Source organism: Neoarius graeffei, chromosome 7, assembly GCF_027579695.1.
Source record: "Neoarius graeffei isolate fNeoGra1 chromosome 7, fNeoGra1.pri, whole genome shotgun sequence".
NCBI lineage: Eukaryota > Metazoa > Chordata > Actinopteri > Siluriformes > Ariidae > Neoarius > Neoarius graeffei.
Genome location: NC_083575.1, coordinates 95,973,494 through 96,045,582, shown reverse-complemented (window position 1 = coordinate 96,045,582; position 72,089 = coordinate 95,973,494). Strand labels below are relative to the sequence as shown.

The 72,089-nt window shown below is 39.9% G+C and overlaps 1 protein-coding gene across 1 annotated transcript; it reads left to right on the top strand.

Moving 5' to 3' along the window:
• Positions 1–37,507: 37,507 nt before the first annotated feature.
• tmem134 (transmembrane protein 134) lies at positions 37,508–69,307 on the top strand. Its single transcript, XM_060926592.1, has 8 exons — positions 37,508–37,680; positions 43,090–43,340; positions 48,164–48,231; positions 48,499–48,585; positions 64,207–64,283; positions 64,506–64,550; positions 64,789–64,842; positions 67,862–69,307. The coding sequence occupies exons 2-8, from the start codon at positions 43,134–43,136 to the stop codon at positions 67,942–67,944; spliced, it is 621 nt and encodes a 206-aa protein (XP_060782575.1). The 5' UTR covers positions 37,508–37,680; positions 43,090–43,133; the 3' UTR covers positions 67,945–69,307.
• The last annotated feature ends 2,782 nt before the right edge of the window (positions 69,308–72,089 follow it).

The window sequence follows — 72,089 nt, the reverse complement described above, 5'->3', positions numbered from 1 at the left end:
ACACAAAGACAGACTGAGGGCAGTTACCTGTCACAGGTAGGAGGAAGGACTTGGAGACCAACCTCTTAGTGGGTGCACTCACCACATTAACGCGTGGACCAGGCTCCACGTGCTTTCCCGGGGTCGGTGCCGAAGTACTGCGTCAGCAGATTTGACAGTCACGTAGAATGTGACCAGCAGTTCCACAATAAAGACACAGCCCATCATGGAGATGTCTGCTTTCCAAGCAGAGAGGTGTAGGGTCAGGGAGGTACAGTGGCCAGGGCCAGGGTCTTTGTCTTTGACAAATGGACTATAGACAGTGACGAGGTGGAGGGGGGATTACAGGTGAATTACACCTACCTCATCAATATTCATTTGAAAGGGCAACTGGCTTTGGAGAAAACAAAGGTAGTCTGAAGTTTCTACAATTAGTATTGAAACTACAGAACATTTCTGAATGCTGTTCTTACTTTTATGCAGCCAACACCTATGTTTACGAGGTTCAGACTTCAAAAGTCTTGTGCAGATATATGTATAGTGTTTTTTTACAAGGTTTGAAGACTCTGAAAATAGTTTTTTGTAAGGTTGTGTTTGCACTTAATTTAAATAAAAACAAATTTCATTACATTCACTTTACTCTCTTATTATTGCTGAGGGTGTCCAGAACTCAAGGTTTTAACGAATACAGTGAGAAAAGACAATGTACAAAAGCCAGGCCAGGTCAATACCATGTGTGCCACTTTTGTATGGATGTTTTTAATTAGATGAAATACTTAAAAATGTCAAGGTTTATCAGACTGCCACAAAGTGTCTGACAGGCCCAGGACCTCAGAGTGCTAAGGCCTTGCCCGTAAGGCGAGAAATCATAAAAGAAATATGAGCCTTGTCAGAGCTCAAAAGGGAATTTGTGAAAAATATCGAACATTGTAACAAAAACCCTTTACACTGATTAGGTGAGCCATTAAATTTATCCAGTTTACTGACAACAAACGAACTGGTAACAGCCATGGAGGGAGCAGCTTGGTTGGTAACCATAGGCAAGCCGAAGGAGCTGAGTCGTTGGAGTTGGGTGGCGATTTCTCTCATGCTTTCAACAATCTGCATCAACTGTTTTTGCTGCTCACCTTGCTGCTGCGTAAGAGTCTGGATGGACTGAGTCACGGAGTCAAAACGCTGGTGATGTCGTCCCAGCATCTGTCCTTGGCCGCTAAGCACTACCTGTAGCTCCATGTAATCCACCGTCTGCATGATGGCACAGTATTCTGTAACACGGCTGTAACAAACCAGACGCTCGCGGATTGTGAATGAACTCAAGGTTTTAATGAATACAGTGAGAAAAGACAATGTACAAAAGCCAGGCCAGGTCAAGACCAAGAAATCCAAAACAGGTAACGAGGGCTAGACAAATCGTGGTCAGGAAATGGGCAATAGTCCAAGAACCAGGAATCAGAAAAACACAGGCGATCTAAGCACAAGGACTAGGCAAATCGTAATCGGAAAACAGGCGAGGATCAAGAAACCGGAAAGCAAGAGAAACAAGCAAACAAACAACGGCTAGGCGAAACAGGAAAAAAACAGAAGGCAAAAAAGGGTCATACACAGGAATACAATCAGAATAGTTACGTTCAGTAGGCTCACGAAATGTGGAGGCAATACTGTGTGATGAACAAAACAAACAAAGGTGCATAAATACAAGTGGAAACAAAAAGGTACAGGTGATGATGATTAGAACTCAGGGGAGCCACTCCTAGGAAGTAGCTCCGGGTTGGCTGATGGAGTGCACGTGGTAGTGACTGGTGTGTGAGGGGGACTGTGGGAAGGGAAGGGGAGTTCTGAGTGTTGGGTGAGCCCGGGAGTGTGACACATACTCACCAAGTAAACACTCACCAGTATCCACTGTGTCAGTGCAATAGTTGAGGAAGTGTTACGGTATTTCAGAAACTGCAGATCTCCAGATCTTCACACACAACAGTCTCGAGAGTGAGAGTTTACACAGAATGGTGCGAAAAAGAACAACAAAAACATCTGGTGTGCAGCAATTCTGTGGGTGGAAACGTATCAGACTGGTTTAAGCTAACAGGAAGTCTTCAGTAACTCGAATAATCACTCTTTACAAATGTGATGAGCAGAAAAGCATCTCTGAAAACAGAGGTTTTTCAGTGACGTCACAGATTTTTGTTTTTCACACAGCGTCCACCAGTGGTGAACTGTTACAATTAGAGCTGGGACTTGAGCTCAGCCAAACCTTAGCCAGACACCAAAAAAGGGATTAGCAGCAGGCTGCCAGGTCGCTCTGTTGTATAGAGCTGTCGATGTTGATTTTAAAGGTAACTCAGTAAATTACACAGGGAAATGAATCCTTAAAGGAGATACGCAGAACCTTTATTTTTAAATACATTTCTGAGTGGAGGGTATCTCCATCCTTGACTCTTGTATGCTGCATAAATGGGAATAAAAAATATATATTTTTGAGAGTTAAAATCGACCGCAAAGTTGGCATTTGAGCTGCCCCGCTGAGCCACACTGAAAAATATGAACTCACTCTGTTGCTGGTGTTATAGAATCCTCTTTTGTTGGATTAACCAAACAAAGTCGCTTTTTAAGGTGTAATTAAGTCAGTTGCTTTATTTCAATTATGATTAAGACTTCTTTATATTAACTCAACATGTCATTAAATCAATACAACCTTTCTAAATAAAACGCATATTACATTCAGCGTGAACAACGTTTGTCCTTCTGTTGATGCCGTACCTCCTTGAGTTCCTTCATTGAAATTTGCTGCGCAATGATGTTCTGCCATTTTTGCCTAAGGACAGTTCCTATATGTCCTTAGCAGATCATTGATGGTTACGGTGGTCAACTGTAGGTTCATGGAACTGAAAATTGTGCATTTCCGAACTGTTGTGTGTAAAGAAACTAAATATTCAGTTTAACTGAAATTGTTGAAATCAATATACGCGGCTGAATAAATGCAGGTTTATTTTGAAAATGGTGTTTCCTTCTACAGCTTATTTACTTGGATTTACACAAGAATACTGTGTTTTGTGTGAATTTACATAACAATGTTGTGTCAAGTGTGGTTCCACGCAACTGTGTTACTTTAAAGTAAATTAGCTTGACTGTGTTTTACTTATCTGTGAAAGGTTAATTGATTGACTCGAACAGTGTTAATTTGATTCAACATAAGAGTATTTAATACAGATGAACTAACCAAGTTACTTTGAATATACTCAACTCACTCGTGTATGATTTACTGCATTTCATTGAGCTCAAATTAAAGAATACAGTATCTTAGAAGCTATGCAACACAGTTTCGTGGAACCACTTGACATAATTTTTTAAATTAAATCCAATAGAACATTTTTTTGAGTGCAGCCAGCCCTGAGTGTGTGACGTGACAGCGGTAACCGGTTTTAAGGCCGAGGCCTTTGACAGCTATAGTCCAAAGCAGGGGCGTGTTTAGCCTATTTTTGGGGGTGCTCAAGCACCCCCAAAAACGAGCTCAGCACCCCCTAGTTCAGCACCCTCAAAAACACTGCTTTTGGACGTAATTTTCAGAAATAAGTGCCCTTGTGCACTGCGCAATGAATGTGTGCGGGGGCGTGTGTGTGTTCTTGAATTCACCTGTTACGTGATAGTTCTATGAGCAGTAAAATACCTCTCCTCCTTGCGTCCCCTCTGACTGGGTTGCCTGTCCGCGCGAGTGCTTGCTACGACATGGTGTTTTTTTTAACTGGATTCCACGCCGATGAGGAACTCGAAGTAGCACCTGAGTATTACTGGCATAGCGAGATGTGAAGGTACGGACTGGAGTTACAATTGTTAAACACAACACAATAATATGCATAATGCGATATTGATGTTCCCTGGTCTATGAACAGAGTGATAAAAACGACATTTATCATCCATATCGAGATACTTTTGTGCAGAGCTGTACAAGCGCTACGGTGCTAGACCACTGTGGGTTAGTCAATTTTATTTAATGTAACATAGCGTTTACTAATGTAAACTAATGTAAAATCATAATAATACACGCTATTATTACACAATACACAATAACACATTAATTAACAATTACCACTGTTCAAAATGAATAGCTCCAACATTACAAATGCAGTAGTAGGTCTTGTTTAGTTAAAAATATCTCATCTCATCTCATTATCTGTAGCCGCTTTATCCTTCTACAGGGTCGCAGGCAAGCTGGAGCCTATCCCAGCTGACTACGGGCGAAAGGCGGGGTTCACCCTGGACAAGTCGCCAGGTCATCACAGGGCTGACACATAGACACAGACAACCATTCACACTCACATTCACACCTACGCTCAATTTAGAGTCACCAGTTAACCTAACCTGCATGTCTTTGGACTGTGGGGGAAACCGGAGCACCCGGAGGAAACCCACACGGACACGGGGAGAACATGCAAACTCCACACAGAAAGGCCCTCGCCAGCCACGGGGCTCGAACCCAGGACCTTCTTGCTGTGAGGCGACAGCGCTAACCACTACACCACCGTGCCACCCTAGTTAAAAATATAATGTAAATATTTGTGTCAGTGGTTGTAAATGTGTAGATATCATAGTTTATTGGGTCAGCTTCTGTTAAAACATTGCATAAGTCTAGTCTTGTCTAGTCTAGTCTTCTTGTCTAGTTAAGTCTAGTCTAAATGCGGAATAAACATGGAAACACTGTCGTTCAAGCCAGGTGCCTCTGTCAGCTCTGGGGGCTAAGCACCCCCAAAGATCAGATGCTAGAATCGCCCCTGGTCCAAAGTCATATTAATAAAAATTTATGGTGAAAGTAAGAAATAGCGTTACCGACTTGCTCAACTAAGACCGATGTGACTTCATTGATTGTAGGTTGACTCATTAAAACAGGATGGGTGTTATAACTTATGCAACATACATGTACATACATGCATTTTCACTGATAAAATGTAAAAGGCTCATTAAATAATCAGATGAACTGAGACAGTCACATTCTGAAGCAAATTAAATAATCTTATACCGCTAACTTAAACACACAATACAAGTTACATGTATAAATACAGGTAAACAACGAGTGTTGTTTGTTTTTGTTGTTTTGTATCCAAATGAGAGTCGCAGCTTACCCGTCTGTGTTCTCGCTTCTTGAAGGCCGACCTTGTGGCTGATTGTTTTGAAACAATCTGGCTTTCAGTTGTTCGTTCAGTTCTCCGTTCTTTCGCTTCTTCCACATAAGGGTGAGATATTGCTGCTGAGGCGAGCATATCCAGCGGAGAAATCAGATGGCTGATCCACTCATTCTCCATTTTCTCCATACTGAGTACTCCGCCATTACTGCTCAGCTCAGGCAATTACTAAAACCCGGGACAGGATGTCACCAGTTTTAGCAACAACTGCAGGGAGGTCACTGCCAGAGCGATATGTCCCATTCCATCCCGGGTTTTAGCAACAACCCTCGGCTCACACTCCGGGAGAACTGGTGCAACTGAACTTACTTTCCATTTCTTGTAGTTTTATTTAATTGTTGGTACTGCACCCTCTTTCAATACGGGCTTATAGCCAACGCTCCTCAACAGATCAGAGGTTTCATACGAGTTTTTAGTAAAATGTGCAGAGCAGAGGAGAGACCACTTTGTAGGCGCCCAATGTGCCTGTGAACTTCTCACAAAACGCATCCAAATCTTTGCAGTTTGAACATTCTTGGGCCGTGAATGCAACGTAAATCCACCTTCTGTCATGTTGCTGCACCGGCCAGCAACACATCTACATGGCATGGCAATAAATTATCTCAAAATGGAGGATCGGAGTTGCAGTCAGCTCTGTGTTTTAGTATAGCGGAAATGGCGATGAGACCGATAGACTTCCTGCGGTGATGTCACAGATGTCAAGGTCATTCACTCAGACTGCTACCTATATGAATCATTTAAATCATAAAAATTACTATATTAGATTTATTGTTAATGCTTAAAACTATTCCTGTGCCATTCTTGAAGTCTCAAGGCATTTATAAACAAAAAGTGAGGCCATGGTTCTGCATATCTCCTTTAAGTCTGAGTGAAAAATACCGCGGCGAGTGTGCAGTGTGGAAGAAGAGCCTGGAGACAGAAATCTAAGTTTCTCGGTTGTTAGCCTGTGCTACTTGCTCTCGATAACACTGGCTTGAGAGCTTTGTTAGCATTCAGTAACACTACTGATAAACACTACCCCGGTTGGAAGGTGACTTCACTGCTGTACTGACGGCGCTGACTCACAGTTAAGCTCGCATTGGCCTTCGAGAAGGCTGAGGCAATACAGTTTTGGTTCCTCCCACTATAAATCAATATCTGATTGGTTAATTCATCTGTCACTTCCTACATAAACATACACTGCCATGGCCTTCTGTCCTGGCAAGGAAGTCCTAACCAATGAGTGAGCAGCTCTAAACTCTTCTCAGCCGAGAGACAAGAAACAAAACAATCTCATTGGAGAACTCGATTTTAATGTTTTCAGGACAGTAACCCTTTCATTTCTGAAGCACATTTGATAAAAAATGAGGCCAAATTAGAATTAGAAGAGAATAATTATAATGAAATTATGAAAGAATGAAAGAAATGAAATATCTCTCATCTGCTTGGACTTCTCTGAAGGTCTAGAAGGTCCTGACAGTTCCCCTCTGGAGTCTGCCATATTGCCAGGTAAACAAAGAAACAGCCATGACAGTTAATAATGAAAATTGAGATGAGTACAGTCAGTACAATCTCTCTGAAGTTATTAGACATTTATTTTATACCAGCAGATCATGTTACATCCAAAAGCTGAAACATGCAGGCATCACAGATCCATATAATTTACCCATAAATTTATTTATTTATTTATTTATTTATTTGGCACACTGCTCTCTCTCTCTCTCTCTCTCTCTCTCTCTCTCTCTCTCTCTCTTCAGATGGGTTAAATGCAGAGGAGAATTTCACTGTGCTTGAGTTTACATGTGACAAAAATAAAGGCTTCTTATTATTATTTTACCCACAAATGCATTTATTCCACTTGAAAAGCGTTCGGTGAACCACCTACCGGATTTGGGACACTACAGTATCCTGAACTATTCAGTATTTGGGATTTCTAAATACACCGGAGATGCTAAAGGGAGGCAAAAGTACAGATGCCTACCGATATTTCGAGGCAGGTTTCATGTCGGAATGTTATGTGAAATTCCCGATAAAGAAAAATCCCTTATGATGACAAAGGTAAACTCAAACATGGACTTCTAACAGTAATAAACAAGCCAGGGCCAAGATCTAGCATATTTTATAGTGATTAGCCTCATCTACATTATCAGTACATAACAAACATGCTGCTAGTCTCACCAAGCATTAGGTCTAATAAAATATATCACATCCAAACCAAAGCCCACATCCAGATCTACATTTTAACATTGCACAGGGCTTTCACACTAACCTGATATAAAATATTCTCCACACACACGAGAATGTTTTTATCATCCAGTCTTCCTGTTTAACTGCAGCTCGCCATTTTTCTCATCTTTCTGGTTTCACTGGGAAGCAATGAAAAGTTAAACCAGGCTTATCTCCACATCTGTTATTACATCCAAAAGCATTACAGGTCTCTGGCATTGTTCTTTTAGATCGAACGTCGACAAGTTTATCTGTAGATGTACTGAATTTGGCTTACAATCGCTTGCGTTCACTTGTGCCGGTCACTGGCAAACACAAAGCTCACCAGGCAATATGGCCGTGTACACAAATCCATAGTTGCAATGACATCACCTGAAAGTCCTCCAAACCAGACATCAAACCTTGAGGTGGATAAGCTACAACAGCGGACAACCACATCAGGTTCTGCTCCTGTGAGCTCAGAACAGGAATCTAAAGCTACAGTGGACTCAGATTCACCCAAACTGGCCAGATGAAGACTTAAGGAAAAATAAACAGTGAAATCTCCTTTGCGTAGCTCAAAGAGTTCATGTTGATGTGTAGGATCTGTTTCAGCCTGAAATCTCAGGACTGCCCAAGAGTTCATCTTTAATTCCATCATTTTATTCTTCAGTGCATTTTTAGTTTCATGAAAGAAATTAAAGCATAAAGTGAACTTAATATTCAATAGGAATAATTAAAGTATCCATTTGTAAACTGGTGGTGTTCATCATTATATTTTATATTATATTATTTTAATATGAAGAACTATTTATTTTAACATATTATTTACCAGCTTAAGGTCGGTCCATATTGTGAAATACCGTGACCGAGGTCTTGAAAATACTGACCGAGGCCTCTGGGCCGAGGTAAATAATATATATATATTTTTTTTTAACAAATTCTAACAGAAAATGAGAGCGCCAGAAAGGGAAACTATATTTAGAACAAACCTGCTACAAGCTCGTCAAAAACCTGTTTGAGAAGCTACATCAGCTCGGAATTTTCCAAAAATAAAAAACTTGATCTAGGTGACACAAAACCAGGTGCTTTCGCTGTGAACACTGTCGTTATCGCTATCCATGCTGTAAAATTAATGCTATTATACTGAGAAATGCAAAAATAAATGTTGACAAAAAATTGCTACCATGTTTGTTGTTGTTGTGAAAGAGTGAGTCGCCAAAGGTCCTTAACCAGAGTCCAGATTGTAGGATTCCGGACCGCTCGCGAGCCAATCAGAGCGCACGATTTGATGGAAACCAGACCGCGAAAAAATTATGTAATATATGCACCAACATCCTATCAACTGTAGTTTTAATTCTACAATTTTAGTCTTTACTTCTAGTTCACTGCAGGTTTTATTATCAAAACAAACAATGAAATAAAATTATATCTGATGTTCTGTGTTCTGAAAAATACTTAGCTTTGAGTCTACAACTTTATCTTTATTTTTATACTTTTACTTTTTAATTCTAAACTGAAACAGGACATGATTATTTGACTTGAAGGTGTAAGGCACAGCATTAAAGCCACAATCTGTAAGTATGCTTTTGGTCCCAATTCTTTATCTTCTTTTTTTAATATGAAGAACTATTTATTAAACATCTTTTTTAACCTGTTGTTCATCCATTTCCATTTCTGTGGTCTGTAAAGAACTACTGATTGTACTTTTAACTCTATAATTTCAGGTTAGGTTTTTAATTCTAGTCCACTGCTAGTTTTATTTAGAAAATGAACATAAAAAGGAAATTAATATGATATTTTAAGGTATGAAAATATGAAGTCCATCATCTGTATGTTTGGCGTCAATGTTTTTTTTTTTAATATCTGGAGAAAATATTATTGTAGCAGCTTTTCCTAAAGAATATACTGATTTTAACTTTAATTTTAATCCACCACTGCCTAATTTATATGATATTTATTATAAATGCATTATAATTTAATTATAAACGTGTGTGTGTGTGTGTGTGTGTGTATACACATACATAACAGTGGTGTTGGACGGCAATTAAAGATTAAAATGAGTGTAGAATTAAAGTTACAATCAGTACATTTTTAGAGTTTACAGAAAGTGAAATTCATATTATAAAATTTCCATTTTATTTTCATTTATTTTCACATATATATATATATATATATATATATATATATATATATATATATATATATATATATATATATATGTGTGTGAAAATAAATGAAAATAAAATCGAAATTAATATTTTACCTGACATTCTTACATATGTTTTAGGAATCATTAAAGCTGCTGTCTGTATTTTTTTTTTGTATTAATTTTCTTAGCAGAAAAATAGCCCCAATCCTGTTATTCATCAATTTGAATATAATAATTTTGTTTTCATTCTACAAACTCTTTTTTTTTTTATTCCATGACTACTTTTATTTACAACATAAACACAAAAAGGAAATTAACTTTGTACCTGGTGTTATAGGGATTATTAAAGTTGCTGTCTGTATGTATTTTATATGAAGAAATATTTATTTGGACAGTTTTTATTCTGGCTCTAGTATTTATTAATCACAATTATGCTCAAACAGAATACTGACTGTGGCTTTCATTCTACAAATGTAGTCTTTAGATGTCATCCATAATCCCTGATGCTCTAAAGCATAGGTGGCCAACCCGCGGCTCGCGAGCCGCATGCGGCTCTTTGCCTGGTGTCATGCGGCTCTCACCTTCACGTCCAAGTTGGTGTTCGTTTGTGGTTTTATGTGCGTTTTCGCTTCACTGCAGTTAATTACGGTTATTTTATTAAAGGTGCTTCGCTTGGTTTCATTACGGTATTTTCACATCATGACAAATGCGCAGGTGCGTTTGGGCGCGCAAGCCTGAGTAGTGGGTGAGTGCTCATTCAGTTTTGATGCCTTGAGTGAGAGTAGAGTATACTGTAAGTGTAAATAGTCATGAGAACACAGAACACATTGAATGAAAAGGTGTGTCCAAACTTTTGGCATGTAGTGTATATACATTATGTATTTGTTCATTTGTTTTCCAGTTATCAATTTGTGTGTGTGCGTGTGTGTTCTTCTTTCAAAAATTTGAGCATTGTATTATATTTTATCTATATTTGCACTTGCACTGATCACTGTTCCCAGTGCCTATGGAGCTTGTACTGTTTGAGGAAATTAAATTAGCACTTTGTAATTTCCATTTTCCGACTGACTGTATTTATTTGAATACTTATTTATTTGAATGCAGGTCTTGTGCAGGTCATGCAATTGAGAATTCAAGCTGAATCAAAATGGCTTTTGCATTTTGGATGTTAAACAGGTAACTCCAAAATGCACTAGAATACAGGAAATTGCATCTAAGAAATCCAAAATTTTTCGGGGGAGGCCCCCCAGAACCCCCCCAATGGGGGGAATCCCCACATGTAAACAATGTCTGTCTGCCTTTGTGCCCCACCTACAATTTTCTTCACCAGTCGCCACTGTTGAAAATGACTGGCCTGTGGTCTTGGTACTGCAGTAAATGTATCATTATCATGTTGGTGTGGGGCATTGGTTAAGTTGGAGTGTGACATCAATGTGGCTGTATGTGTGTGTGTGTGTGTGTGTGTGTGTGTCCGCACGCGCAGAAGGAAGGGTAATATTTGTGTGCCCATGTTCATGTGCCGATGTGGCTCTTTGCCGTAACACAGTAAGAATTGTGGCTCTTGGGCTCCGACTGGTTGGCCACCCCTGCTCTAAAGTATATAAAAGTTGCTGTCTGTTATTCATCAATTTCACTTTGCGTAAGCTCTAGCTTTAATTCTACACTCATTTTAATCTTTAACTGTCGTCCAGCACCACTGTTATTAACAAAATAAACACAAAAAGAAAGAAATGGTTATTGTACCTGATGTTCGTAAGGATTTTAAAGTTGCCATCTTTATATTTCTGATGGTAATTTTTTCTTTATTTTTTTATGTGAAGAAATATTTATTTAAATGTTTTTTAAAAGACTGCAATTCAGCAATTTACATTTTCACATGCTCTAAAAACATACTGATTGTGGCTCTAATTCTACAGGTTCGTATTTAATCCCAGTCCTTCAATGGATTTAATAACAATGTTGACGTTCTAAAGGGTATTAAAGTGGCCATGTATGTATGTATGTATGTATGTATGTATGTATGTATTCATTCATTCATTCATTCTCATTAAGGCTGGTATGCATCCATTTTAATTTCCACCCTGATTGTAGCTTTAATTCTGTAATTCTAGCCCAATATTTTTATTATTAACAGAACACAGAAAAGTAAAGTGAACTTTTCTACCTGATCATTTTTCATTATTATTTTATTATATAATCTTTTCAATATGTAAAACTATTTAGTAAACTGTTTCTATTCATCACTTTTGAATCAGATTGTAGATTTAATCCTTTGTCCATTACTTCCTTGCATCAAAAATATAAAAAAAATTTGTTTAATTTTTAAAACATATTTTTAAGGTCATAATCATGCACACTCTATCCAAGGACACATTTTAGGATTCTTTTTTACAGCTCCAGTTGTCACTTTTCTTTATTTCTGTTTTCATTTGTTGGTCTGAGCTTTTGATAGACTAAAGACAGCATCTCAGCCGAGACGGCCTTGTACACAACCGTGTTTGCACTGAAATGCCTGCTTTCTGTTTCTCAAAACTCTATCCAACATAGACGATCTGTTTATATTGTAAATAATTATGTGAAATAAAAATAAATAAATAAACCCTGACACAATACAATAATCTTTATTAGGTTCCCAAAATGGGGTCTTCACGCCTAATTTAAAGTGCTGTAAAAAAAATTATTATAATTACAAATAATATTAAATAAATAAAAATATTCTAAGGAAATATATAGAAAGGAGTTATCAAAACTGAATGAGTACTATTTACAAATGTTATCAAACTTAACAGAACTACGGTGGCCGACAAGGGTCAAACGGATGGCAACGGCTCAATACGTCTCAGTTCGAGAAAACAGCTTCAAGTACAGAAACGATGCAAAATCTGTTACGCTGAGAGCGCCCCCTGCAGGTTTGGAGCATCTCTGTTTGTAGTGACAGGTAATGCAGCATTTTTTGTTTGCAGATCGTTTCTTGTTTGCAGATCGTTTCTCTATTTGCATCGCATTTGATGATAATGCATTTGTCTTTGTTTTTTGCAGCAAGTTTTTTCATTTAGACCTCGTTTAGACTTGTGTTTGAGTTTGTGATTTTGCATCGTTTCTGTACTTGAAGCTGTTTTCTCGAACTGAGACGTATTGGGCCGTTGCCGTCCGTTTGACCCTTGTCGGCCACTGTAGGGCCACCTCCCAAAATAAAACAACTTTTAAATTACGTTTAAAAATGGATACTGATGGAGACTTGGAAATTGCCTCAGTGAGCCATAAGTGCTAAAGAAGGCAACTGGACTTGCTTGAAATGCTTGAAGATGTTTCACCTCCCATCTGAAAGGCTTCTTCTGTCTGATGAGTGGGGAGTTCCAGGTATTTATCCTCTAGTGGATCAAAAGCAAACCTAAGGGGAGTCGTTGAGGTCACATGGGTCGTTGACACTCTCAGGCCCTGTCCACATGGCAATGGATTCAGGTGAATCCGATACAATTGTTTATCGTTTCGGCCTGGCGTCCACACGGCACCGGCGTTTTGGGTGCCCCAAAACGAAATCTTTTGAGAACGGGTTCCAGAGTGGAAAGATCTGGCAACGTTGCCATTATGAAGTTGTCTGGATGAGTAGAACGGATTTGTTTACGATGACGTCACAACCACATGACTGTCAGTGCTTCACGCCGGGTAGAAGTGTAACAAACTCGATGCGAGTTGTCAACAAATCCTATAACTTGGTTCATGAAACGCGCTTACAAAATATTTTCACTGTGAATATTTATTGTGTAATGGTGCAAAGTGAGAGAGAGAGAGAGAGAGAGAGAGAGAGAGAGAGAGAGAGAATAGCCCTTAGGGCAGAGTCAATCCCGCCAGCAAAAATAGGGAAAAAAGGAGCGATCTCACCTCTTCAGATGTTGGTTTAAGTCCTATAATACATTCCTCAAAAAGGGCGTAGAAGAACAAATTAATCCATCAACGTGTAGCATTCAATTTATTCCGGACCATTAAAGACGCCGCCTTCCGCGTAGAATCATACGTCATCCTCGCCGCCATATTGGATGGGTCAAAGCGGAGAATAAAGATGCCTCATTCATGTGCTGCGTTTAACTGTACCAACAGGTTTACCGTCCAAACGAGATCACATGGGATTACCTTTCACAGGTGAGACTGGAAAAATACTTTTCATTGTATTTGGTCATTATAATGTAATTTTACGAACAGATTTTCCTGACTTTGTGGCTAATATGAAGTCTCGCGCATAATAGTTTATGCGCATGCGTCCTTACTTCTTCTATTGTTCTGGTGTCTCCGAAGGGACCGTCTTACAGCGCCCCTAGAGGTGTGGCATGTGTATTGCATCGTTTTCAGCAAGCGTTGCATTGCCATATGGACCTGATATTTTACTGATCGTTGCCCATTTGGACGCGATATTTTTTTAAATAACATCTCATTGCCGTTGTCGTGTGGATGTAGCCTCAGTCATCCTGTAGATTAAGGGGAGTTGTTGAGGTCACGTGGGTCGTTGACACTCAGTCATCCTGTAGGTCACTAATCAGACATAACTGAAGAAGCCTTTCGGATGAGAAGTAAAATGTCTTCAAGAATTTCAGGCAAGTCCAGTTGCCTTCTTTAACACCTATGGTTTACGATGACCTGGATGACTGAGAACCTTCACAGACTCAGGGAGTGAGATCCAGACAGAGACCCCTCTATAAAGAAAAGAGTTCTGTGCCTTGATAGTACGACACTTAGGAATATTCAGATTGTTACTATTCCTAGTGTTATGTTGATGCATACTGGAGTGTTTCCTGAACAAGCTAGTAAGATAATTGGGGTAAGATTATTCATGCGTTTGTACCAGGGGCGTCACTAGACCCAAGACCATACTGGGGCACAAAAGGGGCACAGGAAATGTATGCGAGCGCGCGAGCTAAAAATTTTGCACTATATTTATATTTATATTTTTTATATAATATATATTACATTTTATGTAATATATATTATATTTTATGTAATATATATTTATATATTGATATTTATATTTAGAAACGGCCTGCTTAAAACTAGTCACTAGAGCTGTAAAACTCAAAATGATTACGAGGACACTGAATCCAGGTTAATCATTTAATAATAACAGTATGAATATTTGCAACATTTGTGATAATAGCAATGTAATACTTATACTGTTGGTAATATTGTAAAAGAACATATTAACATACAATACAACACCGCCGAGTTTTTAAACTCAACCAAGAGTACTTAATGGCCAACAGTATTCACACTTGATACCTTTTAAATCACCAAACATATCTTTGTAAGCACACGCATTTTCAGCATTGAACATCTCTAAACACAATCCAAAAGCCTCTAAAAGCACCACTGTGTGTGTGTGTGTGTGTGTGTGTGTGTGTGTGTGTGTGTGTGTGTGTGTGTGTGTTACAAAAATGACAGTGGAATTACTGTCTACTAACCTGTAAACAGTTGAAAAACACGGAGAGATGGTTTCCCCTGCTCTGAATTTCATTGCATCTGAGGGCTGCTGGAGTCTGCGGTCCCCATAGCAACCAAGATGTTACTCATGTCACGCGCACACTTTTTTCACATTGCTTAGTGTGCGCGAGGCCAGCCAAAACTACCAATGTAAAAGCATTGTAGATGGTCTTCTTCGCGCATCGGTTAGCCTACCCCACGTTATGAATTAATTAAATTGCAGCTATTCCCAAGTTTAAAATTCAGAGCGTTTCGTCACTGGATTTTTTTTACTGGGGCACTACAGATCTATACTGGGGCACGTGCCCCAGTAAAATACCCCTGGCGACGCCGATGGTTTGTACATAAGTGTGGCATCTCTTATGGTTAACAAATCAGACACAGGCAAAAGCTTCTATTCCTTAAGAGTAGGTGTTATGTGATAATATTTATGCTGCCCAGATAGAATTTGGTCAGCAAAATTCTAGATTAACTGTAACTTATGAATATTTGAATTATTGGTACCTGACCACACAGTAGAACAATAGAAAACCTGAGTAAAAATTAAAGCGTTAATGATTGTAAAGAGTGTCTGTCAATCAAAAAGGTGACAAATCCTACTTATCATTACTCGTTTGCTTATTAGATCTGCAGCTAGAGTCCTGATATGTTCATCGAACGACAAGTTCTTTGTCGTCGTTGTCATCATCGGCTGTCCATCACTAGTGATGATGACTACTTCATTAGGATGCACAGAAATGCAGATAGGCCGTGAGGCCTGCATCAGAGCGACAGAGTTGCCCACAGCAACAGCATGAATGGTCCGGCCAAGCCACTGTGGAATGTCTGGCCACTATTCTCCTCTCCTAACAAAGTACCTTGCACAGTAAGGTAAGCCAAACCATGTCATGCCCCCATCATGTTGTCTCTCTGGACCTCCAGACTCGATGCCAAGTAGTGCACAAAAGTGCCACAGACCTGATGGGTATGGAAGTTGCCCTGCAGTGATAACTGACTTGCCGAGTGATGCCATCCATTGGCCATTTGAGTGGTTCTTCTGCATGCCAGCTGGTGGTGTGCCATTGACCCTGTTGGGTTCATCTGCCACATTGCACTGAAAAGCACCCTGCTGCCAGCGCCTTATCTGTGATGTACTATTTAACCCATAGCTGGAACCCAGACAGGTGCTACCACTCCGGGTCAAAGCGGACCTGAGAGCAATGGTGATTAATGGGTAACTCCACTTTCCCCAATACTAAAGTCCTCCCAGACTTGAGATTCACCACCAGTTGCAGTTTAAAGTCAGACCCAGGACTCAGGATGACAAGTTCTTACTGACTATAATGCCAAGGTCTCTAACTGACTGAATGATGGGTAGCTCCTTCCCTAGGAATGTAATAGGCAGAATAGACATCTGACTGAGCATCTTGCTTGATCCAAACACACAGAACTTGGTCTTGTCAGGATTAATCAGCAAACTGTTCTCACAACACCAAGCAGCCACCCGCAGTAGATCTTGCTTGAGATCGTTAAGCCCTCTGTTGAGCTCTTTGTTGGAGAATGAGACGTAAAGCTTGATATCGTCAACATACGACTCCACATTATATGTCTTGCAAACTGATGGTAGATCATTAATATTCAGGTTGAAGAGCAAGGGGCTGAGAATGGACCCTTGTGGAACACCCTGCTTTAGACCCAAGGGACTTGAGAAGGAACTATTTATGCATACTTGCTGTCTCCTACCCATCATGTCCATGTAATATCTTTGATTAAAATCATGATGGATTTTAAAAGAGTAGCATCAGATTAACATTGCTTTGGAAAACAGTGTTGTGTGCACAGTGTCATAGTGTTTAATGATGCTGATCTGCCATGATTAGTATAAATAACTTCAGAAGAAAACCTGAAAGGTACGAGGGATCTTTATAATGTCTCATATTTGAAAAAAACAACAGTCCTTCTTGTGTCAGAATGGTGTTTAATTGTTGTTAGAGTGTAATATATGTGATAAAACTCAGTAGAGAGATTGATTTACTTTTGAAGACAATAAAATAACATGTTTGGTTATGCCTGAGATGCTGTATATCATTTGTAAGCCATTCCAAAAGTACTGGCACCCTCTATGAGAATCTGGGATCATTTGTGTGTGAACTATAGTTTAATATTTTATGTCAATATAATATCTTTTCAAATAGGTTTTTGTTTAAGTGTGTTTTCAAAATTATTAGCACCCTAATATTATCATTAGAATCTCGAGTTGGCTTAGTGGTTTGCGTGTCCACCTATTGACTGGGAGATTGTGAGTTTTACTCATGGTTGGGTCATACCAAAGAGCATCATAAAAATGGTACCTTCTGCCATCTGGTGAGGCACGCTGCAATACAGATGTGAGTATGAAGTCAAACTCTTGTGGTTACCAGAGAACCAGCTCCCCCATGTAACCCTAGCTACATAATAGGCAAGAGGCTGAGGACTGTAGAAACAGAGATCAATGGCACCCGATGTGCCTTAAGGGCCTGGTTAGTACTGCCTTGGAAGACCAGGTCCTGGTATGGGAGGGACTTTGACTTTGATTATCATTAGAAGCCTCCCTTGGAGAGAGTAAAAACAGAGTGTTTTTTCTGCAATGTCTAAAAAGGTGTTGATACTTCAAGTGATGTTTCAGTTGTCCACATTTGTACAGAAGGATGTCCTCTTCAATTCGGACCACAGGTTTTCACATTCAGAGGCTGCAAAATGTTGATTTTGTGTCCTAGAAGAAGAAGAAGCCAAGCCAAGAAGCCTTTAGTTGTCACACATACACTCAAGCAAAGACTTAAGCACACAGTGAAATTTAACCTCTGCATTTAACCCATCTGAAGCAGTGAACACACACATGCGAGCAATGAGCACACACACATACCCAGAGCAGGGGGCAGCTATGCTACAGCACTTGGGGACCAGTTAGGGGTTAGATGCCTTGCTCAAGGGCACTTCAGCCCAACCTCAGGTCAAGGCTGCCCCATGTTAACCTAACTGCATGTCTTTGGACTGTGGGGGAAACCAGAGCACCCGGAGGAAACCCACACAGACACAGGGAGAACATGCAAACTCCACACAGAAAGGCCTTCATCAGCCACTGGACTCGAACCCAAAACCTTTTTGCTGTGAGGCAACAGTGTGAACCTCTGCACACTAGCCACTACACCACCATGCTACCCCTTTTTTCTTTTTCTTCTTCTTTTTTTTTTTTTACATGGTTTGGATGTTTGTTTGGGAATAATCATCTTGAAAGCTCCATCTACACCCAAGTCTTAACCTCCCTGCAGAGGTAACCATGTTTTAGTTGAAATGTTCTGGCATTTCTGATCAACGTAAACCACAGTCTGAATATTCCTTGCAAATGATTTTACGTGTTGGTAATTTAAACTTTTTATGGATGTGTCATATTCTATCTTGTTCAGGGCAACAAATAATTTGTATGTCTTTAGTTTTTATTTTGATGTTGGATGACCGTTTAAGTGACATCATCTGACAATTTGGGTTTGGTGGTTTTATAAAGTGTTATTTCAAAAGAGTCCAGGATTCTGGATACAAAACAGATTTGTTATGTATGTTCAACACATATAGTGTCTAACACTAGTGTCTATACCCCTTATGACTCGAATACCCTTTGTCTGGAGTGTGCACTTGCAGAATAAGGGTTTAGGGCGTGGTTTCCACGAACAAACAGTGTAGCTGAAGGACATATTATGTTCACATATTAGCATGGGAATTAGCTAGCGTTCCAAGTCACCTGCAGAGTAAGGTAACACAGCTCCGTCAGTTCTCATGTACATTTACAAGTGCTTTACAAATGTAAAAAATTACAAACATGTATTGTCTTCTTTAGAAAATGCTAGTACATATAGGTAAGTGTGTAGGAATAGCATTCATTCATCCATCTTTAGTAAGCGCTTTATCCTGGACATGGTGGTGGTGGATCTGGAGGCTGTCCCAGGAACGCTGGGCTAGAGGTAGGAAAACACCCTGGATGGGACACCAGTCAATTGTCAATCACACTCAATCACACCAAGGGGCAATTTAGCATCGCAGATCCATCTACCAGCATGTTTTTTTCGGGTGGGAACCTGGAGAACCTGGACATAGGGAGAACATTCAACACACCACACCGACAATAACCCAAGCTCAGGATTGGACCAGGGATTCTGGAGAAGGATGGAGAAAAGTCTTGCTGCATGGACCGTGTTTCCATTTGAGTCAATCCATGCTTGAGGAAACAAACTGCAGCATGAGGTTTGATGTATCTTCAAGTAAGTTGGGGTCTGTTTTTTGGTGAGGTCTGATGGCACACAGGAGAAAACCTGCCAGAAGCAAATTGCAGTAGTTCAATCTCAGGTTGACTAGAGGCAGAATACGTACCTCAATGGCCTTTGTGGAGAGAAATGCTTCTACACGTCAGATCCTCCAGATAAACATGCATGATTGAATGAGGTTAGTGATATGAAAAGGAGAGCTGGTTGTCCAGAACTACCCCAAGATTGCATAGTCATGGAGTACAATCCAAGATTTTTCTCAGGAGATGACAAGATTTTAATGTGGTGATGCATCTCAAGGGAGACACAGAAGAGGTCTCAAAAGAGGCCACACATTCTTTACTTAAGTAGAAGTACAGATACTTGTGTAAAAAAAATACTCTGGTAAAAGTAGAAGTACTGATCAACTTCTTTACTCAAATAAAAGTACAAAAGTACAGGCTCTGAAATGTCCTCAAAGTAAAAATAAAAACGTGGCCCTTTGAAGGACATTCCTACCAGCTGCTTCTGTGCAAAGCTACTGAACCTCATAGAATGTAATATAAATCATGTACCATGCACTGAGAGGCTTCAATTGAAATTATGGATTCTCCAAGGTGACTGGTGTAGTACTATTTTGTGAGGGGCACAGTACTACGCCAGTCACCTCAGAGAATCTATAATTCCCGGTGCCTTTCAGTGCATGGGATATTAGATTTACAATGGGGCAAAAAAGTATTTAGTCAGTCACCAATTGTGCAAGTTCTCCCACTTAAAAAGATGAGAGAGGCCTGTAATTTTCATCATAGGTACACTTCAACTATGAGAGACAGAATGAGAAAAAAAATCCAGAAAATCACATTATCTGATTTTTAAAGAATTTATTTGCAAATTATGGTGGAAAATAAGTATTTGGTCAATAACAAAAGTTCATCTCAATACTTTGTTATATACCCTTTGGTGGCAATGACAGAGATCAAACGTTTTCTGTAAGTCTTCACAAGGTTTTCACACACTGTTGCTGGTATTTTGGCCCATTCCTCCATGCAGATCACCTCTAGAGCAGTGATGTTTTGGGGCTGTTGCTGGGCAACACGGACTTTCAACTCCCTCCAAAGATTTTCTATGGGGTTGAGATCTGGAGACTGACTAGGCCACTCCAGGACCTTGAAATGCTTCTTACAAAGCCACTCCTTCATTGCCCGGGCGGTGTGTTTGGGATCATTGTCATGCTGAAAGACCCAGCCACGTTTCATCTTCAATGCCCTTGCTGATGGAAGGAGGTTTTCACTCAAAATCTCACGATACATGGCCCCATTCATTCTTTCCTTTACACGGATCAGTCGTCCTGGTCCCTTTGCAGAAAAACAGCCCCAAAGCATGATGTTTCCACCCCCATGCTTCACAGTAGGTATGGTGTTCTTTGGATGCAACTCAGCATTCTTTCTCCTCCAAACACAACAAGTTGAGTTTTTACCAAAAAGTTCTATTTTGGTTTCATCTGACCATATGACATTCTCCCAATCCTCTTCTGGATCATCCAAATGCTCTTTAGCAAACTTCAGACGGGCCTGGACATGTACTGGCTTAAGCAGGGGGACACGTCTGGCACTGCAGGATTTGAGTCCCTGGCAGCGTGGTGTGTTACTGATGGTAGCCTTTGTTACTTTGGTCCCAGCTCTCTGCAGGTCATTCACTAGGTCCCCCCTTGTGGTTCTGGGATTTTTGCTCACCGTTCTTGTGATCATTTTGACCCCACGGGGTGAGATCTTGCGTGGAGTACAGCCCTGCACTCCCGCGGGAGTCCCGCGGGACCCGCTGCAAAGCAGTGCGGCGCAGGACAAATTTTGAAAGCTCATCACGGGTGCGGGCAGGACCAGAAGTGCACATATGCGGCACGGGTGGGAGCGGTGATAAGCTGCAGTCCCGCTAACTAAAAACATGCTTGAAATAAAATTTATAAATTATTAATTTATGTCTATCATATATAATTTGTGCTGGATATTTGATTTGGCATTAATAAAAACATTTTAAGATGCCTAAATTTGCAGAGAAAGTCAGATTGCCAGATTGAGTGAGGAATAGCATCTTAAACTTGCCATTGATCACTCTAATGACTCACAATTCACACCCAGCTAGCCAGAGAACCATGAGTGAATTGATTTACTTGTTGTGTTAGTCTACAACTTTAATCAGAGAGACAGGTTACACAGTGACGGTAGGCTTGACTCAATGCTATCCCAGAAATCCTTCCTGTAATATGCAAATTTGGCTGTCCAATCAGAGACGGCCAAATTTGCATATTACAGGAAGGATTTCTGGGATAGCATTGAGTCAAGCCTACCGTCACTGTGTAACCTGTCTCTCTGATTAAAGTTGTAGACTAACTCAAGCAGTAAATCAATTCACTTCTTTTACTAGCTCTGCTTTGCAATAAAAAAAAACAAAACATTGGTACAAAACAAGCCCATTCACTTTTTTATGCTGATCAGAGAATTACAATGGTTTCTCATGTGATAAAAATGTGCGATTTGTGATTAAATATTTTAATCGTTTGACAGCACTAATTATTATTATTAGAGACACTACATGCTGAATTCAGAAACAAGGTAAACAATAACAAACGTGAGCTGTAGATATTTATGTTCAAATCCACTCAAAGTAGGGGGTGGGGCACCATCACGCTGTGTCAAGACAAGAATTTTCCTGAGAAATAATGTGAACGTCTGCATCATGCGGGATTTGCGGGCGGGAGCGGGACAAAATATGGCAGGCGCGGGCGGGAGCGGGACTGAAAATCATAATTTTTTTGTGGGCGCGGGCGGGAGCGCGACTGAAAATCATAATTCTTTGCAGGCGGGAGTGGGACTGCACAATGCGGGCGCGGACGGGAGCGGGACTGAAAAATCCGACCGCGCAGACCTCTAGCGTGGAGCCCCAGATCGAGGGAGATTATCAGTGGTCTTATATGTCTTCCTGTGGCAGCGGGGGCGTGGTAAAGCGCCGGTCTGTGACAGGAGGGCAGAGCCAGGGAAGGTGAGTGGCAGAATCGCTACACCTGACGCTACACCTGTGTTTTGTGTGTTTTCCCAGTAACCGCTCCCTATTTAAGGAGGCAGAGGGAGAGCCGAGGGAGCGCAACCCAGGACGAGAATACAGAGTGTGTGTGTGTGTTGGTGTGTTACGCCGCTTACTAGAAACGGGCGATTGATACTGAAAAGTGAGAAATAAAAGCCCTCTCTGTATTTAAAGCGTTGTCCTGCCGTCCTCTGTGCTCCACCCACACTCGTTAAGCGCTACACTTCCATTTTCTAATAATTGCTCCCACAGTTGATTTCTTCACACCAAGCTGCTTACCTATTGCAGATTCAGTCTTCCCAGCCTGGTGCAGTTCTACAATTTTGTTTCTGGTGTCCTTTGACAGCTCTTTGGTCTTGGCCATAGTGGAGTTTGGAGTGTGGCTGTTTGAGGTTGTGGACAGGTGTCTTTTATACTGATAACGAGTTCAAACAGGTGCTATTAATACAGGTAACGAGTGGAGGACAGAGGAGCCTCTTAAAGAAGTTGTTACAGGTCTGTGAGAGCCAGAAATCTTGCTTGTTTGTAGGTGACCAAATACTTATTTTACCGAGGAATTTACCAATTAATTCATTAAAAATCCTACAATGTGATTTCCTGGATTCTTTCCCCCCATTCTGTCTCTCATAGTTGAAGTGTACCTATGATGAAAATTACAGGCCTCTCTCATCTTTTTAAGTGGGAGAACTTGCACAATTGGTGGCTGACTAAATACTTTTTTGCCCCACTGTATATCTCTCATCAAAAAATTCCAAACTAAAAATTTTAAGATTGAATCTTGGTGTAAACTCACTGGAGGCAGCCATGTTTGTTGTTTACATTGGAGCAACCTTCGATCTGCACATGTATAAATGTACCATGGTATCGCCTGCCTCACTAGGCATGATCATGATACGTAGATCTACACACACACACAAATGCTCGCGGAGCCACAGCTGTGACTCGAGTTGGCCATATAGCTTGAAATTGTGACAGCAGTTCATGGTATATCCAGGATACACCATGACTGACACACCATATCCTTTTTTTCTTTGATGTCACAAAATACGTTGCTTAAACAATGGTGGAAATATTTTATGTCATGTGAGCCATCCTTGGCCAATCTCTGCATGGGAATTGTTTTGATGAGGGATATAAAATATCCATCCATCCATCCATTGTCCATAACTGCTTATCCTGTGCAGGGTCGCAGGCAAGCTGGAGCCTATCCCAGCTGACTATGGGTGAGAGGCGGGGTACACCCTGGACAAGTCACCAGATCATCGCAGGGCTGACATATAGAGACAAACAACCATTCACACCTACGGTCAATTTAGAGTCACCAGTTAACCTAACCTGCATGTCTTTGGACTGTGGGGGGAAACCGGAGCACCCGGAGGAAACCCACATGGACACGGGGAGAACATGCAAACTCCGCACAGAAAGGCCCCCATCAGCCACTGGGCTTGAACCCAGAACCTTCTTGCTGTGAGGTGACAGTGCTAACCACTACACCACCGTACCGCCCAATATATAATATAATATAATATAATATAATATAATATAATATAATATAATATAATATAATATAATATAATATAATATAATCAGGGATCAGTGTGTGCGGGCAGAAGGAGGAAAACCCACGCTTTCTTACATTAATTATTAAATAATATTGTATATAAGCTGCTCCACCGCAAATATTTTAATTGCCAAGTACTTTGTGACAAATAAATAACCCACTTGCACATGCAGTTGATTGATGAGCAGCTAGCTGTGTACAGCGTGCTAACCAACAACCCAGCTGTATATAACAGTAACTTATATCTATCCTCACCTTATTAACTGCTCTTTACAGTGGTGCCTGAAAGTTTGTGAACCCTTTAGAATTTTCTATATTTCTGCATAAATATGACCTAAAACATCATCAGATTTTCACACAAGTCCTAAAAGTAGATAAAGAGAACCCAGTTAAACAAATGAGACAAAAATATTATACTTGGTCATTTATTTATTGAGGAAAATGATCCAATATTACATATCTGTGAGTGGCAAAAGTATGTGAACCTCTAGGATTAGCAGTTAATTTGAAGGTGAAATTAGAGTCAGGTGTTTTCAGTCAATGGGATGACAATCAGGTGTGAGTGGGCACCCTGTTTTATTTAAAGAACAGGGATCTATCAAAGTCTGATCTTCACAACACATGTTTGTGGAAGTGCATCATGGCACGAACAAAGGAGATTTCTGGGGACCTCAGAAAAAGCGTTTTTGATGCTCATCAGGCTGGAAAAGGTAACAAAACCATCTCTAAAGAGTTTGGACTCCACCAATCCACAGTCAGACAGATTGTGCACAAATGGAGGAAATTCAAGACCATTGTTACCCTCCCCAGGAGTGGTCGACCAACAAAGATCACTCCAAGAGCAAGGCGTGTAATAGATAGTTTTCACTGACGTCACGGCATTCCGGGGAACGCCCCCCAGCTGCCATCTTGTAGGGCAAACAAAACAGACCATCGCCATTACCGGCTACGTTATCTCGGATGAATTTATTAAGTTATATAGTCAGTTTTCTCAAATAAAGATCAATGTCGGCAAAATCAAGCAAACGGAAGTATATGGATACATTGGACGACATCTCATAACAACGGTATGCAGCCAAACTGGCCTTGATTGGGGGAATTGACCCCTACGAAGTGGACAAAGATGCATTTTCAAGTGACTATGCAGGGCTGCCATCCATATCGTACCCTGATATTGTGAACTATTTTGTGAATACTAAAAGCGCCTACACACTTGACGACCTCAAAGCATACAAGTCGCTGGAGTCATACGATTATTTTGTCTGTGGCTGGGTCCGTGAAGTCCACCATATAAAACCAAGTGACAGTCGTGTCCTAATAACAGCCAAGGTATGTAAACATTGGAATTTTAGAGCTCTCAACACTGCATATAAATATATGTGGAGATAGTGGACTTATTCCGAGGCTGCGCGAGAGCGGGCCGAGAGGTTGCGCGGGAGCGAGGCTGCGCGAGAGCGGGCCGAGAGGTTGCGCGAGAGCGGGCCGAGAGGTTGCGCGAGAGCGGGCCGAGAGGTTGCGCGGGAGCGAGGTTGCGCGAGAGCGGGCCGAGAGGTTGCGCGGGAGCGAGGCTGCGCGAGAGCGGGCCGAGAGGTTGCGCGAGAGCGGGCCGAGAGGTTGCGCGAGAGCGGGCCGAGAGGTTGCGCGAGAGCGGGCCGAGAGGTTGCGCGGGAGCGAGGTTGCGCGAGAGCGGGCCGAGAGGTTGCGCGGGAGCGAGGCTGCGCGAGAGCGGGCCGAGAGGTTGCGCGAGAGCGGGCCGAGAGGTTGCGCGGGAGCGAGGCTGCGCGAGAGCGGGCCGAGAGGTTGCGCAGGAACGGGCCGCGTAATAACAAACGCAATGCCCCCGAAGAAAGCTCCTACGGTCGAGGAGATTGATGATATTAAAAAATCCCTCGACTTTCTGGGGGAAGAAATCTCTGCTGTCAGGGTGCAGCAGAAGACCATCCTGGACCTGGTAGAAGAGGTCAAAGCTCTGAGGCTGCAGAATTCAGAGAAGGCAAAGAGGATCGCCATTCTCGAGAACCGAGTGGAGGAGCTGGAGCAGTACACCCGGATGAATGACATCATTGTGACCGGACTGCAAATTCAACCCCGCTCATATGCTGGAGCAGTGGCGAGAAGAGATGGAGAGGAACTGAATGAGGAGGATGCTAACTCTGTGGAGAAACAGGTGTTAGCATTCCTGCACTCCAAGGGGATTGAGGTAAAAAGCAATAACATTGAAGCATGTCACCCTCTCCCACGGAGAAGCAACACTGGCAAACCAGCTGTAATAATGCGATTTGCCAACAGAAAGCATAAGATGCAATTGTTAAAACAAGGGAAGAAACTGAAAGGCTCAGATGTGTTTTTAAATGAGCACTTAACAAAAAAAAATGCAGATATTGCAAAAAAGGCGAGACTACTAAGGAAACAGGGGAAAATCCAAAACACTTGGACACAAAACTGCAAGATTTTCATCAAGTTGAGGGGATCTCCAGAAGAGGCCAAGATCTTGGTCATCCGAGATATTGGGGAACTGGACAAATTCTGAGGGAGCCAAATAAAGCAATTTACAATCATGACACAAGGACTGGACACTGGACACTGGACACAAGAACTGGACACTTTCCATTATACTGAGCACAAAATACAAGATATGGAAAATAATATTGATCCGGAAAATAATCTTTTCAGCAACATCAATATCAGCTGCCGGTATTACACTGAATATCAATACAATGCAAAGATCAGAGACGGAAATAAGATATCAATTATTCATTTCAATATCAGAAGTCTGTATGCCAATTTCCATAAAATGAAGGAATATCTCAGTCAGTTCAATACTCCATTCAATATAATAGCCATATCAGAAACTTGGATCAACGATGAGATGGGAGTAGATTTTGAGCTGAACGGGTATGAATTAAATTATATCAATAGAAAGAACAAAAGAGGAGGGGGAGTGGCAATATATGTTGATAATAGTTTGGAATATAAAATTAATAATAAAATGACGGTAGCTGTTGATGATTGGATGGAGTGTATTACAATAGAAATATGCTGTGAAAAAATGAAAAATATAATGGTGAGCTGTATATACAGATCTCCTGGATCAAGCATAGAAGTTTTTATAGATTGGATGGAAAGTATGTTTATAAAATCAACTCAGAAGGTCATGTACATCTGTGGTGATTTTAACATCGACCTCTTAAATCATAAGAAACATAAAATGACAGAAGAGTTCATTAATTCAATGTTAAGTATGGGACTGTACCCAACTATTACCAGACCAAGCAGGATCACTTCTCACAGCACCACTTTAATAGATAATATATTTACTAATATCCTGGAAAATAATATAGAGAGCGGTCTACTATTAACAGACATCAGTGACCACCTACCTATTTTTAATGTATATTACTGTAATTATAGCAAGAAAAAGGATAATAAAAATTATAAATATATAAGAATGAAAACTGAAGAAACCATGATTGCACTAAAAAATGACTTAATAATACAGGACTGGAATGTAGTTTATAAAGAAAAAGATGTTGATAAAGCATATGAGGAATTTTTAATAATATTCAATGAACTATATAATAAAAATTGTCCTATAAAGAAATACAGTAATATACATAAATATACAAATAGTCCGTGGGTCACCAAGGGGCTACAAAATGCCTGCAAAAAGAAAAATATATTATACAGACAATTCTTAAAGCATCGAACTATAGAGGCAGAGGAAAAATATAAAAAATATAAAAATAAATTAACTAATATTATGAGGATATGTAAGAAAGACTATTATAATAAATTAGTGGAGAAAAATAAAAACAATATTAAAGGTATATGGACTGTATTGAATGGTATTGTGAGAAATGGATCCAAAACTACAAATTACCCAGAGTACTACACTGTAAATGATAAGACCATAAATAATATGGAGGATGTGGTGAATGGTTTTAATCAATTCTTTGTAAATGTGGGACCAGATTTAGCGGCAAAAATAAAGGAACCCGAAACAACACAATGTGGGGACATAGAAGATATGGGGGACAGAAATCCAAGTACAATTTTTCTAACTGCAACTGATGAGGAAGAAATTATCCAAATTGTAAGAAAATGTAAAAACAAAACTTCTGCAGACTGGAATGATATAGACATGTTAACAGTAAAGACAGTTATTGAGGGAATTGTGAAACCACTCACCCACATCTGCAATTTATCTTTTCAATCAGGTACATTTCCAGACAAAATGAAAATTGCAAAAGTGATACCATTGTTTAAAACCGGAGATAGACACCATTTCACAAACTACAGGCCTGTTTCTTTACTCCCCCAATTCTCCAAAATACTCGAAAAACTTTTTTCAGATAGACTGGACAAATTCATTGAAAAACACAACCTCCTTACAGACAGTCAATATGGATTCAGAACGGACAGATCAACATCGATGGCACTAATGGAACTAATAGAGGAAATCACAAAATGTATAGACAATAAAAAAATAGCAATTGGAGTATTTGTGGACCTAAAAAAAGCATTCGATACTATTGATCATAGTATATTATTAAGTAAACTAGAAAAGTGTGGTGTTAGGGGAGTTGGGTGGAGCTGGCTGTCGAGCTATCTAAGAAACAGGCAACAGTTTGTGCAGATAGGTGACCATAAATCTGATTTCATGAACATTACATGCGGGGTACCACAGGGGTCAATATTAGGTCCGAAATTATTCATAATATACATCAATGACATATGTACAATTTCGCAAGAATTGAAATTTGTTTTGTTTGCAGATGACACCAATATTTTTTGTTCCGGTGAGAATTTGCAGCAGACTTTAGAGATAATCACAACTGAAATAAATAAACTAAAACTATGGTTTGACAAAAATAAATTATCATTAAATCTAAGCAAAACAAAGATTATGTTGTTTGGGAGACATAAAATAGATTGTAATGTAGAATTGATAATAGACAATACTAAGATAGAAATGGTACAGGAAATTAAATTTCTTGGTGTGATTTTGGATCCTAAAGTCTGCTGGAAACCTCATGTAGGATACGTACGAGCAAAACTGGCAAAGTGCTCGGCAATTCTGTGGAAAACAAAATATATTCTTGATTGTAAATCTTTGCATACTCTATATTACTCATTATTTTTGCCATATCTGACTTATTGTGTCGAAGTCTGGGGAAACACCTACAAAACCACTCTGCAGCCGATATGTACAATACAGAAAAGACCAATAAGGACAATAAACAAAACAGGATACAGAGATCACACAAACCCACTATTCATAAAATCACACATGTTGAAATTTATGGATCTGGTCAAATTCAGAACAGCACAAATAATGTACAAAGCAAGAAATAATCTATTGCCAAAAAATATACAAGGAATGTTCAGTGAGAGAGAGGGGGGATATAATCTAAGGGGAGACCTAAATTTTAAAAAACCAAAGGTTAGAACAAATATGAAAAGCATGTGCGTATCGAGCTGTGGGGTGACTTTATGGAACAGACTGGAGACAGAAATAAAACAAAGTGCAAATATAAATCTGTTTAAAAAAAGGTACAAAAAAATATTTTTAAACAAGTATATTGCAGAGGAAATATGTTAATGGAGGATGATGAGGGATAAATAGAATAGGGTTGATTGTTATATTAGAACTAGCTTAGTATATGGTATATATTTATTTATGGGGATAGATATCTTCATATTTACAGGGATAAGTATGTAGTAGATATTTTTTTTTTGTAATTATATATTTATATAGATAGTTATGTGTATATGTATATATATGTATATGGATATGGTATGTAGTATATATTTATTTTTGTAATTATATATTTATATGGATAATCATGAAGTGTATATGTGGTATATATTTTTATAAGTGTATTAATGTAGTTTGGATTTCGGGGTAGTTAAAAAGGGGTGGGAAATTAAAAAAAGTATTGTACTTCTTCCCACTCCTTTTTCGAACAATGTGCGGTGTATTGTAATGTATTAGCTCTTTATATTATTTTATTTATTCTTTTTTTGTCACTTTTTTCATTTTCTTTCTTTTGTATGTATAAATAGTTACATACATTTTTATACATGTTCGAAAAAAAAAAAAAATCGAAATAAAAAAATGTGTGTGTATAATATCGAGTTGATTTAAGACAAATTTTACATCCATTAGTGGTATTACAGTACCATGTCAGTATAAACTTTGTAATATAATTAACTGGTATGTAGGCTTGTTACACAATTGATTGTTTATTTAAACAACTTACCACTTATAAAATGATCGGAGCAGACTTTGCTGTGTTTGGAAGGCTGATAATCCTTGCAGTTGATTCTCGCAAGCCATAGATTTCTCCTTTGTATGCTGAGTTTCTTTGCTCGCCTTCATGCTCCCGTACAGTGGGAATTCCATAAAAGCTCTGCTTGACGTCCTCACCTGACCTATTACGACAGCCGTGAATACAACAGGTGTGCACCATTGCTAGCTTTAAATAGTAATAATGTAACTATAAATGTAAATAATATATAAATAAATGTAACTCGCGCATTACAATGTGTGCTCAGTGACCCGTACGGTAAGCTTGCCACACAAGATGGCCACCACCAGGGAATCCCCGACTCTGTGGCGTCATGTCAAAACTATCTATAGTCGGCAAGGTCACAATGGACCCCAGGGTAACTTCGAAACAACTGAAGGCCTCTCTCACATTGGCTAATGTTAATGTTCATGAGTCCACCATCAGGAGAACACTGAACAACAATGGTGTGCATGGCAGGGTTGCAAGGAGAAAGCCACTGCTCTCCAAAAAGAACATTGCTGCTCATCTGCAGTTTGCTAAAGATCACATGGACAAGCCAGAAGGCTATTGGAAAAATGTTTTGTGAATGGATGAGACCAAAATATAACTTTTTGGTTTAAATGAGAAGCGTTATGTTTGGAGAAAGGAAAACACTGCATTCCAGCATAAGAACCTTATCCCATCTGTGAAACATGGTGGTGGTAGTATCATGGTTTGGGCCTGTTTTGCTGCATCTGGGCCAGGACGGCTTGCCATCATTGATGGAACAATGAATTCTGAATTATACCAGCGAATTCTAAAGGAAAATGTCAGGACATCTGTCCATGAACTGAATCTCAAGATAAGGTGGGTCATGCAGCAAGACAACGACCCTAAGCACACAAGTCGTTCTACCAAAGAGTGGTTAAAGAAGAATAAAGTTAATGTTTTGGAATGGCCAAGTCAAAGTCCTGACCTTAATCCAATGGAAATGTTGTGGAAGGACCTGAAGTGAGCAGTTCATGTGAGGAAACCCACCAGCATCCCAGAGTTGAAGCTGTTCTGTACGGAGGAACGGGCTAAAATTCCTCCAAGCCGGTGTGCAGGACTGATCAACAGTTACCGCAAACGTTTAGTTGCAGTTATTGCTGCACAAGGGGGTCACACCAGATACTGAAAGCAAAGGGTCACATACTTTTGCCACTCACAGATATGTAATATTGGATCATTTTCCTCAATAAATAAATGAGCAAGTAGAATATTGTTGTCTCATTTGTTTAACTGGGTTCTCTTTATCTACTTTTAGGACTTGTGTGAAAATCTGATGATGTTTTAGGTCATATTTATGCAGAAATATAGAAAATTCTAAAGGGTTCACAAACTTTCAGGCACCACTATAAAGAGCAGTTAGTAAGGTGAGGATAGATATAAGTTCCTGTTATATACAGCTGGGATGTTGGTTAGCACGCTGTACACAGCTAGCTGCTCATCAATCAACTGCATGTGCAAGTGGAATTCTGAGATCTGGGCAAAAACATGAGTATCTAAGTGAGGAAAGGAGAGCAGTTGGGTGTCACCAGCATAGCAATGGTATGAAACCCCATGTAGGGATATGACCTTACTGAGAAAGCAGGTATAGAAGGACCAAAGAAGAGCTAGCTCTGAGTCCTATGGGACACCAGTGGAGACTTTGCATGGAGCAGGTGTGGATTAATTCCACGTCACCTGAATTGATGGTTCTTCCAGGTAAGAAACAAACCACCATCATGCTCGGCCACTGATTCCCAGCTCCCTAATAATGGATGGGAGAGTTTTGTGATTGATCATGTCAAATGCTGCTGAGAGGTCAAGAAGAATGAGAGCCATTGAAAGTTTGGGTGATCGAGTGGCAGGAAGCTTCTCTGTAACAGCACCAAATATTTCTGTGAAGTTTGCCACATTGAAGCCAGACTGGTTAGGATGTTGGGCGTCATTCCGAGTAAGAAACAGAATAGAATAGAATAGAATAGAAAGCCTTTATTGTCATCACACAGAGTATAATGAAATTCAGAGCTGCTCCATAAAGTGCACACACACATAGAATAAAAAGAAAAGGTATATTCAAAATACAAAAACTACTATTGAACTACTAGTTACTATATACAGACACATTTGTATAGGTCCTGCATGGAGAATACACACAAGACAAAGCACAGTAGATAAAACCTTAAGGGCAAGTAAAGTGGCTGATAGTAGCAGCATCCAGTGGTGTGCAACCATGTGTAACATAATTACAGTTCAAGTATATTGGCATTGTAATAACAGTGTATACCTACACATATACACACATACACACACACACATACATATACATATATATATATATATATATATATATATATATATATATATATATATATATATACACATACATACACACACACACACACACACATATACACACATACATATACACACATACATATACATACACACATACATTGAGCTCAAGTATATTGGCATTGTTGGCATAATTGGCATATTGTGCATAATTGGCATTATAATAACAGTATATACATATATATACATACATACATATGCATGTGTATGTACATACACACACACAGCTCAAGTATATTGGCATCAATACTCCAGTAGTATAAGTAAAGTGGCTAGTGATAGCAGCATTCAGTGATAAGGTGACATTTGTATTGACAGTGCAAAAAGACATGATGCAATACACACACACACACACACACAAAGTTACCTTTTGAACAGTTCACAAGTAGGCCAGTTCTCAAAGCACCAGTTCCTCAGTGCAGGCTGGAGTTGAGTATGGTGACTGCTTTAGGAAAGAAGCTGTCCCTGAGTCTGTTTGTTCTGGCCGGTATGGACCTGTATCGCCTGCCAGAGGGTAGCAGATTGAACAGATGGAAGCCAGGGTGGGTGATGTCCCTTATGATGTTTTTTGCTCTGTTCAGACATCTAGAGTTGTAGATGTCAGTTAAGGAAGGCAGAGGGCTGCCGATGATCCTTTGTGCAGTGTTGGTCACCCTCTGCAGCCTCTTCCTGTCAGCCACTGTGCAGCTAGAGTGCCACACTGACACTGCGTAGGTCAGCAGACTCTCTATGGTGGAGCGGTAGAAGGTCATCAGCAGGCTTGTGCTCAGTTGCTCCCTCTTGAGCACTCTAAGGTAGTGTAGCCTCTGCTGGGCCTTCTTGACCAGGGCTGACGTGTTGGTTGACCAGGAGAGATCAGCAGAGATGTGGACACCCAGGAATTTGAAGGTCTGCACTCGCTCAACACGCTCACCGTTGATATACAGGGGGGCAGGGGTAGCGCTGTTCCGCCGGAAGTCCAGGATGAGTTCCTTTGTCTTAGAGATGTTCAGTGCTAAGTTGTTGGTTGCACACCACCTCTCCAGGTTCAGGACCTCATCTCATCTCTCATCTCTGACAGAGACTTGGTCAATAATTTTTGAAAGAAAGGAAAGATGTGATCCCAGGCAGTCATTGATGATGTTGGAGAAAGCTACTGTGGACTTTCTCCAGGATGGGTATAAGCCTTTGAAGGCAGTTGGTACATGACCAGGTCTTATGGAGTAATTTATGATGGAAATAATGAAGGAGTGGTCTTGTGAGATGGTCTGGAGCATTGTGGAGAGATGGCATCCACTGTGCAGGTGGTGGAATTGCTGGATAAGACAATCTGCAGGGCCTTTTGTGGAAGGGGTAAAGGGGGTATAGTGGTGTAGGGATAGAGATAGAACAGATTTTGTTAATCTTATCTAAGAATGTGGGAAAGGTACCAGCTGTCATGGATGAAAAGAAGGATTGAGGGGTGAAAAAAAGCTATGTTATTGTTATGTTATTGTTGATAGAGAGGGTGGCATAGTGGTGCAGCGGTTTGCACTGTCGCCACGCAGCAAAAAGGAGCGGGTTCGAACCCCATGGCCAACAGGGGGCTTTCTATGTGGAGTTTGCATATTCAAGACTTTATTCTTCCTTAAAGTTTCCAATAAATGTAAAATTTATTCCTCACAGTTACTTATTTTTGTCTTCTGTGTATGGAAATGCTTCAAAAAACAGTGCCATTGTGCACAATTCTTTGAGTCAACAGTCTTGTTAAAGCACTAAATTCACAGTTTTCTGCTAATTTCACCTTTTTATACTTTAAAACAGAGACCTTCTTGGTATTTCAGTTTAAAACTGATTTAGAGCTTATGTATGAGGTCTGTTTGTGATGTCAGTGAATAAACATGCTTTTAATAAACTTTAGCTAGCTAACCTACACAATGTTAGCAATAAAAATATGATGGTTGTTACGTTAACTATATTATATATTAAACTGGTAAAATAAATAACAAAGGAAATGATGATTAATACTGAAATCCCACTCATGTCTGCCTCGAACAAACAGACGCTTGTTTACTAGCAGTTAACTTTACTTGTCGTTAACTAGCCTGCTAGCTAAGTTGGCTAAGTTGGTAATATTAGGATATTTGGAATGACAGTGTCACATTGGGGTGTGTTCATACATCCCAGCAGATTTAATGAGGTGAAATAAGATTTTGGGTATTAAAAAAAATAATAATAATTAATGCTGAAATTATGAGAAATTATTTGGGGCAATACATTGAAAACGATAAAAGCTCATTCCCGCCCTCTGGTGGCCAAATAAAGTAAAAACAAACATTTTTGAGAAAACCATTAATCTAAAAGTTCAATAATCTCATCTCATTATCTGTAGCCGCTTTATCCTGTTCTACAGTGTTGCAGGCGAGCTGGAGCCTATCCCAGCTGACTACGGGCGAAAGGCGGGGTTCACCCTGGACAAGTCGCCAGGTCATCACAGGGCTGACACATAGACACAGACAACCATTCACACTCACATTCACACCTACGCTCAATTTAGAGTCACCAGTTAACCTAACCTGCATGTCTTTGGACTGTGGGGGAAACCGGAGCACCCGGAGGAAACCCACGCGGACACGGGGAGAACATGCAAACTCCACACAGAAAGGCCCTCGCCAGCCACGGGGCTCGAACCCGGACCTTCTTGCTGTGAGGCGACAGTGCTAACCACTACACCACCATGCTGCCCACACAACAACTTACTGCCATAAAAATATATAAGTTGTCTCTATTTTTCTTCGCACCACTGCTGTTGAGTGAGAGGCCGCCATCTTTGTTGAAAATTTCAGAAGCTCTCAGGTGATCATGTGATTCGGTGCTAGCACTCTGATTGGATAAAAAGTTGCTCAAAATGATCAAAATCGTTCAGATAGAAATGATGTTGCCCCAATCTCAATGGGAAAATGTCAAAGCGCAACATTGCCTTGCAACATTGCTCAAAAAGTTGCCTCGTGCATCGTCACCTTAAGAGTCAATCAGTTTTCCACATCTTGATCTCACAAAATTATCAATCTTCCTTGCAAAAGCATCAGTTCAGCTGCTGTGCCCAGCCCTCTTCAGGTCACACCATCTTTCAAACATCTAGTCTGAACCTTTTTATCTCAACAGCTTTTAGAGGAAGAACTCAACCCTTTTATTATGTCATAATCGAACTAGTCCTCTGTTTTTATATTGTCTTCTTGCTGTGAGGCGACAGCGCTAACCACTACACCACCGTGCCGCCCAAGTTCAATAATAATAATCATAATTTTATAATTTTTGTTTTTAATGTATTTTTATTATTTAAAATGATTTGATTAAATAGTAATTCTTGGAACAAATAATAAATATTCTTTTAAATAGGTGTACAAAATAAAGTAAGGAATACAAAACCAAAAGACAGGCCAATAAAACATTTTTTTAAAAATCTATTCAAAAAGGATTTTTTTCAATCAGAATTTAGTATTTATACACAATTATTTTCGATTACATCTGTAACTTCAATAGAATTTAATAGAATATCATGACTTGAATTAGTGAAACCACAATAAACTACTGTGTAAAATATTATAAAATATTATAAATAAAATGCAATTATATAGAATTTAATCCTGATAGTTAAATTAAATTAAATGTCTTTTTAGAAGTGTTAATTTTTTTTTCTCTGTGGTTGTAATGAAGCTATAAGTTTTCTGGAATGAAAATCTAACAATCATCTTCTCAAACAAGAAAACACTTAAAGACCATCCATCAATCCTGAAAACCGCAGATAACCAAGTCAGAGATTTATTTATGGTTAAAGTGATGGATGATTTCACTGCAGCAGCTTTCTGAGCTCTTTATAGAGCAGCTCTTTGTAATGCAGCTCTCAGAGCAGATAAAGGAGCGCTGCAGTAATCAGTAACCTCCAGACCTTGGAGATATCACAGAGATGATACGCCTTTTTTCAGGGGTTCATCTTGTCTATGGAGGTCACTGTGAAATATGACTTCTTCATACTTGACATGATTTCTGTTATTTACAGACAGGAAGTTTAAAGAAACAAACATATCTTTCCTCTGAGTCTTACTTCAATAACCGAAACCTCTGTCTTATCTCTGTTTATTTCCAGAAAGTTCTGAAAGTCCCAGTTATTAATGTCATCTGTGGGGGCAAACAGTGAGCCAAAGGACTTGCAGGCATAAATACAGTTCCTGCTAGACTTTTTTCATATTTTATTTTTTATATTTGTATATGTTAATACTTAATTTATCTAGAAGTTTTCTCTATTTTCAATTCTCTGTTTATCCTGTAATGATGCTGCTGGAATTTTAATTTCCCTGAGGGAACCTCCCAAAGGGATCAATAAAGTTCTATCTATCTATCTATCTATCTATCTATCTATCTATCTATCTATCTATCTATCTATCTATCTATCTATCTATCTATCTATCTATACAAGATAAACAGTGAAATCTGAAGTGTTATCATAAAAAAAAGTGACGACAAAATTGTTCATCTTTTTATTAATAATACTGCATTTATTTTGATGTTGCTTTGTTATATAAACAGGCGATTCTTAAACTATCACTAAATTGTAATAATTACTTTAACTCACATTTAGTGTAAATTTAGTAGCAAAACAAAGTTTGTTTGTTTTTTCTTCATGTCTCTGAAGAGCACATAAAGTATTGTGTTCAAAACAAACATGTAATAAATAAATGTGTTACATTTAAGAGCATTGTGTAATATAAATTACAATTATGTATGGATTTTTATATCCGAATCAAGTTTACTGCCAAGTACTTTCTCACATACAAGGAAATTGCTTTGATGATTGGTGCTTGAACATATCTATTTTATTATTTTCCTTATTATTTATATATTATTTCTTATTTATAATATATTAATAAAATAAGAACTATACACTCTTCATGACTTCTGTGTGTCTTCTTTCAAAAGGCAGTAACACCTCCGGTCCAGTCCGCTAGGGGGCAGCAGAGAATCTTGACGCCATTTTTACGCGTCGGAAGGAACTATGTTAGAACGAGAAAGACGCGAGCTAGTGAAAAGTTCTGAGCAAGTTTTTGTTGTTGTGGATACGCGAATTTAAATATTTTGATACGAATTTCTCTGTGCACGGTTACCCAGGCAACGTCATGGTGTAAATGTGAATCTTCGTACACTAACGCACAAAGAAACAGCGACAGTAAGTATCGAGATACGAATTTATTACCGGTTATAGCTAGATATAGTTTTTAGCCTACCCGTATTCCGGATGATCCCGCCTCCTGGGTTGTGATAGGCGAAAGCTCATAATTCCTTCCGATGATTGGCGGATTGCTTGTATGCGTGCACAGCGTAGAGTTGCGGAAGTAGTCGGAATACGGGTGGGGAAAATAGTTGTCCCTTTAATTTTAGTTCGCTTTTCGAGTAACGGTACTACTTATGAGGCTATTGTTTATAATAATAATATCAATATCGTTATCGGCTCGTGAGGTTGACGTGCTTTAGACAAAGCAGTAAAAATTATTAAATATATTAAATAAAACCAGTAAAAGTGTAATAATGATGACGAAAGTGCGTTTAAAAGGAAACCCTGAGTGAGTGTTTATTCAAGTAAAAGTTATCCGTGTTTAGATTTGACTAATTAAATTAAATTAAATTTCGCTGAATAAAGTAAAATCAGTTAAAGTGAAAGAAAACAATGTTTGTTTAAAATGATTTCGCTGCTGTATGATCAGTTTATGGTGTGAACATTAAAGGAAACATGGAGCCTGAGCACTTCCGGTGGGGCTCATAAACAAGTGTCGTTGAATTTTTATTATTATTATTATTATTATTATTTTAATCTGTCCTAAGGAGCTCGAGTTTTGAGCAAAAAAAGTGTTTTAAGACTGAAAATATGGCTCATATAAAGCATTAGAGAGTTATAATGCAGCATAATTTACAGGCTGCACAATATACCGTTCATTAATTGTGATATTGTATGACTGCGATACTGAGTGATGATGATGATTAAGCAGTCCCTCGTTTATAGATCAGAATCACAGTTACTGCAAGAAGTCAGATTTTATCAGTAATCTGATCAGTGTTTATAAGCGCTTCAGTAATTTGATAAAGTGAAACTGTGTGTGTGTCACTCAGTCATCAGTAATTTCAGTCACATCACTGATGAAGATAGCCGAGTAAAACAGCCAAAACCTCATGAGAGGAAACAAAGTGTGGTTTAATAAAACAATGGCTGAAGGAAAAAATTTTAAAGTACTTCAGGACTCAACATTAACTCTTTAATCGACTCGTCTAGTCTGACCAGCAGCCAGCTTTTTCACTCGTCCTGACCAGAACCTTTTTATTACTATGTAGTTATAATTTTTTAATAAAACTCAAACTTTAACAGTAATCAGAAACTATCCAAAGCCCCATTACGGGTGTGTGTGTGTGTGTGTGTGTGTGTGTTCTAACCCCTTCCCTGATGTGCAGTTTTAAGAGTTTTAGACTCACCCACATTCAAAGCTTCTGCAGGAAATAAAGTTAAATCCTGATTAATCCACTCAAACCTGAAGTATAAATTAATGTAAAGAAAACAAGTTGGACATGATGAGGGCGACAGAATCACACTGTGAATGAAAACAAACCGTTAGGGAGTTCGGTGCTGTCGTAAAATTCCGCTGAAATATTTTACCGCGTTGTTGATGGTTGATGTGAACCGTACAAAAGAAAAATACAACGAATGAAATGAGATGAAGATTCACCACAGATATTTATTTTATTGAGGTATTTCATGACCATTTCTCTGATTTCGATGAGTCTAATAATCTATAATTAGAGATTATGCCGTGTTTATTTTTACACACACCTGCTGTACTCAGCTTCCCTGGAATTTCGTAAACAATAAGACGGCCGGATCACTGAGAGGACGGAACTAGTTTTGTTGTCACTTTATTGACATAACTCTTGAATAATTTCTATAAAAATGGTGATTTTCAACCAGGCTTGTAGTACTCGAGTCCGACTCATGCCCTTATTTTAAGGACTCGTGACTCCACTTGGACTCGGACTCGTGCCTTAACTGCATTCAGACTCGTAAATTGGAGACGAGGACTCTGATTTTTTCTTTATTTTTTGTAACATGCCATAATAATTTGGCATAACATTTATATCTACTTTTAATTTTTGTACTAATTTCTTGTAAGAGTGTCACACCTGCATGCCTTGGCGCGTGCATCAGATAGACTCTCGGGGGCGCTCCAGACAGCACGCGCGCCACGCGGACTCTCACGCACGCGCCGTAAACAACTCGCAGCTGCACAGAATTAAGGTGCGATCAGTGTGCCAATATAAAAACTGTGAAAACACACTTACTTTGCGAAGTATTGAATTGCGTTGCTGACATGTTACCGAGCCTTATTTCCTTGTTTGGTTTCCTGATCCCTGATTTCCTGTTTCTCGTCTTTGATTCTGTTGAGTCTACAATAGCCTGTTTGTGTCTCGCTCGACCTATCACCTGTTTCACCGTTTTACGACTTTGCCTGCTGTTCTGGATTGTTTACCGTCTTCACTTGTATTAATAAGCACACCTTGTGCACTTACATCCGTCTCCCAACCATCTCTGACAGAATACTGCACACTCCCTGATAAAGAGAAGCACATTCACCTGTTCATACGCCATGTTCAGGAACAAACTAATGTTAATAGCACTGAAACAGCCACCATCAAATGGTACGGTTGGAGCCTTGTTTTCAGACTCGACTCAAAATCTTTTTAAGTGACTTGACTCGGACTTGAACACTGGGGACTCAAGACTGGACTCGGACTCGAGGTTTAGTGACTTGACTACAACACTGTTTTCATCAAATATTCGACTCGTCCCTTCGGACAGACAGATGTGGATTTGACCAAACATTCGGTCGTCCCAGACAGTCGGCCTACCGTTAATGTCGAGCCCTATGACTGAGTCAAACAAAATTTAAGAGAGAATCGAATAAAAATGCAACTAGTATGTTACTCATTACACACGATTTAAAATTCAGAACCAGTCGTTCTAGCTTAATATTACTTTATTTTTAAAAATAAACAGGTCCTTTATACTGGGAAGTTTTCTGTAAGGAGAAGTTTCTCTTTCTAACAGTCATGGAAGGAGTCTCCAGTGTCAGCGCTTTCTATCAGTCAGAGGAGTTTACACTGTTGTTTCTTAGTATCATGAAACAATGTGTGTTTTTTTTTTTTTGTCTTATAAACTCGGAGAGAGAGAGAGAAATATAGCTACCGTAGTTTATAGCAGCTATAACGCAAGTGAGAACAAATCAAAAGTATGACGTGTTTTATTTCTTTGCTCATCTCTTATATTTATTATAATGCACCAGGACAACTTTGTGTACTGTGGGCGGGGCTTATTTAATTCCCACATTTATTTAAGCGCAGTGTGTGTTCTCCTCTAACAGACACACACTCCTGTACAACACCTGACATTACTGAAAGTTGAGCGAAACTCAGAAATCATAATGAGTGCGTTAATAAAATCCAGCCGAGTGAATTAATCAGCACCTTCTGACCAATCAGGATCCAGAATTCAGTAGCACTGTGGTGCAATAATAGTTTGTGTGTTTGTTTTGTTTCCACATTGCTATATATGTTAAAAGCCTGACATTCTGATGGTGTTTTATTCCGACGTGATGCTTTATGGAGTCGTGCTGCTTTATTCTGTTACAGTGTGAAGGAAGTGGGTTGTAAAGCTAACAGGAAGTCATTTCCTCTGCGGCATTCCTGCTGCTGCTGCCAAGGTCGAGCGTGTGTTCCCTGTTACGCTCTTCTACCCTCCTGCTGCATTTCTGTTGGAGTTAAAACACAATAAATAAATAAATAAAAATGCGTGCGGTTTAAGCAGAGTGACCACCAGGGGGCAGTGTGGAGCAAACAGTTCACCTCACTTTCACTGGAGAAACAGGATTCTGTCTCTTTAGGAGGAAAGAGGAGCCATCCATCCATTATCTGTAGCCGCTTTATCCTGTTCTACAGGGTCGCAGGCGAGCTGGATCCTATCCCAGCTGACTATGGGTGAAAGGCGGGGTTCACCCTGGACAAGTCGCCAGGTCATCACAGGGCCGACACATAGACACAGACAACCATTCACACTCACATTCACACCTACACTCAATTTAGAGTCACCAGTTAACCTAACCTGCATGTCTTTGGACTGTGGGGGAAACCGGAGCACCCGGAGGAAACCCACGCGGACACGGGGAGAACATGCAAACTCCACACAGAAAGGCCCTCACCGGCCACGGGGCTCGAACCCGGACCTTCTTGCTGTGAGGCGACAGCGCTAACCACTACACCACCCATGGAAAGAGGGGCCAATTTTTTTTTTCAAAATGTCTGACTCCAGCAACTAAATATCTAATTTAAAAATATTCTGTGTAATTTTATTTATCAAATCAAGTTTATTTGTACAGCGCTTTTAACAATAAACATTGTCGCAAAGCAGCTTTACAGAATTTGAACGACTTAAAACATGAGCTAATTTTATCCCTAATCTATCCCCAATGAGCAAGCCTGTGGCGACGGTGGTGAGGAAAAACTCCCTCAGACGGCATGAGGAAGAAACCTCGAGAGGAACCAGACTCAAAAGGGAACCCATCCTCATTTGGGCAACAACAGACAGCCTGACTATAACATTAACAGTTTTAACAGGTATAACCCTCAACTGTCCTCATGGGGCCGTCCTTCACAGGAGCGGGGCGATAAAACTCCGACCAGACACAGGGCACCAGGATGGATCAAGCAGGTCCGAGGGGCAGAAGAGGCCAGCATCTCAATCCCAGGATCAACATGTAACTCAGAGGGACAGATTGGGGGGGAGAGAGAAAGAAAACACAGGTTGTTAGGTATGCCCTAAAAATGACAAGTATTAAATCTGTGTGGTAGGCTCGCAGAGACGAGAGTCTTTACATCAGGCATAACACACAACAATGGCATGTCAATATGGTAAAATATATCATGACCTGCTCTGGCTGGATGCTTGATTGGGTGATGGGAGCACACTCCTCAGTAATGATGGGATGCAGATGGGACCCTTAGGGCTGGCCAAGACAATTCAGTTACATTTCACCGGGTCTGGGACATGCGACAGAATGTCTGACGGCTGATTTCCTGCAGGCTACGATAGCCAGTCGAGGTCCCCACCGTCTCCACCAAAAGATTTCCTGTTGACTCCATGTAACTCAGAGGGACAGATTTGGGGTGGGGGGGAGGGAAAGAAAACACAGGTGGTTAGGTATGCCCAATGTCACCTGAATAAGTAGGAACAGTATACATATTGCACCGAGTACAAGCAGGGACTCCAGCAACTAACTATGACAGCATAACTATATAACTATAACAATAATTTATAATATTTTACACAGCAGTGTATTGTGGTTTCTCTAATTCTAATCCTGATATTTTATCAGATTCTACGACAGATCCAGATGTAATGGAAATAATTGTGTAAATATTAAATTCTGTTACATTAAGGATGAAATGTGGGAATAAAACACCCGACCCCGAAGGCTGTTCAGTTCACTAATTTTACCTTTTTATTCACTAAATCCATCCTTTAACATAATTTCACCCCCAGTGTACAGCCGTCTTCACCTAGTGAGCGCCTGAGGGTCTGTAACCATGGCGAAGCAGTTCAACATTGACGACGCCTTCTCATTGGAAGGAGAGGAGGAAGGGGCGGGGCCAGAGGAGGACTTGGATGGATGGAAGGATAGAGAGAGAGAGCGCGATGGAGAGATGACGTTCGGACCCTTGACGTTCTCCAAACCACAGAGTCTTCCCTCCTCCTCCACCGGAACGATGGATCACAGCAACCTCAAATACCAGGTGAGGATTCGCTCACAGCTTTTATTTAGATATATATTTATATTTATCACTTTTTTTATATGTTGGAAATTTACTTCCATGTTTAAGTCTTTTGGGCTTTCTGTCTGTTGTGCATGCAGGAGAAAATTATTCGCATGTTGTATTTGCTGGGAAAATACTTTTAGCTGAATTTTTTAAATTTATGATAAGTTATTTACAAATTATTTCTAATGCTATGTATCTTTTTTGTAATTTTCTGAATAAATATTTTTAATCATTTATACTTTATTATAAAAGCTTGAATTTGAGTATTTTATATATTTATTAGTGGTGCTTGAAAGTTTGTGAACCCTTTAGAATTTTCTATATTTCTGCATAAATATGACCTAAAACATCATCAGATTTTCACACAAGTCCTAAAAGTAGATAAAGAGAACCCAGTTAAACAAATGAGACAAAAATATTATACTTGGTCATTTATTTACAGGGAGTGCAGAATTATTAGGCAAATGAGTATGTTGACCACATTACCCTCTCTATGCATGTTGGCCTACTCCAAGCTGCATAGGCTTGAAAGCCTCCTACCAATTAAGCATACCAGGTGATGTGCATCTCTGTAATGAAAAGGGGTGTGGTCTAATGACATCAACACCCTATATCAGGTGTGCAAAATTATTAGGCAACTTCCTTTCCTTTGGCAAAATGGGTCAGAAGAGGGATTTGACGGACTCCGAAAAGTCAAAAATAGTGACATATATTGCAAAGGGATGGAGCACTCTTAAAATTGCCCAGCTTTTGAAGCGTGACCATCAAACAATCAAGCGCTTCATTCAAAATAGTCAACAGGGTCGCAAGAAGCGCGTTGAAAAAAAAAGGCGCAAACTAACTGCCCGTGAACTGAGGAAAGTCAAGCGTGAAGCTGCCAAGATGCCACTCGCCACCAGTTTTGCCATATTTCAGAGCTGCAACATCACTGGAGTGTCAAAAAGCACAAGGTGTGCAATACTCAGGGACACGGCCAAGGTAACAAAGGCTGAAAAACGACCACCACTGAACAAGACACACAAGATGAAACGTCAAGACTGGGCCAAGAAGTATCACAAGACTGATTTTTCTAAGGTCTTATGGACAGATGAAATGAGTGAGTCTTGATGGGCCAGATGGATGGGCTCGTGGCTGGATCAGCAAAGGGCAGAGAGCTCCAGTCCGACTCAGACGCCAGCAAGGTGGAGGTGGGGTACTGGTATGGGCTGGTATCATCAAAGATGAGCTTGTGGGACCTTTTCGGGTTGAGGATGGTGTCAAGCTCAACTCCCAGTCCTATTGTCAGTTTTTGGAAGACACCTTCTTCAAGCAGTGGTACAGGAAGAAGTCAGCATCCTTCAAGAAAAACATGATTTTCATGCAGGACAATGCTCCATCACACGCATCCAAGTACTCCACAGCATGGCTGGCCAGAAAGGGTCTAAAGGAAGAAAGATTAATGACGTGGCCTCCTTGTTCACCTGATCTGAACCCCATAGAAAACCTGTGGTCCCTCATCAAATGTGAGATCTACAAGGAGGGGAAACAGTACACATCTCTGAACAGTGTCTGGGAGGCTGTGGTTGCTGCTGCACGCAATGTTGATCGCAAACAGATCAAAACACTGACCGAATCCATGGATGGCAGGCTTTTGAGTGTCCTTGTAAAGAAAGGCGGCTATATTAGTCACTGATTTGTTTTTTTGTTTGTTTTTGAATGCCAGCAATGTATATTAGTGAATGTTGAGTTGTTATATTGGTTTCCCTGGTGAAAATAAATGAGTGAAATGGGTATATGTTTGTTTTTTGTTAAGTTGCCTAATAATTATGCACAGTTATAGTCACCTGCACACACAGATATCCTCCTAAGATAGCTAAAACTAAGAAAGCCCTACTCCAACTTCCAAAAATACTCAGCTTTGATATTTATGAGTCTTTTGGGTTCATCAAGAACATAGTTGTTTTTCAATAATAAAACTAATCCTCAAAAATACAACTTGCCTAATAATTCTGCACTCCCTGTATTGAGGAAAATGATCCAATATTACATATCTGTGAGTGGCAAAAGTATGTGAACCTCTAGGATTAGCAGTTAATTTGAAGGTGAAATTAGAGTCAGGTGTTTTCAGTCAATGGGATGACAATCAGGTGTGAGTGGGCACCCTGTTTTATTTAAAGAGCAGGAATCTATCAAAGTCTGATCTTCACAACACATGTTTTTGGAAGTGCATCATGGCACGAACAAAGGAGATTTCTGAGGACCTCAGAAAAAGTGTTGTTGATGCCCATCAGGCTGGAAAAGGTTACAAAACCATCTCTAAAGAGTTTGGACTCCACCAATCCACAGTCAGACAGATTGTGTACAAATGGAGGAAATTCAAGACCATTGTTACCCTCCCCAGGAGTGGTCGACCAACAAAGATCACTCCAAGAGCAAGGCGTGTAATAGTCAGCGAGGTCACAAAGGACCCCAGGGTAACTTCTAAGCAACTGAAGGCCTCTCTCACATTGGCTAATGTTAATATTCATGAGTCCACCATCAGGAGAACACTGAACAACAATGGTGTGCATGGCAGGGTTGCAAGGAGAAAGCCACTGCTCTCCAAAAACAACATTGCTGCTCGTCTGCAGTTTGCTAAAGATCACATGGATAAGAAAATGTGGAAAAATGTTTGTGGACGGATGAGACGAAAATAGAACTTTTTGGTTTAAATGAGAAGCGTTATGTTTGGAGAAAGGAAAACACTGCATTCCAGCATAAGAACCTTATCCCATCTGTGAAACATGGTGGTGGTAGTATCATGGTTTGGGCCTGTTTTGCTGCATCTGGGCCAGGACGGCTTGCCATCATTGATGGAACAATGAATTCTGAATTATACCAGTGAATTCTAAAGGAAAATGTCAGGACATCTGTCCATGAACTGAATCTCAAGAGAAGGTGGGTCATGCAGCAAGACAACGACCCTAAGCACACAAGTCGTTCTACCAAAGAATGGTTAAAGAAGAATAAAGTTAATGACTTGGCCATTCCAAAACAAAGTCCTGACCTTAATCCAATGGAAATGTTGTGGAAGGACCTGAAGCGAGCAGTTCATGTGAGGAAACCCACCAACATCCCAGAGTTGAAGCTGTTCTGTACGGAGGAACGGGCTAAAATTCCTCCAAGCCGGTGTGCAGGACTGATCAACAGTTACCGCAAACGTTTAGGCTACGTTCACACTGCAGGCTGAAGTGACTCAAATCCGATCTTTTCGCCCATATGTGACCTGTATCCGATCTTTTATTGACAATATGAACGACACAGATCCGATTTTTTCAAATCCGACCCAGGCCGTTTGGATATGTGGTGCTAATTCCGATTCCTATCCGCTCTTTTCATATGCGACTTCAGTCTGAACCGCCAGGTCGCATTCATCCGACTTACACGTCATCAACAAGCCACAAACGTCACTATTCTGCGCTGAAGTAGGCGGCGGGTCTCTCAAAAAAGTTACAACAACATGGCGCATAATCACGGGCGCAGATAGAGGGTGGGACGAGTCATATTTAAATTCACCTCGTTCGGTCCCCCCTACTTATAGGGAGGAAAAAACGTCTGTGCTGTCTTTCTTTGCATAAGGCAAACCTCACGGAAAAATCAAAAGACTAATTACCATTCGGTTTATTGAGGTGCACAGCAGTGTATACATATAGTTGCAACAACTCACATAAAACAAAACAAAGACTGATATTCGGTTGGTTGAGCTGCGCAGACTGCACAGGTTGCGAGCTCGAGCTTGGTTGCTATGGTTACTAACAAGCAGCTTGACAGGCATGTTGGGGTTGGTTTGCTGGCAGCTTTGTCCCCCCCAGTTTTTTTCCCCCCCCAGTTCTAAAAACGTATCTGCGCCCCTGCGCATGACATCAATGCGAGGGACGCTTCGGGCTGTGAAGGTTCTGAATCTTCTCAATGGAAGGACGCAGAGGTTAGGGAGCTGATTTCCATTTGGGGGGATGCAGCTATTCAAGCTAGATTGGATGGGTCATACCGCAACCGGGCGGTTTTACTTCCGTAAACACTGGCCATGCTCACTGCGTGTGACGTCGTCGTATCCTGCAGTGCGCATGCGGAACACTTTTAGGTCGCTTTTCGTTCATACTGAGGATCACATACAAGTCGCATATATTTGTTAATGTGAACGACCTCACAAAGAAATCGGATTTCACAAAAAAATCGGAATTGAGCATTAAGCCTTGCAGTGTGAACGTAGCGTTAGTTGCAGTTATTGCTGCACAAGAGGGTCACACCAGATACTGAAAGCAAAGGGTCACATACTTTTGCCACTCACAGATATGTAATATTGGATCATTTTCCTCAATAAATAAATGACCAAGTATAATATTTTGTCTCATTTGTTTAACTGGGTTCTCTTTATCTACTTTTAGGACTTGTGTGAAAATCTGATGATGTTTTAGGTCATATTTATGCAGAAATATAAAAAATTCTAAAGGGTTCACAAACTTTCAAGCACCACTGTGTGTATGTGTGTGTGTGTGTATATATAGCATATATCTACTCTTAATGCTGAAAGTAATTAAAAATGTAAGCATATCTGTAATGAACTTTTGTTTGTAATTTTCAGAAAAGTATATTTTAAATATTTCAGACTTTGAGTTCAGTATGACAAACTTTAATTTGTCATAACGAAACCAAAGTGTTTAAATATCTATTAGTAAATAAATGTAGAGACATCTGGATAAATAAAATACATGTTTATTTTTGGAGGAATACATTTTCTGTCTTTCTCGTTTTTAAAATCTATATTTGTATTTGAATCACAGAACCTGGAGAATGAAGAGGCTTTGAGCAGTCCTGTAAACTCCACCTTTAACAACCTTTTTAAAATCAGGTCAGAATTTCAGTTCTTTTGTCGCGTGCGTGAGTGTGGGTGTAGGGGTGTGGGTGGGTGCGGGTGTACTTTTCATGCTTGAAAAAAGTATTAGTGAAACTACTTGTGCTGGTATTAAATGAAATGAAACCTTTATTGCAATAATTGCCAAAACCTTTATGATGCTTCTTGAGGATATTATAATATTGTATTGACCGAGTTATTCTGTCCATGTTATTAAACTCTTATATTCATGCTCTAAAGTAAGTGTGTGTGTGTGTGTTACAGTGATCCAGCCACGCTCTCCTACTGCAGCTCTCAGTGGTCATTCAGCACACTGAGCTCTGTTACACAGCTCTCTGCACACTGCTGCGGGTAAACACACACACACACACACACACACACACACACACACACACACACACGTTTCTGTGAGTGCACGTAATAAATAATTGACTAACTAAATCGCTCACCCACTCTTCAGGCATGACTATTATCCACAGATTTCCACGGTTTTGTTAGCCAAATGTGTTCTTGTGAATCATCCAAATCCAAGGAGACATTTTTAAGGGGGGGAGGGGTTTGAATCGGCTTTTGCCGAGTCCCTCTCAGCGTAGAAGTGACCCGCGGAACATTCGGAGCAAATCGCTTCTTTCCGTAACCAGAAAACCTCTTGAAAGCCATAAGTTTTGCAAAATGTTCAGTGATTGACTGATCCAAACTGTCTTTCGATCTTTGAACCAGTCAGCGGTCTCGATACGTAGATAAAGAGGAAAATGGTGAACACTCTCACACAAGAACAAGAATCTCAAGTTCTTGAAATCAACAAGGAAGTTAAAAATAAATTTAGGTGGGAATGGATGCAAAAGACAGTGATGATCGAGGTGAAAATTGGTAGCAAAGAAGAGACAGTCACAGAGAAACTTGAAAATTTTGTCAAGAAAGCCGATTGTCCCGGCAAAGTTTTATGCACGTCCTGCAATTACTTGATAAATTATGGGAGTCAAATGAAGAGGCACACTGAAAAACTTGCTCTCAAACAAACAAACTGTTCTCTTGGATCATCGTTTTTCAAAACGAAGCTGAAGACCGATGATGTCGGGACAATCTGCTTTCTTGACAAAATTTTACATTTTATGATGTCAGCCGGGTGGCACGGTGGTGTAGTGGTTAGCGCTGTCGCCTCACAGCAAGAAGGTCTGGGTTCGAGCCCCGTGGCCGGCGAGGGCCTTTCTCTGTGGAGTTTGCATGTTCTCCCCGTGTCCGCGTGGGTTTCCTCCGGGTGCTCCGGTTTCCCCCACAGTCCAAAGACATGCAGGTTAGGTTAACTGGTGACTCTAAATTGAGTGTAGGTGTGAATGTGAGTGTGAATGGTTGTCTGTGTCTATGTGTCAGCCCTGTGATGACCTGGCGACTTGTCCAGGGTGAACCCCGCCTTTCGCCCGTAGTCAGCTGGGATAGGCTCCGGCTCGCCTGCGACCCTGTAGAACAGGATAAAGCGGCTAGAGATAATGAGATGAGATGATGTCAGCCGTTGGGTAACACTTGTGAAATCAACAGTTACAGATAACGCAGAATCAGTGCCCCTGACTCCAGTAGCAGATAGACGAGCTCATTCAGAGGTAATTATGAATTTTTATCGTCTCGTGTCGGCTGATAATGCTTAAAAATTTACTGTTAGAAAAGTTCTGTTAAGGGCATCACTTGAATCCATACAATCTGACCGATCTAAAACAAACTTAAAAATGCGTTTGATAATGCGCTTTCAGAAATACTTGGAGGAAAATGATTGAATATGGAAATATTTCTGTCGTTTTGGGAAGAGCATACTCTAAAAATGCGGGTTTGCTGATGTGAGTTACTTTCTTGTACTTTGTGAGAATCTTTTATTAAACTCTGATTGCATGAAATATATGAAATTTTTATTCAAAATAGAGGTTATGAAAGCCCTTAGAATTTGCTAAATCCTAGAAGCTTCGAGGGGCTTCACCCCCCCTTGTCCTCCTACCAAGGCGCCACCTAGGAACCGGCTGGGGGCCCCCAGACCCCCGGCTCACTTTCAGCTGGAATAAGAATTTGCTGTTGTCACGCCTGACTCTTACAGGGTTGAAACTTGGTGGTCGCCAGTGGCGACTAAAAACTGAGGTTTGGTTACCTGAAGGGCGACTATGATTTGAGAAGTCCCAAAAAAATTACAATAAAAATTAAATAAAATGTTCCTTCCTTGGAGTACCTTTCTTTTCTTTGCTTTCCTTTCCTCAACTCTAAGTTCATGAATTCTAGTAAAAGTTTAGTTCTAAAGTGCAAAATTGAAAGCTGTTTGTTAGTTTTCAGATCGCTCTACGATATCCACTGCGGTGTCCGAAATCACTCACGACTCGCTAGATAGTGGGCTATATAGTGAATTCACCATTTTTTTAGTGCTGTCCGAATGTATAGTGAGAATTATTACACCCTATATAGTGGACTCATCGTATCCCATAATGCATCATGAAAAGTAATGTACAACCGATAGTCACTAACCAAGCAATATATCCCATCATGCATTGCAGTCGTGCTGAAAGAAAAGCTGTTTCATAAGGAGTGTTAAGTATTTTAGATTGAGTACAGCAGTAGTTTGTTTGTTTGTTTGTTTTTATGCCTCCGCCACCGTAAGGTGCAGGAGGCATTATGTTTTCGGGTTGTCTGTCCGTCCGTGCGTCCTTGTGAACGCGATATCTCAAAGGCAAATGAAAGGAATTTCACCAAACTGTCACCATTTGTGCATTTGGGGACACAGATAAACTGATTAGATTTTGAGATCAAAAGGTCTAAGGTCAAGGTCACTGTGAGGTCAAATGTCCATCCCCAAATCACAACTTAATAAGGCATGTAGTCTACCAGGCGGAGGCATCCCCATGGACGCCGTTGGCGTCGAGTTCTATCTAGTTTCTTATAACAACAGGCACGAGACAAATTTATAAGTTGTGACGCAAAAATGGCAGTAATATTGTAGTATGTTCGGGTGAACAGACGGAGGAAGAAACGCGTTCTAATCGGACATTCAGGTACAATTAAAATGGTAAGAGAATAGAAAATAAGCTAAACTAGAATATGACAGATAAAAGTTAGAGTACAGAGTGAGGAATTAATCAAACGCCTCAAACTTGATGTAATAAAAGGCAGCGGCAAAGAAGAACGAAAGCATTCAGCCTTGATTTAAAAGAACTGAAAGCTGCAGGTACTTTGTATTGATTGATTAATGTGGGAAATACACTCCGTATAATATGGATTTATCATAAAAACACATGCATGTATTTATTATTTTGAAACCCACCAGCCGACTGATCTGGCACGTTTTAACTGTGCAACAGTAATGACGTCAATAACGGCGTGGCGGAGTAGTGTCCCAAAGCGTTTTTTCATTTTACCAATAAGCTCACTAGTGAGTAGTGAATGAGTGAGTGATTTCAGACACAGCTCATAACTTTCCTGAACTCTGACCTTTCCCATGATTCATTGCTGCGTCGTAGCAGAACCCGGGATCTTTCTTCCGCTCCACTGTGTTGACGTTTGTAGCTAACGCTAACTGCTAGGTAGTTAAGATCAAAGATGACTAAAAGATGGTTACACGGGTCTGATTTTCTGGCGTGCTTTGGGGAGAATACGGTCAAAGTGTCCTATCTGTCTCCCCTCACGGAATGGATAGACGACATGAAGTTGTGGCCCAACGTCCGCTACATTGACATTGTCAATTATTTTATTCTTAGTGAGGGTGTTGATGGTGAGGAGCGAAGGAACTACAAAAGCACAGAGGTGTACAATTATCTACACAGTAGTTCAATTGGCAAAATTATATATAAAAGAGAGGGTGGGTTTTTGTGTAAAGGCTGAAGTTGAGCCGAGCCAGAGCAAAAAAAAAAAAGGGGGAAATAAATCCTGCAGTCATGCAGCAGCTCTCATCTGGAAGGTCGGCTCTGTCGGAGTAGAGCGAGTGGATTATTGTATTGGTTTACTAATAATGTAGTGTTTATAGATTGTAAGTCGCTTTGGACAAAAGCGTCTGCCAAATACCAGAACCATAACTATAACCATATTAACCATCAGCACTGAGCTCGAGTCTAATAGAACTCGACCAGCCCACTGTACTGTGAGGAATCTTATATCGGCTCAAGAAGCAAAAGCTCAGAGAGAAGCACAGGCTCACCATTTTAATGCAGATGCTGTCAAACTTTGGAAACAATAAACACACCATACTTAAATAATTCCTTGTCGATGTATTTGTTGAAGCTTCTTCAACTTCTTAACTCCCCTGATCATTCCATATATAATGTATGTTATTTACCAGCTGGGAGGGCCGAGGTCAGTATTCAAGGCCGAGGTCACGGTATTTCACCATACGGACCGACCTTAAGCTGGTAAATAATATATATATTTTTTCTTTACCAAATTCTAACAGAAAACGAGAGCGCCTGAAAGGGGAAACCGAGCCGAGCCACCATTTCGAATCCTCATTCACGGCTGTAATGCAAATGGCTTCCTCCTCGGTATGCAAGTGCACTTCCATGGCAGGAAAAAAACTACATTTTGCCGCCTATGTAGTCCCCTATTTATACAAATAGGAGTCATTCAGGATTCAGCCATGGTTTTGCTCAGCGTTAGCACGTTACAGGTTTTTAGCTTTCTCCTGAAATGTTTTCTTTTATTTCTTCTTCCTCAGGGTAGTAAAACTCGCTTTGGCTGTGAACACTGTCGTTATCGCTATCCATGCTGTAAAATTAATGCTATTCTCCTGAGAAATGCTGGCAAAAATTTATAAGATTTTTGATAATCTTATAAAAAAAATCTTATTAAAAAAAGATAAATGTTGACAAAAAATGTTACTATGTTTGTTGTTGTGAATGAGCGAGTCGCCAGAGGTCCGTAACTGGGGTCCGTATCATAGGATACGGACCCGCTCGCCAGCCAATCAGAGCGCAGGATTTGATTGAAACTGCACCGTGAAAAAAATAATGGATGGTATTTGTAGGTTATTTGTTTCCACTCGTACTTCAGTACTGGTCGCTTGCGGATTCTCTCGGCTACAGGCACTTATTATTAGCCTCTTTGAATAAAAACATCAGCTAAATGACTGTAATGTAGTGTAATGTCTGAATAATTGACCCTAAAGAAGATGGCGGCGCCCTGTGGACCGCTGTCTTACTAACAGAAAAACAAAACTTTTTCCACTTACTAAAGTAAGTAACTTAATGAAAACACGATGTGACAATGCCTCCAAAGAAAACCATAAATAATCGTCAGATGGAGGACGAGCTCGAGGAAATCCGTAAGTCGCTAAATCTGCGTGCTTGTAATGCACACGTGCGCATGCCACATGTATGTATATGCCCATATTTTTATAATATTTTGTAACGCGCATTTGATCATATATTTCATGTTAATTTGTGTGCTATAAGCAATAAATTATTATTAAATTATTATAAACCTTAATCTGAACAATTTTGATGTCATGGAATACAAAATGTACGAGTTTGATAATGATATAGACCCTGAAAAACATTTTTTTAATAGTCTAAATAATAGCTGTGAGTATTATACTGATGAGCAATTTAAAAGTGTCAAAAAGGAAAGTGCGTTTTCAGTTATACATTTTAATAGTAGGAGTTTGTATAAAAATTATAACAACATAAAGGAATATCTGTTGCAATTTAACAAATTCAATGTTCTTGCAATATCTGAGACTTGGCTAGGAAAGGAGAAAGGTCATAATGTAGAAATGGAGGGATATGAGCTGTTCACTATAAATAGGATAAATAAAAAAGGAGGAGGAGTTGCAATATACGTAGATACAGCTCTAAGAAGTAATATGATCAAGAGTATGTCGACCACTATTGATGGAATTATGGAATGCCTAAGTATCAAAATTGCTGTTGTAGAATCACAAAAATATAATCACTTGTGTGTATAGAACACCGGGATCTTGTCTAGTTAAATATATTTAATCATAAATTAGATAGTATGTTTAGTAATACAAACAATAAGGTGCATATTGTGTGTGGGGAATTTAATATTGACCTGTTAAAGGGCTGATGACACGAACATGACTCTATGCAATTTCTTAAATAAACTATACAACATGGCAAACATGTTAGATTTCTGTTATAATTGCGTGAAAAGAAGCTGTTGTTACGCAAATATCCAACTTTCAATTGCACAGCGCAAGAAAACTGGGTCTGTGGCTCGCGGCCATGTTGTGACGTCAGCGGGAGAACACGCTGCGGTTCACTGGCTGTTCTACTCTGGTTCTACTCAATGGAAATGGTGCATGAAAACGCCGGTGAACTCTCTAGTGCTAGCTCTTCCTCTTCTGGGAGTCTAGAATTGTGTTGATCTCTTCCGAATAGAATCTATGATAGCCTACCCTCTTTACCCTTTGCCTCTCGTTGCTAGGCGGCAGTTACATGAAAGCCGCAAGCTTTCACAAGCAAATACATGACTGATATCACGCCCACTTTATGATTACATTTATGATTATCATGTAGAATCTATAGCTCTACGTACCTTTATCTTATGTCGTTTCACAACACATGTTCTGACAGGAGGACTGTCTTTGGATCCGGCATAGCTACTAGTAGACCCCCTCCTTAACGTTTTCCAGCCCAAAATATGTTCAAAACCCACCAAAATGCACTTGAAACTGCCCAACTGGGCGGGAAACCTCCCAATCTGGCAACACTGTGTAGGCACTGCTGATGGTAGTAACACACGTTTGTGCTGAACTGAACACCCAAGAGATTCTTTTAAGCTGGGAAGGGTGTCAAAACAATCCAAATCGAAGTGTTCAGAGCACAGGACGGATGTTGGTGAGGGCTCCCACTTGTCACGAGTGCGCCTGACTTGCTTCACCCACTTCGCATGCAGCTCGGGATCTCTGGGAAACTTGAATAAACTTACCCCATCCTTGTGGGTTTTGGAGCAAAAGCCGGCAACACAACGCGAAGGCATAATAACTTTTTTATATATATATATATATATATATATATATATATATATATATATATATATATATATATATATATAATGTATAATAAAAATACTAATAATGATAAACTGAACACCTGCCGCATCAACAACAAACTGGTAAGTTAGGAGAAAGATTCTTTCGCTGACGTCATATAGCTCCTCCTCCTCTTTCGTCTCCTGGGTGCTGCAGCCCCGTCAGATTTGCCCAAATAGCCACGTTTTTTATCATAACTTGTAAAATAGGCGCCTTCGTGAATTAATATATGGATCATCGGGAATTACTTTTTATGTTATAAAACATCGCCAAAGATGTCAAAAACGTGTCATCAGCACTTTAAATCCTCATGGAAACACTAAAACAACAGATTTCATCAGTACAATGTCAAACAATAGTCTATTCCCAACTATTAGTAAACCTAGCAGAATTACAACTGATACAGCCACACTGATTGATAATATATTTGTAAATGCAATAGAAAGCCAAGTCACAGCTGGATTACTCATAAATGACATAAGTGCTCATCTTCCTGTTTTTAGCATTTTTCAACAACTTATCAGAATGGAAAATAAAACTAATACGCACAATCACAAGTTGACTAGACTTGGAACACTTGGAGCCATCACTGCCCTCAAGGTGGAACTGAGTACACAGACCTGGGATGAGGTCCATGCCACTGGCGACCCAGATCACGCCTATGAGGCCTTTCTGTCCACCTTCCTTAAGCTTTATGACAAACCCTGCCCATTTAGAAAGTCTTCAGCTAAAAATAAAAGTAGACTAGATAAGCCATGGATTACTAAAGGCATGTAAAAAGAAAAACATCTTATATAAACTATATATGAAACATAGAACTAAAGAAGCAGAAAATAGATATAAGACATAAAAATAAACTAATAAGTATCAAGATTAAACAAGAAGGAATATTACTATAAGCAGTTAGAACAGCACAAGAACAACATTCAAGGAGCTTGGGGAGATATAATTTAATTTAGTTTAATTAAAAAAAGTACTGCAAGTACCGACTATCCAAATCATTTTATTAAAGATAATATAATTATAAATAACACTACAGAAATAGCAAATGAATTTAACAAGTTCTTTGTAAATGTTGGACCTTCCCTTGCAAAAGAAATTGTTAAACCGAGGGAAACAGGTGGCATAAATGAAAGTATTATCACTCGGAATCCAAACTCCATATTCATCAGAAGTGTACATGATGGCGAGATCCTGGAAATTGTTAGAAAATTTAAAAATAAGAAGTCTACCGACTGCACCGACATAGATATGACACTGATCAAGGATATAATACACAGTATAGTAACACCATTCACATACATCTGCAATCAATCTTTTCTAACCGGTATTTTTCCAAGCAAAATGAAACTCGCTAAAGTAATTCCCATCTTCAAAAGTGGAGACAGATACCAGTTCATCGACTACAGACCCGTCTCTTTGCTCTCTCAATTTTCAAAAATCTTAGAAAAACTGTTAGTAGGCTTGACAATTTCATAGAAATGCATAATTTACTGAGTAATCACCAGTATGGTGTTAGACCAAATAGGTCCACCTCGATGGCAGTAATGGAACCAGTGGAGAAAATCTCCACGTCAATTGATGACAAGGAATGTACTCTAGGAATTTTTGTTGACCCGAGAAAGGCATTTGACACCATCGATCATGAGTTGCTCTTGAAAAAAATGGAAAGATACGGTATCGGGGTACAGCTCATGCGTGGTTAAACAGCTAGCTCAGTGACAGACATCAATATGTACATATTAACAGTGTAAACTCACATATGGGAAAAAGTCATGCATGGAGTCCCACAAGGCTCTGTACTGGGACCCAAACTGTTTATTATGTACATAAATGATCTCTGTGATGTACTACAACACCTGAATTGTATTCTGTTTGCAGATGATACCAGTTTGTACTGCTCGGGAAAACATTTAGAGCAGCTCCGGCATACAGTAGAAAATGAGCTTACAATATTAAAGAAATGGTTTGACATTAAGAAACTGTCTTTGAACTTAAGCAAAGCAAAATTTATCATATTTGGCAATCGAAAAGCTAACAATCATATTAAAATCAAGATAAATGATGTAGAAATTGAACGAGTGTTTGTGAATAAATTTTTGGGTGTTATTACGGATAATAAACCTAACTGGAAACCACATATAGATAATGTTAAGACAAAAACATCCAAAACAATTGCTATAATGTGTAAAATGAAAACTATCTTAAATAAAAAAAATCGCTTAACATACTGTATTGCTCTCTTGTGCTCCCATACATTAACTATTGTGTGGAAGTCAAGCTAAGTTTATTTGTATTGCGCTTTTAACAGTAAACATTGTCGCAAAGCAGCTTTACGGATTTTGAACAGCTTAAAATATGAGCTAATTTTATCCCTAATCTATCCCCAATGAGCACAACGGTGGCAAGGAAAAACTCCCTCAGACAACATGAGGAAGAAACCTCGAGAGGAACCAGGCTCAAAAGGGAACCCATCCTCATTTGGGCAACAACAGACAACATGACTATAACATCAGTGTTCGAAATACCCGTCTGCAGTCTGCATTTTGCAGAATGATTTTCAAGATTGCAGAAGAAAAATTAAACAACCTGCAATTTTGCAGAATGAAAAAATCAGGCTCGGGATTCAATGGTTCTCAATTTAGCAAACTAGCGGCGCTGTAAATAAACTGAAACCTGCGCTGCGCGAACCTGACGGCGTTTTCCAGGTTAAAGTTGAGCAATATTTACGTAATACCGACGAAAGGCGACGACAACCAAATAAGGGCAGTTGCCATTTTCCGATGTAAGATTTCGTCGCTTTTAATACCCGCCAGGAGGACCCGACAACTACCTCAGCAGTGTTCGGCAGTTTCCGCCATGCATCTCCCAGAATTCAATGCGGCACAACAAACATGGCTCCCAAGAAGAGGATTGTTTCTTCGGGGCAAGAGTCTGACAAAAACGCCAAGAAAACAAGGACGATTTTATCGTATCTCGGCAAAACCAGCAGCCAGCGTGACTCCAACAACAACAGCGACAGATCGCGCGTCCGCAAAGGGGACAAAAATGAAGATGGTCGCTGCTGACTAGTTCTTATCTTGCATACATATATATTGGTAAATTGTATAGGTTTGTATATATTGTATTGTTGAATCATGCAAAATTATACTGATGGGTCATTCCGTGCCAACTCACCTAGGGGTCCCCAGGCCACCCCCTCAGATTTTGCTGGAAAAATTCCTAAATGTAGATCTATATGTTTCTACACTCTCTGCAAATTATTAGCTTTCAATTCCTCATAGTTTCCAAAAAACAGGCCTTTGAAATTTGACCCCCAAAAAGCTAAATTTGCAAAACGTGCTTTCTTCCAACTTCAGGAGCTTATAAATTTTAAAATGGATTAAACCTGGAAGCCAATATTGCAGATATTTACTAAATGGCATCCATATTTTTCAATTATGCCATCAGTTAGCCTCTGGGATGCTTATTTATCACTCTATAGGAAGCCAAAAATGGCTTTTCGGACAAAATGAGCTAAAATAGGGTGTAACTATAGGAGCTATTCTGGAAAAATGGATCAACTCAGACTTTTCTCCTCATAAACACAGTAATTATTTGGTCATTATCTGTTCATAGGTACATTTTTTCCAGGATAACACTGTTAGGTGATGAATTACAAAAGTTTTAACATAAGCCCATCTCTCCGAGGGCCCAAAAATAGCCCAGATAGATAGATAGATAGATAGATAGATAGATAGATAGATAGATAGATAGATAGATAGATAGATAGATAGATCCTTTAATAATCCTTTACAGGAAATTACAGGAAATTTTTGCCCCCCAGTTTGACGATGTGGCTAGGGGTTCAGGATCTTCTTTTTTTTTTTTCCAAAATATTGTCTCTTATAGGATGTACCTACTGACCAAATTATTTTAACGAACACCCATGGCTTCATATTTAAATCAATTTTTATGTACACAAGCTTTTTTTATGATTATTCCATTTTTCTCGTATTTATCAGCTTGTAGGCCTGAAATGGAACTATCCTGGACAGAGGTACTACAGAGTTTTATAAGCTGCCATAAAACAGTTTAGATTGTTGTATCAGAATACCTCTAGAAAATGTTTATTTGAGTAGCATCTCATTTCTTTACTACATACAGATACACACATGTACACTCTATATAATATGCATGTATACAAAGACAAAGAGTCATTTTTACCACTTTTAGAAAACTCCTTAATGCCATTTTCATCTGTCCTGACTCTTAATATCTAGTATTAAAAGGTGCATAATGTTACATCTTAGAAAACAGATCTTGAACATGCTTAAAGTCATGCTGTGACAGTTGATACTAACGTCCTCCAGATTTTATGTCGGGGGCCTCAACCACACAAAGAATGTCCAGACAGACCGGCTGACTCTGCTGTCCCTAGACTGTCACTCCATCTGGTGGTGTATGCCATAACTAACATGACTTCAGTAAACTGTTAAAGAACTGTTGGACAGGTTTTTAAATAAAACTCCAAACATGTATGGATCATGATTGAAACAATATATTTATGAATAGCAAAAGTACCGAACATTTATTACCAGTACTTTATGAGTAGAATAATCAATGTTGTCACATAACCTCACTTAAGGACCTCTTCATAAATAATTACCAGTTTGGGCCAAATTACCATTTTCAGTTTCCCATAGATAGAAAACTAAGCATTCTTCAGGCATTCTCATTCCAGAATATGAAAATGTGTATGCCAGTTTATAGATCTGTGCAGTATCACTTTTCTATATAGCTCTGTTTCAGATTTATAAGGTCCTGAATATGACAAAACAGTGATTTATGAAAAAAAGTTCATTTACATAAAAATTGATTTAAATATGAAGCCATAGGTGTTCGCTAAAATAACTTGGTCAGTTGATACATCTTATAGGAGACAATATCAAGAAAAAATTAGAAGATCCTAAACCCCTAGCCACATGGTCAAACTGGGGGGCAAAAATGGGCTATTTTTGGGCCCTCGGAGAGATGGGCTTATGTTAAAACTTTTTTGTAATTCATCACCTAACAGTGTTATCCTGGAAAAAATGTACCTATGAACAGATAATGACCATATAATTACTGTGTTATGAGGAGAAAAGTCTGAGTTGATCCATTTTTCCAGAATAGCTCCTATAGTTACACCCTATTTTAGCTCATTTTGGCCGAAAAGCCATTTTTGGCTTCCTATAGAGTGATAAATAAGCATCCCAGAGGCTAACTGATGGCATAATTGAAAAATTTGGATGCCATTTAGTAAATATCTGCAATATTGGCTTCCAGGTTTAATCCATTTTAAAATTTATAAGCTCCTGAACTTGGAAGAAAGCACGTTTTGCAAATTTAGCTTTTTGGGGGGTCAAATTTCAAAGGCCTGTTTTTTGGAAACTATGAGGAATTGAAAGCTAATAATTTGCAGGGGTTGTAGAAACGTATAGATCTACATGTAAGAATTTTTTCAGCAAAATCTGAGAGGGTGACCTGGGGAGTTTCCAGAAATTTAGGTGAGTTGGCACAGAATGACCCTAATATCCCTTTTGAAGACAGCAACAGTATTTTACCTTTATTCATAGATACTTTTGAATATTTTGTTTTCTCATACCAAGCTACACTAATACATGCTTTGTGTACATGTTATATTTTTATTTTTTTTACTAGTGCTGTGTTGCCTGTGGTGCAGACTAGCACAAAGTAAAACAGTTGCCCTGTAAGACAAAGCTCATGGGTTCAGTTCTGTAGCTCTCAGGAGTTCTGTAGCTCTCAGTTCTGCCATGATTAGTTTGTAGCCAGTTCTCTGTTGTTAGTTTAGAGCAGTGAAGCCCCTGCAGTCGTTCTCAGTTCAGTTCATGACCTTGCACTTTAGAAGCCAGGCAAACACAATGAACCCAAACGTCTTTCCATTTGCCAGCTGGGTTTTATTCCATAATGCCGTCAATTCTTTGCATCATCGTAAGATGTAACAGAGTGTAGAACTGAAACCTTGCTTTCAATTTAAAACTACAGGTTGCAGATGCAAACACTGTGAATGAAGTACATTCTGGGTAACAATCTATTGTTCAAGCGAGAAACTTAATCTTGACAAAATGTAACATGACGTGTAACATGAAAATGAATGTTTTGTTTCTTGAAGAACAGTTGTGTTCTATTTTTTATTGTGGTGATGCCTTTATTAGTATGTTGTGTGGAAGGATAATGTGTGGGTGTGATAACTAGTACATTTATGAATTAGTTGGTATACTTCAAGTTGTAGTAGCCCGCAGTGTCAGGGTGAGGGGGATGAAAGACCTGTGGAGGGATCATGGAATGATAACTTTGCTGCAGAGAAGGATCTGTGAAGACTGAAATTAAAAATAGAGTGAGAGAATAAAGAATTACAGTAATGCTATGAGTTGTAAAGCTAGATATGATGTAAATATAGGCATTATTAGGTTGAGAAGAGTGTAGTATGGAGGCTTGTGGATTTGCAGAAAATATTTCCAAATTGCAGAACAAAATTTTGACATTCTGCAATATTGCAGAACACTGGAAAAAAGTATTTCGACCACTGAACATTAACAGTCCTAACATAAAGTCAGCTTCGTTGATGCTATAAACCCCCCACTGACGGAAACCCGAGTGCAAAACCGTTCACGACAACTGCAGTCCCCAGCCACAGAAGCACCACTGCAAGAGTCCAGAGCGTCCTGCAGGCGCGACCCCCAACTGTCCACATTGGGCCGTCCTCCACAGGAGCGATGCGATGAGACTCCAACCAGACACAGGGCACCAGGATGGATCAGGCAGGTCCGAGGAGCAGAAGAGGTTCAGCATCTCGATCCCAGGACCGACATGTAACTCAGAGGGACAGATTTTGGGGGGCGGAGAAAACACAGGTTGTTAGGTATGCCCAATGTCACCTGAATAAGTAGGAGCAGTATACATATTGCACTGAGTACAAGCAGGGTCTCCGGCAACTAACTATGACAGCATAACTAAAAGGGGAGAGCCAGAAGGTAACACAGGCATGAGGGGCCCCGGGACATAAAGCAGCAGCCACTACACCGTCAACAAACTCGAGTGAGCAAGCGAGTGGGGACTGACAGCATCCATACATCCCAGTTTACCAAAACACTCTGTCTGAGGATCTTCCAGATCTACTCCTTTACCTCATAAACACCATTAACGAAAGGCTTGACTAAACAGATACGTGTGAAGCTAAGCTGAAGGAAACATGCTCTGACACCTCTCTGGGCGTGTGATGTCAGGTTAATTCAAAACCTAAAGGCAACAAAGATTATTATTATTATTATTATTATTATTGTCTGGAGATTGAAGCGATTCATGAAGTTACTGACCGATTGGCTGGCTTGCTCACTTACTTGATTGGTCATGAAGTGGCTGGTTGGATAACTTGCCTGTCTCACTCGTTTGGCTGGATCACTTCTCAGCCAATCATTACTCTTATTATAGTCACATTGTGAGTATTGACCCTTCCCACTCATGTGACCTTCGTAAACGCGACCGCCATTTTGGACATGAAGTGGACTTCGGTTCAAATCGGTTTGAATGCGAGGAAGACGACAAACGAAAAACATAAAAGAAAAAGGAGCGAGATGCAGAAAACACCTTCACTATCCAGCGACGTAGGGCATTTACAGGGTGAGCAGAGGGAGAGGTATTTGCAAAAATTGAGGTTAGCAGGCTTAGAGAACGACGTTTACCTGCAACAATAATACCTAACACACATTTAAGTATCCATCGTAAAGACATGAAACTCGTCGAGTGACGAGTGTGTTCATTGATAAGCTAACACAATCTAAAAGTAGACATACCATCACACTGCCCTGGCGCTGTGTACAGTTTACCTTCTATGGTTTGTGCACTCACTATTTGCCATTACTTTCTCCATCCGTTGTTACAGATTACAGGGAACGGCCTGGATTTAAGAGACAAATACATGTTCCTCTTGTTTTGAACACTTATTTGTAGGACAGTTACCTCTGATCTGTCCTACAGTCTACCAACAGCAAAGGAACACAACGTTAGCTAATGTCGTTAGCTAATAGCTACTACAGAAGAACAAAGAGGTTACAATGGGTTATTTTAACCTATTTGGTTACACACTCGCCACCACAAAATGTTAACAGCAATGTAATGCCTTTTCTGGCTAATTTTATTCGTCTTACCTCCAACAAAGTGGTCACTACACAAGCGTTGGTATGCCGTGGGCTGCCAATCTTTCCTGTTAATGGCCGCTATCCATCTTCTCCGTCGGTCAGCATCTGTCGGGATCCGATAAAATGATAAAGCTTGCCTTGTGTGTTGGTGGTTACTACATCCAGGTGCACAACAATATAATGGCATGATGGAAGTCTTGCTGAAAGTAAAAACTTTCTTTGATGGCTATATTCCTTTCGATGCGTTGCCGTCGTTCCTCGTTGTTGGCTGTGGTAGACTACTGGTAGTTCATGTCCAAAATGACAGCCGCATTTGTCATGACGTCACGTGGGATGGGTCAATAGTTACTAGATGTATAAAAATGGCTGGCTGAGTTGTTTGGTCACTAAGTGGCTGGCTCACTCACTTGGCTAGTCATGAAGAATCTGACTGGCAGTCTGGCTCACCCAGCCGTTGACCGCGAGGCAGTCTGGCTCACCCGGCCGGTGACCGCGAGGCAGTCTGGCTCATTTACTTACTTAGTCATTAAGCTCCTGGTTGGCTGGGTCACTTACTCGGTCAGTCAGTGGGCAGCTAGCTTACTTTCTTACTTGCTGGGTCACTAGAAATGGAGCTGGCTGACTTGCTTGCCTACACAGTTGGATACTAACTGACTGCTGACTCGGTCATTAAGCTGGTGGCTGGCTGACTCAGTCAGTCACTAAACATTTGCATTCCTGTCATATGGTGTGCACACACACACACACACACACCTTTCTGCTGTTGTTTTGTGTTCTCAGATGGACATCTCATCCTTTAATAAAAAAGAACAGGAGAGTGGTCCTCGCCTCATTCCTCCTCCTCATCACTGGACTCGGTGAGATTTAAACATACACTGTGTTCTTTTAGTGTGCATCAGGTTCAGGTGCTGAAAAGCAGAAAGCAAAGTTACAAAACCAGTTCTGCTTTACTGACTTGTCAGCACTGTGTTTATTTTGTTGCCCTGTCATGAAATCTTCACTCCCACTCAGTGTAGATTTGCATAATCTGGTTCTTGAACGTTACAGATCTCTCTCCCCGTTTCTCTTTGTTTCCTCAGCTCTGATTTTTACAGGAATCGTCCTCGAGTTAAACCCACACGCAGGTGAGATTTATAAACAGAACTCACTGCTTAAATAATCCTAAAAAAAAAGTTGTATATCTCAAGCATCTGTGAACACTGAAGATCACAATGAATTTAGCTCCAGATGATTAACACCTCCATTAATAGCTGAATGGTGATGTGTGTGGAAACATCTGTATAACTGGACATGTTTGATAATGTGTGTGTGTAAGTATGTGTTATACTGGTGGAAAAACAGTTGTGCTATATTTCTTAACAGAGATTTCAAGTGCGATTTTCTTTGTCTCTGGATTTCTTCTCTTCATTCCTGGTGGTATGTTGTTTGGACATTTATTTATTTATTTATTAAATATTAAAATATAAACCATGGAAAATGTCACACAGTAGCATTGTCAGCTTTACGATACAAAAGTTTGTATTTTGCATTAGTGAGTGATGTGCTGTATGTTCCATGTCTGAGATGCATCTTGATTTCTGATGTTATACTGTAATAGATAATAAGGTGGAAGAAAAAAAAGGCGTCCTGTTTGTAATCTGCAACAAGATTGGTAAAGGGGCTTCGATCTGAGAAAGCAGCACTTGATGTTCTCTTAATAATCTCCATCTTTTGAGTGTGTTCACTTTTCTAGCTGTTTTAATAATGAAAATATCAAGAATGACATCACTTTTTTTGGTCCATTCATAGTTAATTTGTGCTAGCAGCGCTGGTGCAAATTATTACTCTCACTCATAATCCTTATTATTCTCCTAATGTATTTAGGATGCTATTTCTCCCTCAGTTTTCAACCAGTGATCACCTAATTTCACGTGAAGAATCCCTCTGGGCTGAATTACGCTGCTGTGACTTTTGGTGCTGATCCGGATCACTGATCCAGAATGGTCCATGAAAAACGGGCTTTTTTTTTTCTCACTAAGCATTGTTTTCTATCTCTTACAGTTCCGGATCTATCGGGTTCGGTGACCAGACGTCCCAGTTTGTAAGAGCTAGTGCAAATCACTGTGACTTTAGTCCCAGTATCTATCTAGTTCTTATTATTGCTATTATTCTCCTAACATTTTTAGGATGTTATTTCTCCCTCAGATCATTCCAGTTCGGTGATCCAGATCAGCACCAAAAGTCATAGCAACGTAATTCAGCCCAGAGGTATCCTTCATGTGAAATTTGGTGATGATTGGTTGAAAACTGAGGGAGAAATAGTATCTAAAAAAACATTAGGAGAATAATAATAAGAATAAAGTTGAAAGATCCTGAGTGAGAATGACAATTTTCACCAGCGCTGCTAGTGCAAATTAAAAATGTAGCTTGTCATGTTACTGAGAAATTGCAAAGAAGCGTAAACTCCTCGGTCCTGAAGATGCCAGAAAACAAAGTGAAAGCTCCAGCTGTGCCTCTGACACTGGAGACTCCTTCCATAAATTTTAAATAAACGTCTCCTTACAAATCCACGGTTATAAATGTTTTAAAATTTGTTTACTTGGAGCGTCCGCTGTACAAGGCCCTGTGAATGAGCTGTTACTATAGAAACAATAACGTTATAGAAAATTAACCAATGCCTTCTGACTAATCACAGTCCATAACTCAACAGAGCTTTGGTGAAACATAATTGAAATGGTGGCTTGTGATTGAACAACATTTAGACTGTTAGACTTTGAGAGAACATTAGTGCAGTTATGCAGAGAACAGAATTTGAATGTTTTATTTATTTATATATGTGTGTATACACACAGTGTCATGCAAAAGTTTGGGCACCCTTGCTGAAAATGTCTGTTACTGCGAATAGTTAAGTGAGCAGAAGATGAACTGATCACCAAAAGGCATAAAAGTAAAGACGAAACATTTCTTTAATATTTCCCGCAAGATTACATTTTTATTTCCATCATTTACAGGCGTAAAATACCAAAAAATGAAAAGGACCTGAGGCAAAGTTTGGGTACCTGACATGGTCAGTAGTTAGTAACAGCCCCTTTGGCAAGTATCACAGCTTGTAAACACTTTTTGTAGCCAGCTAATAATCTTTCAGTTCTTACCTGGGGGATTTTCACACATTCGTCCTTGCAAAAGGCTTCCAGTTCTACAAGTTTCTTGGGCTGTCTTGCATGCACTGCTCTTTTGAGATCTATCCACAGATTTTCAATGATGTTTAGGTCAGGGGACTGTGAGGGCCCGGGCAAAACCTTCAGCTTGTGCCTCTTGAGGTATTCCATTGTAGATTTTGAGGTGTGTTTTGGATCATCGTCTTATTGTAGGACCCGTCCTCTTTTTAACTTCAACTTTTTTACAGATGGTGTGATGTTTGCTTCCAGAATTTGCTGGTATTTATTCGAATCCATGCTTCCCTCAACCAGTGAAATGTGCCCTGTGCCACTGGCTGCAACCCAACCCCAAAGCATGATGGATCCACACCCATGCTTCAGAGTTGGAGAGGTGTTCTTTTCCTGGAATTTGGCCCCCTTTTTTCTCCAAACATACCTTTGTACATTGTGGCCAAAAAGTTCTATTTTGATTTCATCAGTCCACAGGATTTGTTTCCAAAATGCATCAGGCTTATTTAGATGTTCATTTGCAAACTTCAGACGCTGAATTTTGTGGCTCGGACGCAGGAAAGGTTTTCTTCTGATGACTCTCCCGTGAAGGTCATATTTGTTCAGGTGTTGCTGCATAGTAGAACAGCGCACCACCACTCCAGGGTCTGCTCAATCTTTCTGAAGGTCTTTTGCAGTCAAACAGGGTTTTTATTTGCCTTTCTAGCAATCCAACGAGCAGTTCTTTCAGAAAGTTTTCTTCATCTTCCAAACCTCACCTTGATCTCCACTGTTTCTGTTAACTGCCATTTCTTAATAACATTACAATCTGAGGAAACGGCTACCTGAAAACACTTTGCTACGTTCTTGTAGCCTTCTCCTGCTTTGTGAGCATCAATTATTTTATTATTCAGAATGCGAGGGAGTTGCTTCGAGGAGCCCATGGCTGTTGATTTTAGGGACAAGTTTGAGGAGTCAGAGGATTTATACAGCTTTGAAATCTGCATCATCTGACCTTTCCTAACGAAGAATTTGAACAAGCCACAGCTCAATAAGCTAATTAAGGTCTGGAACCTTGGTAAAAGTTACCTGAGAACTCAAATGTATTGGGGTGCCCAAACTTTCGCATGGTGTTCCTTTTCTTTTTTCACTCTCCAATTGTACAAAACAAAAATAATACACACATCCTGCATAAAACGCTGAAAAGAAATGTCTCGTCTTTACCTTTATGCCTTTTGGTGATCAGTTCATCTTCTGCTCGCTGAACTATTCACAGTAACAGACGTGTAATTTTTTTTCTTCCCTCACAGTTTACCACGTGATCTACATAAGCTGTGCTGTTAGAGGACGAAGGGGATTCAAGTTCTTTTACCTGCCGTACTTTGAGAAATAGTGACTCTATCCCTCTCTTTCTTTCTCCTTCTCTCTTCAGATTTGTCCAGTGCCTTTCTTTCTTTCTTTTTTTCCATTTGTTTTAAAGTTTTCAATCAAACGCAAAATACAGAAATGAGGTGAAGCTCTATGGGTAATGCTTTACAATAAGATTCTTTAAATTCACATTAATGTATAATCAATGTGAACAAAAATCCACCATTTTTAATATTAAAGTAATTAACACTTGCATTATTCCATAATTCCAGCACTAGGTTTATTTTCAGTCATTAATGGGATAATGTTTTACAAACCTTTTGCGTTGGTTAATTTGTGGAAATTTAACATTTAATCCCACTGACCTGAGTTCAGCTAATCAATAGTTTATCATTTTATTTCCAAGGTGTGGATTTATCTTGAGTTATTGATTGAATAAGAAATAAAACACTGTGTTGTGCTGTTATGGGAAATTAATCAACATCTGGGTGGTGTAGTGTGAAGTGAAGTGGAGTTACTGTTACCTCCCTGCAAATAATTTGCCCATAACAACATGACCTCGAGTGTTTTATTCCTCTTATTCCATAGCAGTTTGCCAACTATTTTAATATTTTATTCATGAATGAACATCATTAATTTTTATCCGCTTATAGTTATGTTTAATGTTGTCAAGCATCCATGAAACAAGTTCCTGTTGCGGAAGAAATATTATTAATGCAAGAATTTAAGATTTACTTTAAATATGAACCATTTTAAACTTTAGCACAAGTGTTGATTACTTTAGCATTAATTACGGTTTATTTAATAATGTTAACTAATGTGTAAATAATGTCCGTGAACCTAAATGTAAAGCATTCCTGCTGTATTTGTGCAATTGTGATGTTAAATCCTGTGAAAAATTCTCTCATTTCAGGATATAATCTCATATCCGAGTAGCTTTACTTTGCACATGACGTATCGTAGATCCAGTTTCAGGGGCAGACACACAGCTACTGAGCTGAAATCACACTCTTAATTCACATCACTGATATGTTTCAACTTTTGTTTTATTTTAATGTAATTTTAGATATTTTTTAAAACTTTTTTAACCCTAAATTGACGGCATTGACTACAGTCCTGCTGTAGGAGCTGTTCAGAGGGAAAAAATGCTTTGCCGTGAAGAGATGGGTGTAGATTTTGAGAAGACAGTGATTATGAGCCTCATCAGAAGTCTTGAACGAAGTGAAGAAGTGCCAGATTTCCTTTCCCTGCACTGTTTTTAATCTTTAATGAACTAATACCACTAATAACATATTGTACCACTGTAAAGCTCAGTGAACTTCCAGTATGTCTGCATGGAAGAGTTATTTAAAAAAAAAAAAATTTTTTTTTAATCAGTGTGACACTACAATAAAACATTTGTTTTATAATTTGCTTTTCAGTGGGTTGTTTTTGTGCCTTGTAGCTTTTAGACTTCTGAAGCAATTCGGGGTTTCTGCATATAATGATACACTTCAATTTTCAATTGGATTTTATAAGCCGGAGGCTGAAGAAGAACTTTTAATAAAATGTACGCACTTCTGGGGGCGTCGTGGCTCAGGTGGTTAAGGCGCCATACCATGAATGCGGGCGACCCGGGTTCGATTCCGGCCCGAGGTCATTTCCCGATCCCTTCCCGTCTCTCTCTCCCGCTCATTTCCTGTCTCTACACTGTCCTATCCAATAAAGGTGCAAAAAGCCCAAAAAAAAAAAATATCTTTAAAATGTACGCACTTCTGCTCGGACTTGTGCGGAAAATCAGATTTGAGTCACTTCAACACCATGCTGTGAATATAACGATCTGTATTACAAAGATTTCAAAATACAGGTACTGGCAAACTCGATCAAAAAATGCTATGAAAGTGCTCGCAAAGGTGTCTTTTTGGTAGATAAAACATGATCATGCCCTCTAGGGTGTCCCTTACATAGATAAAATGCAATCAATTTCCCCCTAGGATGCCCCTATGGTAGACTAAATATTGTAAATTGCTCTCTATGGTGCCTCTATATGCAACCCCACATCAGAAGAAATTGGGACAGTGTGGAAAATGCAAATAAAATCTATATTTCATGGCAGATAGAATGAACCCAAGATATTTCATGTTTTGTTGGTCAACTTCATTTCATGTGTTAATATACAGCCATTCCTGAGTTTCAGTCCTGCAAAAAATTCCAAAAAAAAGTTGCAACAGAGGAAATTTAGGGTGAGTAATGCAGTAAAACAATTAAATAATGATGTAATGTGGAACAGGTGACTGTAATGATGATTTGGTACAAAATCAGTATCCAGGAAAAGCCGAGTCTTTGAGGAGTAAAGATGGGCCAAGGATCTCCAGTTTGTCCTGCAACAACGAGCTCCATCAGGAGGTGGTCCCCTGAAATGGAAGATGCCCTCAGAGACTGCTATGATATGGACTGGGATGTGTTGCTTAGCCCACACTGTGAGGACATAGAGGGGCTGACACATTGTCTGACAGATTGCCTCAACTTCTGTGCAGATGTGGTCTCCCCTGCTAAGACTGTACTGTGTTACCCTAATAACAAGCCATGGGTAACAGGAAGTCAAAGCTGTCCTCAACAGGAAGAAGGCCGCCTTCAGGAGCAGGGATAGGGAGGCGATGAAAGCAGCACAGCAGGAGGTGAAACGCTGCATGAGGGAAGCTAAGGACAGCTATAGACCCTTTTCAGTCACGTGACCTTCGTAAACGCGACCACCATTTTGGACATGTAGCGGACTTCGGCTCGAATTGGTTTGAATGCGAGGAAGGCGACAAACGGAGAACATACAAGAAAAAGGAGCAAGATGCAGAAAACACCTTCGCTATCCAGCGACGTAGGGCATTTACAGGGCGAGCAGAGGGAGAAATAACAACATTAACGACACATTAGCAACGCCGTACAGAAATAACGGTTTATGGCACAGACCCTTTCGGTTCTCGCTCATCTAGCTGCTACAATGACTGCTTAGACTGCAACAATAATACCTAACACACATTTAAGTATCCGTCGTAAAGACGTGAAACTCGTCGAGTGACGAGTGTGTTCATTGATAAGCTAACACAATCTAAAAGTAGACATACCATCACACTGCCCTGGCGCTGTGTACAGTTTACCTTCTACGGTTTGTGCACTCACTATTTGCCATTACTTTCTCCAACCCAGTGTTACAGATTACAGGGAACGGCCTGGATTTAAGAGACAAATACATGTTCCTCTTGTTTTGAACACTATTTGTAGGCAGTGCTTAATTTGTAAAGTGGGAGGTCCCGGAGCGCAGAGGCTGAGCGGCTCCGGGGCGGAAAAAAAAGAGGGGGGCGCGGCGCTGCGCTTCTGGGCATGTTTTGTAATAACACTGCAAATTAAGTTCATCTGCAGATATTTTGTGGATGTTTCATGAGAGAAATCACCAACAAGACAGATATCAAAATCAGACATTAACACTAAATAAACTGGCATTTTTTTTTATTTAATTATTTGTTTTTTTTTGTTTTTTTGTTACATAGTCAAAAGAGGTGTCAGATCACCGGATCCAGTGTAAATAGCTGCCGGAGCCAACGCCCGAGGTTCCGGAGCGCGCTCCGGCTTGCTCCCCCTCAAATTAAGCGCTGTTTGTAGGACACTGCCTCTGATCTGTCCTACAGTCTACCAACAGCAAAGGAACACAACGCTAGCTAATGTCGTTAGCTAATAGCTACTACAGAAGAACAAAGAGGTTACAATGGGTTATTTTAGCCTGTTTGGTTACACACTCGCCGCCACAGAATGTTAACAGCAATGTAATGCCTTTTCTGGCTAATTTTATTCGTCTTACCTCCAACAAAGTGGTCACTGCAGAAGCGCTGGTATGCCGAGGGCTGCCAATCTTTCCTGTTTATGGCCGCTATCCATCTTCTCCATCGGTCAGCATCTACCGGGATCCGATAAAATGATAACCCTTGCCTTGTTTGTTGATGGTTACTACATCCAGGTGCACAACAATATAGTGGCATGATGGAAGTCTTGCTGAAAATAAACACTTTCTTTGCTGCCGTTCCTCAATGCTGGCTGTGGTAAACTACTGGTAGTACATGTCCAAAATGGCGGCCGCGTTTGTCGTGACGTCACGTGAAAAGGGTCTATGGACCCTTTTTGGACATGTACTACCAGTAGTTT

Bases quoted from the DNA above. Each gene is read 5' to 3' on its own strand.
- tmem134 (XM_060926592.1), top strand. From the start codon at position 43,134: ATGGCGAAGCAGTTCAACATTGACGACGCCTTCTCATTGGAAGGAGAG. The intron at 48,232-48,498 runs GTCAGAATTTCA...TGTGTGTTACAG, and splicing joins AACAACCTTTTTAAAATCAG to TGATCCAGCCACGCTCTCCT. The intron at 64,551-64,788 runs GTGAGATTTATA...ATTTCTTAACAG, and splicing joins CGAGTTAAACCCACACGCAG to AGATTTCAAGTGCGATTTTC.